At 43.1% G+C, this 72,089-nt stretch overlaps 1 protein-coding gene across 1 annotated transcript; it reads left to right on the top strand.

The window, feature by feature from the left end:
• Positions 1-12,706: 12,706 nt before the first annotated feature.
• Positions 12,707-68,965, top strand: LOC143767899 (T-box transcription factor TBX10-like). The gene is made up of 7 exons (XM_077256420.1): positions 12,707-12,728; positions 14,336-14,543; positions 14,658-14,759; positions 31,865-32,036; positions 32,690-32,845; positions 47,911-48,035; positions 67,088-68,965. The coding sequence occupies exons 1-7, from the start codon at positions 12,707-12,709 to the stop codon at positions 67,155-67,157; spliced, it is 855 nt and encodes a 284-aa protein (XP_077112535.1). The 3' UTR covers positions 67,158-68,965.
• The last annotated feature ends 3,124 nt before the right edge of the window (positions 68,966-72,089 follow it).

Here is a 72,089-nt window from a genome sequence, read left to right as displayed (position 1 = left end):
AGGAGGACGAGGAGGGGAAGGAGACGACAACACCGAGACTCATCAGATGAAGACCCTGTCACAGGTAGGATGAAGGACGTTATCTACAACATTTCTTCCTACTGAGTTTCCCCTTCCAAAATAATGGTCCTGCAGAAGGGTTTGTCCTTCTGCCCTACCCCTACCTTTAACACCTTTACCTTGGAACAAGAACTCCATAGGTTCTACCGCTCTCTGAGACTTAAGGTACCTTCACACGAAACGACATCGCTAGCGATCCGTGACGTTGCAGCGTCCTCGCTAGCGATATCGTTTAGTTTGACATGCAGCAGCGATCAGGATCCTGCTGTGATGTCGCTGGTCGCTGAATAAAGTCCAGAACTTTATTTGGTCGTCCGATCGCTGTGTATCGTTGTGTTTGAAAGCAAAAGCAACGATACCAGCGATGTTTTACACTGGTAACCAGGGTAAACATCGGGTTACCAAGCGCAGGGCCGCGCTTAGTAACCCGATGTTTACCCTGGTTACCAGCGTAAAAGTAAAAAAAACAAACAGTACATGCTCACCTGCGCGTCCCCCAGCGTCTGCTTCCTGACACTTACTGAGCGCCGGCCCTAAAGTGAAAGTGAAAGCACAGCGGTGACGTCACCGCTGTGCTGTTAGGGCCGGAGCTCAGTCAGTGTCAGGAAGCAGACGCTGGGGGACGTGCAGGTGAGCATGTACTGTTTGTTTTTTTTACTTTTACGCTGGTAACCAGGGTAAACATCGGGTTACTAAGCGCGGCCCTGCGCTTAGTAACCCGATGTTTACCCTGGTTACCCGGAGACCCCGGCATCGTTGGTCGCTGGAGAGCGGTCTGTGTGACAGCTCTCCAGCGATCAAACAGCGACGCTGCAGCGATTGGCATCGTTGTCGCTATCGCTGCAGCGTCGCTTTGTGTGAAGGTACCTTTAAAGTCCATTTCATTGAAAAGGAATTAACAACTGGGATGGATGTTACTCCTTCTACAACAGAGACATTTCGTCTGAGGGATTTGGGATTACGTGTTCCAGTAACTTTTTCCCGCCACACAATAATCACCCTGTCGAGACTTTTATTTCACTGGTCCAAAGGGACACCTCTGAGATCCCACTGTCAATTAGCCGTGGTACCCGGAATCTACCCAATAATTTATCTAGGGAAGAGTTTAGGGCACTAAAATCCCTTAGAGACAATAAGGATATAATAATAAAGCCAGCTGATAAGGGGGTTCTATTGTTGTAATGGTTTAAATGTCTGAGGCTTACTCTCAGTTAAATGATTCCACTACTTACCTACACATTCCTAACAATCCCACTATCAAAATCGCTGGGCTCATCAAAGGCCTGAATGTAAACTACCAGGGAATGGGGGTTATAGACTCCAAAGTAGCCAAATTTCTTATTATCACCACTCCCGTCATTCCAGTGTTCTACACACTCCCAAAGATTTAAAAAAATTGAAAGAACCTCCCATATGGCACATTGTGGCTTCCACAAATTCTATTCTTTCTCCATTGGCAATTACATTGACGAAAATTTTGACCCCTCTGATTCCATTGATTAAATCCTATTTAAAAGATACTACCGGGTTTTTGCATTCTCTCCATTCTCTTGGTGTTATTCTCCTGGATTGCCTTCTTGTCACACTTGATGTAAATAGCCTTTACACCAGCATTAAACATTCAACAGGTATCCAGGCTGTCTCCAATTTTTTAGATTTTCCACACCAATTCTACACAATATCAGTCTGACTTTTGTATAAAATTGCTCACTTATTTTGACCAATAATTATTTTATGCTTGAGAATCAATTTTTTTTCTACAGCAATGGGGAACTGCAATGGGCTCAACTGTGACACCTCCTTAGGCGAACATATGTCACATTTTGAGGAATTGTTCATCTATACCCACACTTTTCCCCCACATGTACTCTGCTGGAAACGTCACATTGACGATACTTTTTTGTCATTTGGCGTGGCAATAAGGACACTCTGGTCACCTTTTTTAATTACCTTAAAGGGACTCTGTCACCCCCTCCAGCTGTTATAAACTAAAAGAGCCACCTTGTGCAGCAGTAATGCTGCATTCTGACAAGGTGGCTCTTTTAGTTATTGGTGCAGTCAAAGCAGAAATAAAGCATTTTATAATTTCGCAAAAATACCTGTCTTTAGCCCTGGAGGCAGGTCTTAACCCCCCTGCTGCACACGCCACACTGCCGTCACTCAAGGCTTCTTCAGCACTGGGCGCCGCCCCCTCCACACTGTTTTCAAATCAAATCCGGCGCCTGCGGTTTTGTTCTGCCAGGGGCAGGCGCAGTGAACGCTGCCCGTCTGACCTCAGATGCAGTCTCGCAGACTGCGCCTGTGCGGCCACCCAGCTTGTGAATCCCAGCCCCGCACTGTGCATAATGCATAACACACTGCGGGGCTGGGATTCACAAGCTGGGTGGCCGCACAGGCGCAGTCTGCGAGACTGCATCTGAGGTCAGACGGGCAGTGTTCACTGCGCCTCCCCCAGGCAGAACAAAACAGCGCAGGTGCCGGATTTGATTTGAAATCAGCGCGGAGGGGGTGGCGCCCAGCGCCGAAGAAGCCTTGAGTGACGGCAGTGTGGAGTGTGCAGCAGGGGGGTTACGACCTGCCTCCAGGGCTAAAGACAGGTATTTTTGCGAAATTATAAAACGCTTTATTTCTGCTTTGACTGCACCAATAACTAAAAGAGCCAACTTGTCAGAATGCAGCATTACTGCTGCACAAGGTGGCTCTTTTAGTTTATAACAGCTGGAGGGGGTGACAGAGTCCCTTTAATACGTATATTCCCGTTTTACATTTTCCCTCCATTTCCATACTGATATTATTCACTTTTTAGACACACAAGGATCCATTCAGACCAATGGCACACTAATGACAGATCTATACACCAAACCTACTGACAGAAATTGCCTTCTGCACTATACAAATTGAGACCCTCAACACATTAAACAATCTCCCCCCAAATCACAACATTGCTGAATTGATCGTATTGTCTCAGATAAACATATCCGAGTAGAAAGACATGGATGGATAGTATGACATGGATACTAAGTTTAAACACCATATAGTCCATGACAAAATAATCGTATGCAAACCCATTCTCATTCCACCGATAGGATAGCCTTCATCAGTACCTATCATCCCTTTTATAGACAAGGTCAATCACTGTATCATCAAACAATGGAAATTCTTAGTAAAGCTTATCCCAATATTACAGAATTCCATACCAGGCCCCTTCTCTGTAACAAAAGACCAACCAATCTCAAAGACCATTTAGTTGGCCCTATAGCTGGCTCTTCACGAATACAACAAATACAACAGACCCTTACCCTTACCGGTTGTCTTCAATGTTCACATGTTTTTAAAGGTGAGTCATTTACACATCCAAGATCCAGAAAACGTTTCCTAGTTAAAGTTTTTCACATGTGAATCTTCCTTTGTAATATATCTAATTAAGTGCCCGTGCAGTCTCGGATATGTTGGGAAGACTACTCAACATATCCAAGACCGCATTTCCCAGCACAAATCCACCATCCACTGTGGTCGTACACTTTTACCTATCCCAGCACATTTAATTTCCAGTGGACATTCCATTTCACAGTTAAGGTTCCAAGTCATTGAGCAAGTGACCCTCGCCAGATGGGGCGGGGACCGTGTTAAGAAGCTGAAGGAAAGAGAGGCTTTTGGATACACACTTTACAAATATTAGCTCCTCTTGGACTTAATAGAGAATATGACCTTCTGTTCTGATTGTATTTCTCATATGACTGTGGAGCGTCCCCAGACGCAGGGCCGCGGGGTACTCGATACCGGGCCTCTCTGTCTCGGTCCTGGGGTTGTCACGGTGGCTAGACCCGGTCTGTGACCCTGCTAAGGGGCGTCCAATGAAAGGTGTGATGGTGGTGCGTGGTGCAAGTCGCGGTGAATAACGAGGACACAGGTTTGCAGTCTCTTTACCTCTTTACTGAAGGCTTCAGGGTCCGCTATCCAGAGTACTGCTAACAGGGCTGACTGAGACCGGCCGGTCCGAAGGCACATCCAGAGTTTCCTTTGCAGGTGGAAATCAGTGCCTACCTTCTAGCGCCTGTGTGTTGTAGTACCTCCCTGCTGAGCACCACGGGATAGTCCTCACAACTGTTGTGTCTGTTTCTGATGTTCTTCTCTCACAACTCGTATCTATTCTGATGTTCTTTCTCCGTCCCCCAGATGATATGGATAGGACGCACCCGTATGATGGGTAGGCCTGGAGTTCTTCCGGGACCCTAGCGTCGCCCCTCTCCCACAATTGCCCCCTATTTCTGCTTAGGTGATTTAGGTGAGGCAGCCAACCTATAATTAACTGCCCTGCCGCTGTTTGAAGTAATGCTTGGAGCCAAATACTTCCTCGGCGTTCCGGCCACCGGCTACGAGCCTCAGTAGGATGTTGCCACGATCTTAAGGTACGACTCCTACTGGCTTTATCTCCTTTTTGCTGCGATCTTGTTTCTCACTTCTCCACAGTAAATCTCGCTTCGTTTCCTTTCTTAGGATGCCACCGCAACGGGTGCAGGTGCGGCTCCGTAACGTTCTGTTCGCTAGGCCACTGTCAGGATCCCACCCCTGACAGAGACCCCCCTGAATCTTCCCCTGCAACACCCTCTGCCACAGGATGTTGCCTGGATCCAACCCAGTCAGCTTCTGACTAACTTCCTATCCGGCCCCCAGTTTTACCAGATTGTGAGGAGTGGCCTAATACATAGAACCCTTTGCTCCCCCTGGTGGCCAGAATGTGACGTGTAATGTGTGACTGTGATACATGGTCAGGTGAACTCCTTAAAGGTAAGGTACCGCGTTTGTAGATCATTAATAAATCACTGTAATGTAGCATAACATGCTGCTATAACCAAGTTTTAAATGCATGTGAAACAGATTTCGTGTGTTATATGTGTTTAAAGAAGGAACTGGGGGCTGACATCTTGGTTTTGCAGCAGTAGCAGGGCACTAACAGTGTCATTTTACAGCACCCCATGGACATAGGAGATAATAGACCGGCGCTGACCCTATCTTTAACATTGGAGAGGTGTTAGCAGTGAGCTGGGCACGCCTCTGTGGGCTGCACAACTCACTGCTGTAGGTGTGACTAGCTGCCATTTTATTATAGCCCAGTGCTCTCTGCCCAGCTCCACTTACTCTCTATCACAGGAGCTCCATTCACTCCATTAAGCTGCATTCCCAGCCTGCAGAGAGAGGTGACACCTGACACCTCTCTCAGCCATACAATGTATCTCTCTCCTCCCTCCACATTGCCTGGCCATTCACTGCAGACCTGGAGCTCCTTCTTATCTTACTGAGGGATGAGTCACAGACAGCTCTGCACAGACAATGCTGCTCCATACACACCACATAAACTAACTGTGCTTCTGATGCACTAACTGCTGGTGATAGCAGATCACAGGGCAGTCACACACAAAATGGCTCTGCCCTGTGATGCTACTCTTCATTCTGCCCTAGGGATATTAGACCACCCAAAAGGGGAGGGAAATGCTGATGTCAGCAGTTACTGCCCAGATTTTCCAGCTAACAGTAAAGCTGGTAAGTCTTACTATAGCTGCTTGAGGTCTAAAACGGAAAATGCTCCCCCTAGTGGTCAATATATATATTTGTAAGAAAATATATAATATTTTTCATATAGAAATGTTTGCAAACAGTGCAAACATTGCATTAATACATTTTATTTACTATTTTAAGCTTAATTTCACAAAAAAACAAACTACAAGAAAACTGGTGGCACCTTCCCTTTAAGTGCCATCAGACGTACCATCACTCCCCTTAGTGGCGGAGCGTTAGTACTGCAACGACCAGGACTCTGGGGCGCTGCAACTGTTTTATCTTTTCCTTTCAGATATCCTAATCAGGATCAGGTATCTATGGCTGGCTCTGTTTCTTTCTCTTATTTCCGTTTTCCCTTGCTCTTTTGCCTTTTGTCTCTTTTTTCCTCTCTTTGTACCCATTCTCCACCTCTTCCCCAACCCCCCTTTTTCATCCTTTCCATTAACTTTCATTTCCTTCTTTTCTTTTATAATTATTTTCCATTTGCTACTCCTTATTTTTTTATATATACAGTATATTTTTTACATTTTTATTATTTATTTTTTTCATTTTCTATTTTTTTCTATATATTTTTATTAATTTAGTTCCTTCCTTGTATGTTACTATAGTTTTTAATATATTCTTTAATGCATTTTCTAATATTAGAAAATGAATTAAAGAGCATATTAAAAATATATTTTTACCTGTTTTTTGTATATTATACTTCATTTAACTTTCTCAATTCATTCTTATTTATTATATTTATTATTTTTGTCCTAATTTCATATTTCTTTTCCCTTTATTGCCACTCATCCAGATAAACACACTGCTTATATTTCCCCTGTTTAGTATGTAGCTCCATTCTTTATCCTGTTCCACCCCACATACTTTGTCTCCTTTGGGTATGTGCACAAGTTGCAGATTTGTCTGCAAATTTTTTTGCACAGAATCTGCATCTTTTGTCTGAAAACGCAGGTAAAAATCTGTGCATTTTTGATGCAGATTTTCATGCCTTTTTTCATGCGGATTTGTATGCATTTTTGTAGGCTAAATAAAGATCTATTATTTAACAAAAAGAAGAGAATTTCGACGTCATTTCTTGTCCAACCACTTCATTTACATACTCCATTGAAGAATAATGTTTACACACACAGCTACATAGATAGAATGTACTGTATGTTTATATGTGTTTTTTTTTTACACTTGAACACATTAGCTGCATGTTAGGTGTCGAGTTCCCGCCTCTGCACAGGGGTAATCTCGAGCCACCTCTGCTGCGGTCTCCCATCCTTCTCCAGCTGCAGTGGAGCCTGCTCAGCGGAGACATCGGTCCCAGCGTTTGGCTCAGGCAGATACTCTGCGCCTGGTTACTGCTGTTCTTCCATAATAGCCAGTACTGGTCAGCGGCGAGCAGACGTCTCTGGGACTAAGTCCTGCTTTTCCCCTTCTAAGCATGCCCAAGGTAAGACCTCTCATTGGAGGTCAGTGGTCACATGCTCAGGTACTGCAGCAGCTCCCATTGGTCCTCTTGGAAGGTCCTGAAGTTGCTACAGCTATAAAAGGTTTGCATGGCCGCATGGCCATGTGCTAGTATCAACATGTGTATGAGCTTTGCTATAGTGGTCACGGTTGTATGTGGACAGGGTTTGGCTGAAATAAGCCCCTAGAATACCGGCACCTCCAGTGAGGAGTTTTGCATGAATGTATTCAGGGCTCATAGCCTCTAGAATTCCTGTTCCACCAGAGGAGTGTTTTGTGTGCTTCTCTGAGTGCGTGACCACCGACTTCCATCAACTCAGCAGTCACCTGTGTCCCCCTGTGACGTTAACAGGGCACAGCGTCTTCTTTCTGTGCGACTCTGTGAAGTAACAGAGTTCGCTTATACCACCATATAGTGCCGTCATTTGCTAGCAGCAGGTTCCTCCTGCACGGTGGACCCCGGGCTGCGAACGCACCAATAATAACACTATATTTACTCAGTTGGTTCCGCTAGCCCTAACAGCCAGATGATGGGACTACTACTGTCCCATCATCCGACTACCTGTCACTGTAGCAGGCATAGCCAGATGGGACTAGTAGTCCCATTGGACGATGCTTGACACACACACACCTACGCCCTGCCCCGCACACACACATACAGCCTTGTACAGCGCTGCAAACCCACAGCCCCGCACACCCACACACACCCACACATCTTATCCGCACACACAGTCTCTGCCCACACACATAGTCTCTGCCCACAAACTCTTCCCCCTCCCGATCTGCAGCGTTTCTCGAAGGCACATCTGCAGCAAAACCGCAGATCTTTTTTAAACCTGTGGTTTTGCTGCAGATTGCCCTGACACAATAAAAGTCAATGCGTGCAGAAACACTGCGGATCTGCAAAAAGAATTCACATGCTGCGGAAAAAAAAGCTGTGATTCCGCGCGTTTTTTTCCGCAGCATGTGCGCACCAAATGTTAATTTCACATAGACTAACATTGCTTGTGCACTACACTGCGGATTTGATGCAAGTCCAAAAGCTGCGGATCCGCATCAAAATCTGAAACGTGTGCACATACCCTTAATGTTCATTATCTTTCCCTTAGCACCCAACACTCCACTAGGCCTTTTTTGCAACCTTTTGGCTCTCTCCTGCTGGCGCAGGTGCAGTGCTATCCCGAACTTTGAGGCTGGATACCGGCTTCCTACACAGCACGTATGAGCGCTTTATCACGCGTCACTGTCTTTACAATCATGTGTTTTATCAAATGACTCACCCTTAGGTCACACCCGTTTATGCTAGAAATGGACGCCACTAAACAGATGCTACATCTCCTCAGCAGCATGGAGGACTAGTCTGTGATGCTCTTTTACAGCACTCACAGGTACAAACCTCTTCTGGTTCTACCTGCGCTTTACCTCGACTTACAATCTTATTGAAAACTTACTTATTCCTCTTGTCTCTATGCCACTCTATGGTACTGTTCCCTGACAGAGTCCAATATTTATTGTCCTGTAACATTTTATCGTTTTTTTTTACCTTGATTTTTTGACCTTTTGCCTGTTATTCTCTCCTCAGCCCTTTATATATTAATGCAATGTCTCTCTTCTCTTATATGTAAAGTACCTAATTTACATATCTTCTATTTGGAGCCCTCTGTATATCATCCAGCACCCTCTCTTTGAGCTACCTCATGGCCACCATGCCTGCATCAACTTTCTTATATCGTGCATGTAATGTATATACATGATTTAGATATGATGTTTAGTAGTTTCCATGTTACTCATGTAAACTGCTGTGAAAACTATTGTTAAACCACATGATGTGTTGTCTTTAATTTTCATTTTTTCTTTTGTATTTTGTATTTATACCTTATAGACTTACCTTGATATATGCCACATACGGGCTGAAACGTTGGCCTAATTTGAATGTCTGTAACTCGTCTACATATAATCGTTCATTTACGGTACTTGCAACTTGGAGTGCCGTAGTTTAAATTACATTTATTTCTAGTCATAGCATCTGTCACAGTTGAGTGACACTTATCTATTATTTGTGCTATATTATCCCTCCAGTGATGTTGCCATTTTTCAGTTCTTATTTTTAACCTTTATCTGTTTGATAGAAAACATGATATAGTATTTTTGTCATTTTCCTTTGCATTAGCCTTTCTATTGCAGATATAATATACTAGATGGTGGCCCGATTCTAACGCATCGGGTATTCTAGAATATGTATGTAGTTTACAGCCACGTAGTATATAGCACAGACATGTAGTATATTGCACAGCCACGTATATAGCACAGCCACATAGTATATAGCACAGAGACGTAGTATATAACACTGCCCATGCAGTATATAACTCCAGGCCACATAGTATAAAGTACAGCAATGTAGTATATTGCCCAGCCATGTAATATATACCACAGCCATGTAGTATATAGCACGGGCCATATAGTATATAGCACAGAGATGTAGTATATAACACAGCCCACGCAGTATCTAACAGAGCCCACTTAGTATATAGTAATGTGGGCACCATATCCCTGTTAAAAAAAAAGAATGAAAATAAAAAATAGTTATATACTCACCTTCCGTCGGCCCCTGGATTCAGCCCAGGCATTTACCGATGCTCCTCGCGACGCTCCGGTCCCAAGAGTGCATTGCGGTCTCGTGAGATGATGATGTGCGGTCTCGCGAGACAGCTACGTAATCATTTTGCGAGACCGCAATGCATGGACCGGTCACCGGAACGTTGCGAGGAGCGGGAAAGGCCTCGGCTGGATCCGGAAGGTGAGTATATAATGATTTTTTTTTTTTTATTACTTTTAACATTAGATCTTTTTACTATTGATGCCACATAGGCAGCATCAATAGTAAAAAGTTGGTCACACAGGGTTAATGAAGGGCTACTTCTCTTTATGGGACTTCCAGCATATGATTCAAGGGATTGGAGGCTTTTTATTGATAGTTCCAAAAGAAGTTTAAAATGTGTTCTGTTACACAATGGAAATAAGTATGGCTCTGTACCAATAGGTCATTCTGTAAAACTTAAAGACGAATATAAAAACATCAAGATTGTTCTAGAGAGGTTACAATATAATGTTCATGGGTGGTAAATTTGAAAATGGTTAACTTTCTGTTGGGTCTGCAAGGAGGGCACACAAAACACCCTTGTTTTCTGTGCTACTGGGACGGTAGAGCTGCAGCAGAGCATTGGGTGAAAACTGAATGGCCTCAGCAACAGAGTTTGGCATCTGGCGATAAGAATGTCATCCATGATCCTCTAGTGGATAGGAAGAACATTATCTTTCCTCCCTTACACATAAAACTTGGATTGATGAAGCAGTTCGTCAAAGCTCTCAATCACAGTGGAGAATGCTTTAACTATGTTCAACTTTTCCTGGTCTTAGTGAAGAGAAGAAAAAGGCTGGAATATTTGATGGACCTCAAATAAGAACACTTATGAGAGACCCAAATTTTATCACATCAATGAATGAGACAGAAGAAAGAGCTTGGAATGCATTTTGTAATGTGGTGCAGAATTTTCTAGGGAATAAGAAAGCAGACAACTATGAAGAGATTGTGGAAGAGCTACTAATGAGTCTGCAAAATCTTGGATGTAGAATGAGTATCAAGATTCACTATTTACACAGCCATTTGGACTTTTTTCCAGAGAACCTTGGGGATGTGAGCGAGGATCAAGGGGAGCGTTTTCATCAGGACATTAAAACAATGGAAGAACGGTATCAAGGCCTGTGGGACTCACATATGATGGCTGACTATTGCTGGAGATTGATGAGAGACAACCCAGAAGCTGTACATCACAGATCAGCCAAGAAAATAAAGTTCAAATAACTGCCATTTGCCATTCATCTGTGTGCCATATATATGTGTTTTTATATGTTTAATTCTGTAAGTATATTTGATTTGCTGTACATAGACTTTGTAATCTTTGTTATTCCTTGATTAAGAATATACAAAATGTAGTACCGAAAATCATGTTTTTATCATAAAACATTAGATAGGAGTAATTTTCATCAAAAATTGAAAATATCTAGAAATCCTGATGTGATAGCCAAAAACGGAGTTCATATTCGTAATCAACAGCCAAAATTGACTTAAAATATGTTTTAAAACCTTTTGCCAGAAAAATTGAGTTGACCAGTGTAATAGATTTGCCCATTATGGCAACCGGTAGTTGCGCAAACATTTTGTGACTTGTTTTACACCAATCCCTGTGTGCTCTGCCAACTTTTTAAATAGAAGGCAGAGCTTAGCAAAGAAGGTCGTGGCTGACAAATTCATTATAATTTACTAGCACAAAGGTGTTAGTAAATTATGGCAGAAATGTACTGTACTCCAGGCGCTGGTTGGAATACATTTCTTGTGGTAACGCATGGCAGGTGAAAGATGTGCACAATTCCTAAAGAGGCACAGGGATGAATTGGGGGCCTATATCTCTGGATTATCAGTAGTGCTTGAGTGTAATTTCAGGGAGACCGAGGAGATTCTGCCATCCAATTTCTCATATTCTCATTAGAGTGTAAAGAATTTTTTTGTTCTCTGTAATTAACACTTGCGAGAAGGAGGGCGGGAATGGACTGTATTATTCTTCAATAAAATTAGTCCCACCAAGCCAAGAACAATTCCTGACACTGTGATCACTATGTTACTTTGCATATCTGCAGGTCAGAGAACCTTGAGGTACACTGTATATGTAAGGTATGTAGCTTAATTTTGGAGCTACAATTTTATATGGTTTAGTACTGTCTACTGATGGATAACCACTTAAATGCTTAAGTCCCACAGATTAAAAAAAAGCAAACAAACAAACAAAACATACACATACCTTCTGGAATGGCATCAGTCTGGATATTGAATATATGCTTTTTTACATCATATAGATATACAATTATTCTATACTATTTTTTTTTACTACTGAAGTTCCTGTAGTTAGGGGGATGACAAGTTTAGTTATGGGAGATTCAAATTTTGACTGCTCCCATCTTCTGTAAGGTTCGCTGTAGCCATTTGACTATAACAACTGTATGATATGCCTGTCCTCCCCTGCTCTTTCTTTTCCTGATGTCGGAAGCAGTCCTCATTAATCAAGTCTTGTCAGGGGGAGATTAATGGAACTTATTACATAGTGTGACTGCAAGTGGCAGACTCAAGATGGATGAGAAACTGCTGGGGGCAGTATGAGAGCGCACCTGCCTGACGTGTGTACATTGAGTACTGCTCCTTGGACTCATGGGGACTGTCCCAGCACTGGTGTGTAAAGCTTGAACGTTCAAATATGGGCAGGTGTTGACATTGAAACAATAATCTCATTAGAAGTCATTGATTGAGTTCAGAACTTCAGCCTGAAGAACATTTTTGATATTCAGAGAAGACCTAGTGGCCCTCAAGTGTATATCTAAAGTCACAGCAGGATGCTCATAAAGTGACAGAAAGAGGGAAGGTCTAGAGGACAGACTGAGAGGACACACCAAAACCAAAGTGTCCAGACAGGGGAAAGAGATACCAAATGGCAGTGTAAATGAAAGTGAGCAGATCATACTACGGTTGGAGAGGACCACGGGTTGAGACACAGCAAAGAAGAGCTGTACTGAAATAGCAATGAACCATTCTCACTCGCTAGGTAAGATACTTTGGGGAAATCTTTATACAAATTTATATTTTTTGAAATGTGTTTGTCCTAATTTTCCTAAAACTATAAACTGTTTGCCTCCAAGGTAAATCACTGTGTAATAATTAATCTTGCTAAGTATGTGGCACGCCACCATATGTCATCCAAGGATTTCTCCAGAGATGGTCTTCATGGACCTTACATTGTGTTTTTTACATATGTAGTATACTCTGTATAATTATAAAAATGTAAATAATTAAATATTTAATATGCATTCATGGCTTATATTAGTCTCTGTTGTCTTCATGATGAAACTTCATTAAGTCTTAACATTGCTTCTTACATGTATGGTTAAAGACTATGTATGGTAAATCTAACTTGGTGCCGACGTAAAATAGTGTATGAGAAGGGATGGAAGTGTTAGATGGGCATAGAACTAAAGTAACAACTAAGTAAAGAGGGCAAAAAATATCGAGACTAAAGGTAGGACCTTGTGATGTGGATATATCTGTTTAGATTGACAGCAGTCAAATCCTCTGCAAATTATGAAATGATGAATACTCGGGTCCTCCCTAATACCATGCTTAATATTGATCATCAATAATAGTCCATTTAAAGTGTAAAACATTAGTTTCTAGGACAGCGCTACAACACATAAGCTCGTCAATCACTGCCTGAGAAGAAGTAGATCTCAAGCCCACTATCTTTTGCAGTACAGTGATTCATATGAATTTGCCTGGATTACCCGGTGTCATCTATTTTTGGCTGTCATGGTTTCCAACTTTGTCTGTACCTACAACTGTGAAGTTTATTGGACTGATTTCAGAGGCACATTTTTAGTATATATTACCTAGTAATTTTATTGCTATTTAATAAAAACGTATTACTTTCTGGACTTATGTGTAACTTCTTTCTCCTAAGATTTACTTCTGGTCTGGCAGTGGTTGTTCATGCTTAATATTGGCAGCATCAATAGAGTGTGCTCTTCCTTTGTCTTTCATTGTGAGCTCTGGCATAACAGTGGAAACCCTCCCCCAAAATAGTGGATTTTTTAAAGCCATTCCACTACAATATAAAATTCATATAAACTTAACATTAACATACCCACAAATTATTGTAAAAAAATACATAGGTCAGTAACCAAAGAAATAAAAAAAAGCTATTGGAATAAAACAAAAACTGCGGCATCGTAAAGAGGTAATTATGGGTCGTATCAGTATTTGGTGTATAGGTGATAGGTATTTACCTATCATTCACTTTGATGAAATTTACTGTATGGCTCACACAATCGCTACATGAATTGCTTTACCTGCTAAGTGATCAATGCATGCCGAAGTCCATAAATAGGACAGGTTTCATGTAAAATACAAATTTCTTGTAACAAGGTTATGACCATATATCCTAGTCGACAACAGGTAGAATGATCAGTTATAATAGCACCATAGATCCCTAAATGCTATTGGTTAAGGTTGGAATTTGTGGTCATAAAATAGGCACACAAATTTGCCTGTATTGCGCTCATGGAACAATTGCCTAATGGTTGACCAATGAAGTAAAAAGACGATTGGGTGTTTTCTCTTGAGTGACCTTCAATTCCATTCACGCTGAGCTCCTTTCAGATGGACACAACGTTCCTTCTACTTGTTTTGGATCTCCTGACATTGGACCTTGGAACTCAAGCATTCCAGATGTTCCTCGACTTCCTCAGACCGATGTCTCTGGAAAAAACCCTGCATTGCGTGGTATTATGGTCAGCCTGGAGACTGCGGCACTATGGGAAACATTTAACAGCCTTGGAACAGAGATGATTGTGACTAAAGCAGGAAGGTGAGAAGAGAATTTTATTAGGTCAAGTACAAAGCAAGAGCTAGAATATTAATCTATTTTGCTTATTTTGCTTTCCTATTCATTTTTTTCTGAAATGTTATATCTTCTACCTAGGAGGATGTTTCCACTTTTCCAAGTTCGCATTTGGGGAATGGATCCCACTGCAGAATATTCTCTTCTTCTTGATTTCTTACCGGTTGGTGACAAGCGATACAGGTAAATTAAAAGAATGAAACAAGATATTATTTCATAATAAAGTTGACTAATTATAGTACAGTAACTGGGCATGGTTATACATTGGTTCCATTGTGATACAGTTCCATACTAGGCCATTCGGATATCATAAGGGGGTGTCTACTTGGTGGCTCTCACTCTGACAAAACTAGTGTATTATTATTATTTATTGTTATAGCCCCATTTATTTCATGGCGCTTTACATGTAAGGAGGGGTATACATAATAAAAACAAGTACAATAATCTTAAACAATACAAGTCATAACTGGTACAGGAGGAGAGAGGACCTCACAATCTACAAGTGTATTCAATATTATGGCTGTCCATTCATTCAAATGGCAACATGTCATACAACATTTACCCTGCAGGTTCCAATGTAGGGAAAATGAGCAGTTAACAGCAATTTTTCCAATTTAACAACTATGACTGACCTTACACATGAGATAGCAGTAGGTTGAACATTAACTTAGAACATAGCTAGCTAGCCGATCACCCGACTATGATAAGTGTTCATATGTTTTCAACAGGAGGAGAGAAGAAAGCTGAAAACAAAAGAATAGGGTATTGAAATTCCAATTGCCCTATCGTTTTCTTCTCTGACATCATCGGATGGTGGAGAGTGGATAGGCCCAAATACACATCAGATGATTGGTTGGTCCAACCAAAATTTGTGGGTTTGATGGACTCTTTTGTAATTTGAATGGGGGTTTTATGGCCTGGCCTATTTTGAGCTATAGAACCTAGTTGTTTTCTTTAAAATTGACCTTCAGGTGGCCGTAATAGTCTACTTGCCCATAAATTGTAGGCTAAACCCAGGAGCAGACATGAGTGTCCAAAATTGTAGGTTGATAGTCCAAGAGAACGCATGTACAGTAGAGCAGGGACCCATCAGAGGGAGGTCACCTTGCCATGGTTGATGGGCATACATGAATTTATGTGATAACAACCTTCATTTTCATTCATTTCCATAAGTTTTTTTTTTTAAATTTTGAAACTTTTTTTGAGTTGTAAAATCTAGATTATGTTTTTAATGTTTTTCTGTGTTTTCACATGGCCTAAACTTAATTATTTTCTGCTTTATATTTCTTACTTACACCTTATTGTCAACCATTTTATTCCAGAAAGAAGTGCATATTTTTTATATGTTTATTTATTGTCTGAGCCAGTTACAGAATACTGATTTAGATCCAATCGTTTTGATAGACCATATATACTCTTTGGATTTCTCGGTTGGGACTGTTCAGTACCTTATTTTGGTCTAACATCGCTGGGCTTTACCATACTTTTATATTAGCTTTTTAATTGTTTTCACCTTGTTTCTGCTATGTATTAATCTGTATATACAGTGGGTACGGAAAGTATTCAGAACCCTTTACATTTTCACCCTTTATTTCATTGCAACCATTTGGTAAATTCTAAAATTTCATTTTTTTTCTCATTAATGTACACTCTGCACCTCATCTTGACATGGTCATAAGTATTCAGACCCTTTGCTCAGACACTCATATTTAAGTCACATGGTGTGCATTTTCTTGTGATCCTCCTTGAGATGGTTCTACTCCTTCATTGGAGTCCTGCTGTTTAATCAAACTGATAGGACTTGATTTGGAAAGGCACACACCTGTCTATATAAGACTTCACAGCTCACAGTGCATGTCAGACCAAATGAGAATTATGAGGTCAAAGGAACTGGCCAAGGAGCTGAGACAGAATTGTGGCAAGGCACAGATCTGGCCAATGTTACAAAAGAATTTCTGCAGTACTCAAGGTTCCTAAGAGCACAGTGGCCTCCATAATCCTTAAATGGAGGAAGTTTGGGACTGCCAGAAGTCTTCCTAGACCTGGCTGTCCAGCGAAACTGAGCAATCATGGGAGAATAGCCTTGATGAGAAAGGTAAAGAAGAATCTCAAGATCACTGTGGCTGAGCTCCAGAGATGCAGTAGGGAGATGGGAGAAAGTTACACAAAGGTCAACTATCACTGCAGCCCTCCACCAGTCGGCCCCTTATGGCAGAGTGGCCAGACGGAAGCCTCTCCTCAGTGCAAGACATATGAAAGCCCGAATAGAGTTTGCTAAAAAACACATGAAGGACTCCCAGACTATGAGAAAAAAGGTACTCTGGTCTGAGGAGATGAAGATAGACCTTTTGGTGATAATTTTAAGCGGTATACTTGGAGAAAACCAGGCACTGCTCCTCGTCTGCCCAATACAATCCCAACAGCAAAACATGGTGGTGGCAGCATCATGCTATGGGGTGTTCTTCAGCTGCAGGGACAGGATGACTGGTTGTCACTGAAGGAAACATGAATGCGGCCAAGTACAGAGATATCCTGGATGAAAACCTTTTCCAGAGTGCTCTGGACCTCAGACTTGGCCAAAGGTTCACCTTCCAACAAGGCAGTGACTCAAAGCACACAGCTAAAATAACAAAGGAGTGGCTTCAGAACGACTCTGTGACCATTCTTGACTGGTCCAGCCAGAGCCCTAACCTAAACCCAATTGAGCATCTCTGGAGAGACCTGAAAATGGCTGTCCACCAAGTTCACCATTCAACCTGACGGAACTGGAGAGGATCTGCAAGGAAGAATGGCAGAGGATCCCCAAATCCAGGTGTGAAAAACTTGTTGCATCATTCCCAAGAAGACTCATGACTGTACTAGCTCAAAAGGGTGCTTCTACTCAATACTGAGCAAAGAGTCTGAATACTTATGACCATGTGATATTTCAGTTATTCTTTTTTAATACATTTGGAACAATTACTATATTTCTGGTTTTTTTTCAGTCAAGATGGGGTGCAGAGTGTACATTAATGAGAAAAAAATGAACTTTTTTGAATTTACCAAATGGCTGCAATGAAACAAAGTGTGAAAAATTTAAAGGGGTATGAATACTTTCCGTACCCACTGTATATTTCTCATGTGGATTTTTAATAAATATGATTATAGTTTTATTTAGATGTGCCAATTTTTAACATAAAGTAGTATTTTTTCTTTTCTTTTTTCGATTTCTAAGTATGTTTTTACCATGTACTGAGCAACTCATTTTACATTGTTATGGTACCGCTTTGAAGCTATGTTTGTGCTCCTGAAGGTAGACTGCTCAGCACAATGGCATGGTAGATCTGCTGGTCTGAACTTTGCGCTCTCACAGGCTGCTAGCAGAGGAAGCATATGAAAAGATCAGGCTGACTGAGGCTGGTCTAATCCTGCGACCCATCTAGCTTCAGAGCAGCATGAGCAGACTCTAAAATATTATTTTACTTGCACTAAGGCTTGGACTGGCCCATACGAGAACAAGAGAATCCTCCGATGGGCCCCCATGCAGGAATGGGCTCTCCACTTCACCTATATGAAAAGTAGTTGGCACAATACATTTGTTTCACTATGTTCAGACAAGGACATCACCTCAATATTCATTTATCAAATTACCCCATTTATGATTACTGTATATAGAAAAATAATTACATTTGTGAATGACAGTAATGTGATATTTGCATGCAGCGGAACAGTGGGCCATTTGAGTTAATGTTACTTGGCCCTTGGCATCCCAGTCCAGCACTTCTTGCACCTCATGCTCTTTGCCTATATAGTTGGTCAGGCTGGGGCTGCAGGGTGATCAGTAAACTAGTTAACGAGCTATTCCCTGTAAAATTAAAAATGCAGAAGGAGTATTTGAAAAATTAAATTCTTGAGATTAAATGTGACCCATCACCTTCGGAAACACTATACACCTGCAGATATAGGTTTAATATGCTGGTAAATAGTGTTAAAATGCTACCTGGCTATCTTACTGAAAGTGCAGCTACTGAGAGAATATACACTGTGTGCAGAATTATTAGGCAAGTTGTATTTTGACCACGTGATACTTTTTATACATGTTATCCTTCTCCAAGCTGTTCAGGCTTGAGAGCCAACTACCAATTAAGTAAATCAGGTGTTGTGCATCTCTGTAATGAGTAGGGGTGTTGTCTAATGACATCAAAACCCTATATAAGGTGTGCTTAACTATTAGGCAACTTCCTTTCCTTTGGCAAAATGGGTCAGAAGAGAGATTTGACGGGCTCTGAAAGTCCAAAATTGTGAGATGTCTTACAGGGGGATGCAGCAGGCTTGAAATTGCCAAACTTTTAAAGCGTGATCACTGAACAATCAAGCATTTCATGGCAAATAGCCAACAGGGTCGCAAGAAGCGTGTTGGGCAAAAAAGGCACAAAATAACTGCCCATGAATTGAGGAAAATTAAGCGTGAAGCTGCCAAGATGCCATTTGCCACCAGTTTTGCCATATTTCAGAGCTGCAACGTTACTGGAATAACAAAAAGCACAAGGTGTGTGATACTCAGGGACATGGCCAAGGTAAGGAAGGCTGAAAAACGACCTCCTTTGAACAAGAATCATAAGATAAAACATCAAGACTGGGCCAAGAAATATCTTAAGACTGAGTTTTCAAAGGTTTTATGGACTGATGAAATTAGTGACTCTTGATGGGCCAGAGGCTGGATCAGTAAAGGGCAGAGAGGTGGAGGTGGGGTACTGGTATGGGCTGGCATCATCAAAAATGAACTTGTGGGACCTTTTCGGGTTGAGGATGGAGTGAAGCTCACCTTCCAGACCTACTGCCAGTTTCTAGAAAACAACTTCTTCAAGCAGTGGTACAGGAAGAAGTCGGTGGTATCGTTCAAGAAAAACATGATTTTCATGCAGGACAATGCTCCATCACATGCCTTCAACTACTCAACAGCGTGGCTGGCCAGTAAAGGTCTCAAAGAAGAAAAAATAATGACATGGCCCCCTTGTTCCCCTGATCTGAACCCCATAGAGAACCTGTGGTCCCTCATAAAATGTGAGATCTACAGGGAGGGAAATCAGTACACCTCTCGAAACAGTATCTGGGAGGCTGTGGTGGCTGCTGCACACAATGTTGATCTTAAACAGATCAAGCAACTGACAGAATCTATGGATGCAAGGCTGTTGAGTGTCATCATAAAGAAAGGTGGCTATATTGGTCACTAATTTTTGGGGAGTTTGTTTTTGCATGCCAGAAATGTTTATTTCTAAATTTTGTGCAGTTTTATTGGTTTACCTGGTGAAAATAAACAAGTCAGATGGGAATATATTTGGTTTTTATTAAGTTGCCTAATAATTCTGCACAGTAATAGTTACCTGCACAAACAGATATCCTCTAAGCTTTGATATTTATGAGTCTTTTGGGTTGATTGAGAACATAGTTGTTGATCAATAATAAAAATAATCCTCTAAAATACAACTTGCCTAATAATTCTGCACACAGTGTAAATGTATTTCCTCCAATCCAGGAGCCATTGTGTCATGGTTCCCAATGGCAAGGGAACGTCAGAGAACTTAAACAACAGACTAGCTCTTGGGTGATGGAATCTCGAGCTGACCGTGAGCTAAACCTACCACAACAACTAACAGTGGCCGGGTGGCGTACCTACGTTTTATCCCTAGACGCCTAGCACCAGCCGGAGGACTAACTAACCCTAATAGAGGAAAAGACAGACCTGGCTTACCTCTAGGGAAATTCCCCCAAAAAGGAGACAGAAGCCCCCCACATATATTGACGGTGAGTTCAGAGGAAAAGGCATACGCAGAATGAAGGTAGGTTCAGCAAAGCGAGGTCCGCTTACTAGATAGCAAAAAGATACAATAGGGAACTTCACGGTCAGCTGAAAACCCTATTAAAATACCATCCCGAAATTACTTTAAGACTCATGTGTCAACTCATGACACCGGAGTGGCAATTTCGGCCCACAAGAGCTTCCAGCTACAGAAAAATAACATAACTGTGAACTGGAACAAAAATGCAAAACAAACTTAGGACCAAGAGTCCAACTTAGCTGATAGTAGTCTAGAAGCAGGAACATGCAACAGAAAGGCTCTGGTTACATTGATGGCCGGCACTAGAATAACTGAGCAGCAAGGCTAAATAGGATACACCCATATCCTGATGGAAACAGGTGAACAGAGAAAGTGAAGCACACAAGTCCAGTACCACCAGTGACCACCGGGGGAGCCCAAAAACCAAATTCACAACAGTACCCCCCCCCTCAAGGAGGGGGCACCGAACCCTCACAAGAACCACCAGGGCGATCAGGATGAGCCCTATGAAAAGCACGGACCAAATCAGAGGCATGAACATCAGAGGCTGTCACCCAAGAATTATCCTCTTGACCGTAGCCCTTCCACTTGACCAGATACTGAAGTTTCCGTCTGGAAACACGGGAGTCCAAGATCTTCTCCACAACGTACTCCAATTCACCCTCAACCAACACCGGAGCGGGAGGCTCAACGGAAGGCACAACCGGTACCTCATACCTGCGCAATAATGACCGATGGAAGACATTATGGATAGAAAAAGATGCTGGGAGGTCCAATCGAAAGGACACGGGGTTAAGAATCTCCAAAATCTTATACGGGCCGATGAACCGAGGCTTAAACTTAGGAGAAGAAACCCTCATAGGGACAAAACGAGAAGACAACCACACCAAGTCCCCAACACGAAGACGAGGACCAACACGACGACGGCGGTTAGCAAAATGCCGAGTCTTCTCCTGGGACAACTCCAAATTGTCCACCACCTGTCCCCAAATCCGATGCAACCTATCCACCACAGTATCCACTCCAGGACAATCCGAAGACTCCACCTGACCAGAAGAAAAACGAGGATGAAACCCCGAATTGCAAAAGAAAGGAGAAACCAAAGTGGCAGAACTAGCCCGATTATTGAGGGCAAACTCCGCCAACGGCAAAAAGGCAACCCAGTCATCCTGATCCGCAGACACAAAACACCTCAAATAAGTCTCCAAGGTCTGATTAGTTCGCTCAGTCTGGCCATTAGTCTGAGGATGGAACGCAGACGAAAAAGACAAATCAATGCCCATCCTAGCACAGAACGCCCGCCAAAATCTAGACACGAACTGGGTCCCCCTGTCAGAAACGATATTCTCCGGAATACCATGCAAGCGAACCACATTTTGAAAAAACAGAGGAACCAACTCGGATGAGGAAGGCAACTTAGGCAAGGGCACCAAATGGACCATCTTTGAAAAACGGTCACACACCACCCAGATGACAGACATTTTCTGAGAAACAGGGAGATCAGAAATAAAATCCATAGAGATGTGAGTCCAAGGCCTCTTCGGAATAGGCAAAGATAACAACAATCCGCTGGCCCGAGAACAACAAGGTTTGGCCCGAGCACAAACATCACAAGACTGCACAAAAACTCGTACATCTCGAGACAGGGAAGGCCACCAGAAGGACCTAGCCACCAAATCCCTGGTACCAAAGATCCCGGGATGACCTGCCAACACAGAAGAATGAACCTCCGAGATGACTCTACTGGTCCAATCATCAGGAACAAACAGTCTACCAGGCGGGCAACGATCAGGTCTATCCGCCTGAAACTCCTGCAAAGCCCATCGCAGGTCTGGGGAAACAGCAGATAATATCACCCCATCCTTAAGGATACCTGTAGGTTCAGAATCACCAGGGGAATCAGGCTCAAAACTCCTAGAAAGGGCATCCGCCTTCACATTTTTAGAACCTGGTAAGTACGAGACCACAAAATTAAACCGAGAGAAAAACAACGACCAGCGCGCCTGTCTAGGATTCAGGCGCCTGGCAGACTCAAGATAAATCAAATTCTTGTGATCGGTCAATACCACCACCTGATGTCTAGCCCCCTCAAGCCAAAGACGCCACTCCTCAAAAGCCCACTTCATAGCCAAAAGCTCCCGATTACCAATATCATAATTTCGCTCGGCGGGCGAAAATTTTCGTGAAAAGAACGCACAAGGTCTCATCACGGAGCAGTCGGAACTTTTCTGCGACAAGACCGCCCCAGCTCCGATCTCGGAAGCATCAACCTCAAGCTGAAAAGGAAGAGTAACATCAGGCTGACGCAACACAGGGGCGGAAGAAAAGCGGCGCTTAAGCTCCCGAAAGGCCTCCACAGCAGCAGGGGACCAATCAGCAACATCAGCACCCTTTTTGGTCAAATCAGTCAAAGGTTTAGCAACATCAGAAAAACCAGTTATAAATCGACGATAAAAATTAGCAAAGCCCAAAAATTTCTGAAGGCTCTTAAGAGAAGAAGGTTGCGTCCAATCACAAATAGCCCGAACCTTGACAGGATCCATCTCAATGGAAGAGGGGGAAAAAATGTACCCCAAAAAAGAAATCTTTTGAACCCCAAAAATACACTTAGAACCCTTCACACACAAGGAATTAGCCCGCAAAACCTGAAAAACCCTCCTGACCTGTTGGACATGAGAATCCCAGTCATCCGAAAAAATCAAAATATCATCCAGATACACGATCATAAATTTATCCAAATATTCACGGAAAATGTCATGCATAAAGGACTGAAAGACTGAAGGGGCATTTGAAAGACCAAAAGGCATCACCAAATACTCAAAGTGGCCCTCGGGCGTATTAAATGCGGTTTTCCACTCATCCCCCTGCTTAATTCGCACCAAATTATACGCCCCACGGAGATCAATCTTAGAGAACCACTTAGCCCCCTTTATTCGAGCAAACAAATCAGTCAGCAGTGGCAGAGGATACTGATATTTGACTGTAATTTTATTCAAGAGTCGATAATCAATACACGGCCTCAAAGAGCCATCTTTTTTAGATACAAAGAAAAAACCGGCTCCCAAGGGAGATGAAGAAGGACGAATATGTCCCTTTTCCAGGGACTCCTTAATATATTCTCGCATAGCAGCATGTTCAGGTACAGATAGATTAAATAAACGACCCTTTGGAAATTTACTGCCCGGAATCAGATCTATGGTACAATCGCAATCTCTGTGAGGAGGTAGTGAACCAAGCTTAGGCTCCTCAAAAACATCACGATAATCAGACAAAAATTCCGGAATCTCAGAGGGAATAGATGACGAAATGGAAACCAAAGGTACGTCCCCATGAGCCCCCTGACATCCCCAGCTTAACACAGACATAGCTTTCCAGTCAAGGACTGGGTTATGAGATTGTAACCATGGTAATCCGAGCACCAAAACGTCATGTAGATTGTACAACACAAGGAGCGAATCATCTCCTGATGGTCTGGATTCATACGCATAGTCACTTGTGTCCAGTATTGTGGTTTATTACTAGCCAATGGTGTAGAGTCAATACCCTTCAGAGGTATAGGAACTTCCAGAGGCTCTAGATCAAACCCACAGCGCCTGGCAAAGGACCAATCCATAAGACTCAAAGCGGCGCCAGAGTCGACATAGGCATCCGCGGTAATTGACGATAATGAACAAATCAAGGTCACAGACAGAATAAACTTAGACTGTAAAGTGCCAATTGAAATAGACTTATCAACCTTTTTTGTACGTTTAGAGCATGCTGATATAACATGAGTTGAATCACCACAATAGAAGCACAACCCATTTTTTCGCCTAAAATTCTGCCGTTCGCTTCTGGACAGAATTCTATCACATTGCATATTTTCTGGAGCCTTCTCAGAAGACACCGCCAAATGGTGCACAGGTTTGCGCTCCCGCAAACGCCGATCAATCTGAATAGCCATTGTCATGGACTCATTCAGACCTGTAGGTGCAGGGAACCCCACCATAACATCTTTAATGGCATCAGAGAGACCCTCTCTGAAATTCGCCGCCAGGGCGCACTCATTCCACTGAGTAAGCACAGACCATTTACGAAATTTTTGGCAGTATACCTCAGCTTCATCTTGCCCTTGAGATAGGGCCATCAAGGCTTTTTCAGCCTGAATCTCTAAGTTAGGTTCCTCATAAAGCAACCCCAAAGCCAGAAAAAACGCATCCACATTGAGCAACGCAGGATCCCCGGGTGCCAATGCAAATGCCCAGTTTTGAGGGTCACCCCGCAGCAAGGAAATTACTATCTTAACCTGCTGTGCGGGATCTCCAGCGGAGCGAGATCTCAGGGAAAGAAATAATTTACAATTATTTTTGAAATTCAGGAAACGAGATCTATCCCCGGAGAAAAATTCTGGTATAGGAATTCTAGGTTCAGATATAGGAGCATGAATAACAAAATCCTGTAAATTTTGAACCTTCGTAGCAAGATTATTCAAACCTGTAACCAAACTCTGAGGATCCATTTTAATCAGGTGAGATCAGAGCCATTCAAGGATTAGAAGGAGAGAGAGAGACAAAGGCTGCAATTTAGAGCAGAAATGCAACTGAGTCAACTAAAAAGCAAACTCAGAAGGAAAAAAAAAAATCTGCAGACTTCTTTTTCTCTCCTTTCTTCTGCCAACGGTTTTAACCCTTGGCCGGCCATACTGTCATGGTTCCCAATGGCAAGGGAACGTCAGAGAACTTAAACAACAGACTAGCTCTTGGGTGATGGAATCTCGAGCTGACCGTGAGCTAAACCTACCACAACAACTAACAGTGGCCGGGTGGCGTACCTACGTTTTATCCCTAGACGCCTAGCGCCAGCCGGAGGACTAACTAACCCTAATAGAGGAAAAGACAGACCTGGCTTACCTCTAGGGAAATTCCCCCAAAAAGGAGACAGAAGCCCCCCACATATATTGACGGTGAGTTCAGAGGAAAAGACATACGCAGTATGAAGGTAGGTTCAGCAAAGCGAGGTCCGCTTACTAGATAGCAAAAAGATACAATAGGGAACTTCACGGTCAGCTGAAAACCCTATTAAAATACCATCCCGAAATTACTTTAAGACTCATGTGTCAACTCATGACACCGGAGTGGCAATTTCGGCCCACAAGAGCTTCCAGCTACAGAAAAATAACATAACTGTGAACTGGAACAAAAATGCAAAACAAACTTAGGACCAAGAGTCCAACTTAGCTGATAGTAGTCTAGAAGCAGGAACATGCAACAGAAAGGCTCTGGTTACATTGATGGCCGGCACTAGAATAACTGAGCAGCAAGGCTAAATAGGATACACCCATATCCTGATGGAAACAGGTGAACAGAGAAAGTGAAGCACACAAGTCCAGTACCACCAGTGACCACCGGGGGAGCCCAAAAACCAAATTCACAACACCATTGGCTTTCAGTCATGGGGACGGTGCAGGTAGCATTTGCTCAGCGCTCAGAGCATCATTCACTATACTGGGAGTGACGGCTGTAAGCATGCCATGGCACTTTGATTAAAGGGAATCTGTCACCTCATTTTGCCGCTATAAACTGCGGCCACCGCCATTAGGGGCTTATCTACAGCATTCTGTAATGCTGTAGATAAGCCTCCAATGTAGCCTGAAAGATAAGAAAAAGAAGTTATATTATACTCACCCAGGGGCGGTTCCGATTCGGTCCGGTCCGATGGGCATCACAGGTCCGGGTCCGGCGCCTCCCATCTTTATGCGATGATGTCCTCTTCCTTGTGTCTGTTGCGGCTCTTGCGCAGGCGTACTGATTTGCCCTGTTGAGGGCAGCGTAAAGTACTGCAGAGCGCAGGCGTTGGGCCTCTCTGACCTTTCCCAGCGCCTGTGCACTGCAGTACTTTACGCTGCCCTCAACAGGGCAGAGAATTACACCTGTGCAGGAGCCGTGAAAGAAGCAAGGAAGATCATATGAAGATGGGAGGCGCCGGACCCGTACCTGCAACGCCCATCGGACCCGAACCGAACCGCCCCAGTGTGAGCATAATCTAACTTGTTTTTCTTACCTTTCAGGTTACATCAGGGTCTTATCTACAGCATTACAGAATGCTGTAGATAAGCCCTTAATGGCAGTGGCCGCAGTTTATAGCGGCAAAATGAGGTGTCGAATTCCCTTTAACAGTTTGCGCTGCACTTCAAGCAGTGAGAGTGCCAGGGTATGCTTCCATGACGGAAAGCCAGCTGCTCCTGGGAGGAAATAAGTTAATTTTTTCCCGGTAGCTGCACTGTTAAGGTGGCAAGGCAGCATTATAATGCTGTTTAGCTGCAGATTAACCCTATATCTGCAAGAAAATAGCATTTTCCAAAAAGACAGATTTCCTTTAAGAGGGTAAATAGCAGTCAGTTATGACCCTCATTAAAGGGGTTTCATGTGTCCTAACTCTTTTTAACAATTAGTTTGCTAATGTTCTTTTATTACCTGCTTTGCTTTTATGAGCACATCTATGTGTAGGTCATATAACCCTTTATTGCCATTAAGTCACTGCTTCTGCTTTTTCAACACGGGCTCTAGAATTGGACGGAATGAAAATAGTACGTCATTGATGGGGGTGGGGCTACCTTTCAATGGTTGACAACATCCAAAATTGGACGGAATGTGATGATAACAACACTGATGGGGGCAGGGCTATCTTTCAATTACTGACAGCGTCCAGAATCGAACAGAATGAGAAGAGGATGTCACTTGTAATTGGAATGCATATCACAGCACTTGTCAGCTGAAGGGGCTAATGCCTCAAAGCATTTTTAATATCCTTGCAGAAGACAGTGAAGCCTGATCTGAGCTTGGTGATGCAGGGTGCAGACTGACTCTGCTGATGATGCTTAGCACCAGTCCATTCAGCTAACAAGCACTGCGATGTGCTGCTTGTCAGTAGAAAGCATACCGCAGTGCTTGTTAGCTGAAGGGGCCGGAGCTCCAAAGCATCTGCAGAGTCAGTCTGCACCATGCTTTGTTTTTTCCTGATATAGAGCTCCACATATCCTGGATACTCCTTAGGAAAAATTTATAAAATGTTCCTCACCGCTTTTATTTGCCTGAAAATATTGTGACTTGATTCAAAAATGGAGAGAAAGAGTAAGAAAAATGTATAATTTCTTATGGCAAACTAATGTAAATTATAGATAATAATAGATTATGGCTGCACACATCTGTGCTAAAATAAGGAAGTTTGAAATATAAGGAATAGGAATAGCATAACGGCTTATGAACTTTATGAACAAACATGAGATTTTAGCACAAGATTTGGCCAAATATTGTGAGCCCATTCACCAACGACAAGGTAATCTCAGATTGAATGGGTAACTACACTGCCTGCCTGGTGTGAACACTTACCTATGGTCTCTGAGCTACTGCCCAATGTGAACACATGCTTGTGGCTAATGACATGATAAAGCCTTCTTATATAGGGAGGCTCAGAACCAATAGTGTTAAGATGTAATTAAAAATCACAGGTATGGTGAAGGGCGGGACGTTCAAGTCAGAAAATAGTATATAGTAAAAATAAGTAAACTGACTGAACAATATATATAATAATTATAAATGCTGGTGCATAGCCAAAAAAATACATACATAATAATAGATTATGGCTGCACACATCTGTGCTAAAATAAGGAAGTTTGAAATATAAGGAATAGGAATAGCATAACGGCTTATGAACTTTATGAACAAACATGAGATTTTAGCACAAGATTTGGCCAAATATTGTGAGCCCATTCACCAACGACAAGGTAATCTCAGATTGAATGGGTAACTACACTGCCTGCCTGGTGTGAACACTTACCTATGGTCTCTGAGCTACTGCCCAATGTGAACACATGCTTGTGGCTAATGACATGATAAAGCCTTCTTATATAGGGAGGCTCAGAACCAATAGTGTTAAGATGTAATTAAAAATCACAGGTATGGTGAAGGGCGGGACGTTCAAGTCAGAAAATAGTATATAGTAAAAATAAGTAAACTGACTGAACAATATATATAATAATTATAAATGCTGGTGCATAGCCAAAAAAATACATACATAATAATAGATTATGGCTGCACACATCTGTGCTAAAATAAGGAAGTTTGAAATATAAGGAATAGGAATAGCATAACGGCTTATGAACTTTATGAACAAACATGAGATTTTAGCACAAGATTTGGCCAAATATTGTGAGCCCATTCACCAACGACAAGGTAATCTCAGATTGAATGGGTAACTACACTGCCTGCCTGGTGTGAACACTTACCTATGGTCTCTGAGCTACTGCCCAATGTGAACACATGCTTGTGGCTAATGACATGATAAAGCCTTCTTATATAGGGAGGCTCAGAACCAATAGTGTTAAGATGTAATTAAAAATCACAGGTATGGTGAAGGGCGGGACGTTCAAGTCAGAAAATAGTATATAGTAAAAATAAGTAAACTGACTGAACAATATATATAATAATTATAAATGCTGGTGCATAGCCAAAAAAATACATACATAATAATAGATTATGGCTGCACACATCTGTGCTAAAATAAGGAAGTTTGAAATATAAGGAATAGGAATAGCATAACGGCTTATGAACTTTATGAACAAACATGAGATTTTAGCACAAGATTTGGCCAAATATTGTGAGCCCATTCACCAACGACAAGGTAATCTCGTTGGTGATTACTCTTCAATATTGTTCAGTCAGTTTACTTATTTTTACTATATACTATTTTCTGACTTGAACGTCCCGCCCTTCACCATACCTGTGATTTTTAATTACATCTTAACACTATTGGTTCTGAGCCTCCCTATATAAGAAGGCTTTATCATGTCATTAGCCACAAGCATGTGTTCACATTGGGCAGTAGCTCAGAGACCATAGGTAAGTGTTCACACCAGGCAGGCAGTGTAGTTACCCATTCAATCTGAGATTACCTTGTCGTTGGTGAATGGGCTCACAATATTTGGCCAAATCTTGTGCTAAAATCTCATGTTTGTTCATAAAGTTCATAAGCCGTTATGCTATTCCTATTCCTTATATTTCAAACTTCCTTATTTTAGCACAGATGTGTGCAGCCATAATCTATTATTATGTATGTATTTTTTTGGCTATGCACCAGCATTTATAATTATTATATATATTGTTCAGTCAGTTTACTTATTTTTACTATATACTATTTTCTGACTTGAACGTCCCGCCCTTCACCATACCTGTGATTTTTAATTACATCTTAACACTATTGGTTCTGAGCCTCCCTATATAAGAAGGCTTTATCATGTCATTAGCCACAAGCATGTGTTCACATTGGGCAGTAGCTCAGAGACCATAGGTAAGTGTTCACACCAGGCAGGCAGTGTAGTTACCCATTCAATCTGAGATTACCTTGTCGTTGGTGAATGGGCTCACAATATTTGGCCAAATCTTGTGCTAAAATCTCATGTTTGTTCATAAAGTTCATAAGCCGTTATGCTATTCCTATTCCTTATATTTCAAACTTCCTTATTTTAGCACAGATGTGTGCAGCCATAATCTATTATTATGTATGTATTTTTTTGGCTATGCACCAGCATTTATAATTATTATATATATTGTTCAGTCAGTTTACTTATTTTTACTATATACTATTTTCTGACTTGAACGTCCCGCCCTTCACCATACCTGTGATTTTTAATTACATCTTAACACTATTGGTTCTGAGCCTCCCTATATAAGAAGGCTTTATCATGTCATTAGCCACAAGCATGTGTTCACATTGGGCAGTAGCTCAGAGACCATAGGTAAGTGTTCACACCAGGCAGGCAGTGTAGTTACCCATTCAATCTGAGATTACCTTGTCGTTGGTGAATGGGCTCACAATATTTGGCCAAATCTTGTGCTAAAATCTCATGTTTGTTCATAAAGTTCATAAGCCGTTATGCTATTCCTATTCCTTATATTTCAAACTTCCTTATTTTAGCACAGATGTGTGCAGCCATAATCTATTATTATGTATGTATTTTTTTGGCTATGCACCAGCATTTATAATTATTATATATATTGTTCAGTCAGTTTACTTATTTTTACTATATACTATTTTCTGACTTGAACGTCCCGCCCTTCACCATACCTGTGATTTTTAATTACATCTTAACACTATTGGTTCTGAGCCTCCCTATATAAGAAGGCTTTATCATGTCATTAGCCACAAGCATGTGTTCACATTGGGCAGTAGCTCAGAGACCATAGGTAAGTGTTCACACCAGGCAGGCAGTGTAGTTACCCATTCAATCTGAGATTACCTTGTCGTTGGTGAATGGGCTCACAATATTTGGCCAAATCTTGTGCTAAAATCTCATGTTTGTTCATAAAGTTCATAAGCCGTTATGCTATTCCTATTCCTTATATTTCAAACTTCCTTATTTTAGCACAGATGTGTGCAGCCATAATCTATTATTATGTATGTATTTTTTTGGCTATGCACCAGCATTTATAATTATTATATATATTGTTCAGTCAGTTTACTTATTTTTAATGTAAATTATAGCACAGAATTATGCTGGCTCATAGCAGGAGTTGTTACCAATTTAGGACAACCAAAAATAGATTGTCTCATGGGTTTTTGCAATCTAGTCATGGTGGATCCGTCTTCAGAAACCTTTGATGACAAAATGTTATCCTTTGGGGAAGCTATGGGCAGTAATAAATATCATGCCAGCCATTTAAATGAATGACCAATCATGTAGCATATGTATGAACTGATGAACTGAGTGTGATAGTGAAGCTATTCCCTTCTTTGATGTCATGAGATAATCCTCATGTTAAAAAGGTTGTCCAATACTGAACGCCCCAGCTCATCAGTTCAGGATAGTAATTAAAACCTCTTGCAGCTGCACCATTCCAGTGTTGGCGCTGATGGTCCCAGAGGCTGGCTTGATTTTTTGTGTCACACTCAGCCAGCATATGACACAGCAAATGAAGTCACCATTTCGGAACAGAGGTGCTGAGATCACGGGAATGGTGCAGCTGCAGGAGGTGATTATACACTGTTTTTGTTTTAACTGGGGTCCTGAATGAATCGAGTTGGGGTTGTCCATTAATGGACAAACCCGTTAAGCCATCTTTTGAATCAATTTGTGATTCATGTGCCCAGACAGCTAAAAGTCTACAGTATTCCTGATGTTCTTTCAATAGCAGACTCACATCTGGAGTGCTTCTAAGCTTTGGATAGCACATAGAGAAGAACTCAAATTATTTAGTGTTGTTCATGGAGCTCAATAGTAAACTAAGGTCCACCAGTCATGATGGTTCATAAGTTCAGGCACAGGTAAATCTCCGATATTTTAGTAATTTGGTTTTGATTTTTTTTCTAAGTTGAACTATAGGTTTGCCAAGTGTAGTACGTTATAAAAAGTCTACTTGGATCCTGTACTATGCTGTGACTGACACTTTGCATCAAAATGGGCATGTCTCATGTTGGTATGACTTTCTTTCTTAGGTATGCGTTTCACTCCTCCTCGTGGCTGGTTTCAGGCACTGCAGATCCAGCACCTCCAGGGCGTCTCCATTTCCACCCAGATTCTCCTGCGCGAGGATCTCATTGGATGCGACAAACTGTGTCTTTTGACCGACTTAAGCTCACTAACAATGCACAGGATATGAGAGGACATGTAAGAAAAATTCATCAATGGTATATGATATCTTTCCAACTGCTCGTACACCTACAATGTATTCTTGCATTTAGCCCTTATTCTACATCCAATCCATAACCATATATTTACTTTTAGGCTTAAATGGAACCTGTCAGGTACCCCATTGCCCATCAATCCAGCAGAATTCACATCTATGTTACTAATTTCCCTGTCTAACCAGCCCTTTATAATGTTATTCATTTAAATCCATGTTTTTAAAAAAGTATTTATAATCTGTTTTTCTTATGCTAATTATGCTTTTGACTAGTTGATGAGGTGTTAGCTTCCCCAGACTAGTCGTCCCCCGAAACGTTATGACACCCCCGAGCGTGATATATTGAGCGGTAACTAAAGCCCCGCCTCTATGACTGAAAGCTGGAGGTTGCAGGTAGGAATGAAGTACACTTCCGCCTGGTAGCTGAGCTTTCGGTGCGGTAGCCACACAGCTTTAGAACACAATTAACCTGTAAATTAACCCCGTATCTGAAGGTTAATAGTGTTTGGAAACGTGACAGGTCCTCTTTAATTTTTATCAAACAGTTTACACTGTAGAGCAGAAATAGTCAATTGTGAAAATATAGAAAACATAATGTAACATTTCTCCATAATGTGTTAATTATGTAAATCTGCAGATTATTCTAAACTCGATGCATCGTTACCAGCCAAGGCTCCACATTCTGCTCTCTGATCAACATCAAGGTGGAGAAGCCCGAGCTGCACAAAACTTTGTATCATTTATCTTCCCAGAGACTCAGTTCACGGCTGTGACGGCATATCAAAATCATAGAGTAAGTGACAGTCTTATAATGACCTAGAATGTGAACTTCCCTGAAGACATTCTTATATACAGTATAAAAGCTGCTTCTTTTGTTTTTAATATTGCTTCAGTGCATCTAGAATGAGAACTCAATTTGCTGCAGTCATATGTTACGTTGCTGCAGCAATGACTTCACTTTGTCAGATCACAGCATTGCTTCAGTCAATCATTGAGCTCAGTGACTCTGGCATCTATATTGGCATAGTGATTGGCTGCAGCGGTGATGTGCACTGTCGAAGTGATGAATCTCCTGAAGCAAAAATCCATAGAGCAGAAAAACGGGATGGAGACCCAGGGCCCCAAAATGTCTTTGCTCAAAGCAGAAGGTACAGCTTGTGATGTGCTGAACCTAAAACAATGGGAGGCCTGCAACAGACATATCAATGATATAAAAGGCACCAGTGACATACTGCTGCAAAGTAACAAATGCTGTGATTTGGAAGTTTTGGGCTCATTACCACTCGCGATGAAATCGGATGAATATATATATATATATATATATATATATATATATATATATACATATATACATACATACATACATACATACATACATACATACATACATACACACACACACACACACACACACACACACACACACACACACACACACACACACACACACACTGTGTTCCAAAATATTATGCAAATTGTATTTAAGTCGCATCAAGATTTAATTGTTTTGTTTTTCAAATAAACTCGCGGATGGTATTGTGTGTCAGGGCTCAGTGGATCACTGAAATAAATTTTAAACACGTGTGATAATTAGTTTTCCAGGTGATTCAAATTAAAGGAAAACTAACTACTTAAAAATGATGTTCCACATGATTAAGCAGGCCACAGCTTTCAAGCAATATGGGAAATAAAAAGGATCTCTCGGCTGCTGAAAAGTGTTATATAGTGCAAGGCCTTGGACAAGGTATGAAAACATTAGATATTTCACAAAAAATTAAGAATAATTATCATACTGTGAAGAGATTTGTGACTGAAACAGAGCACAGACAGAGTTAATGCAGATAAAGGCATAATGAGAAAGGTTTCTGCCAGACAAATTAATTGGATTAAGAGAGCAGCTGCCAAAATACCATTACAAAGCAGCAAACAGTTATTTGAAGCTGCTAGTGCCTCTGGAGTCCCTCAAACCTCAAGGTGTAGGATCCTTCAAAGGCTTGCTGTGGGGCATAAACCTACTATTCGGCCATCCCGAAACAGTGTTCACAAGCAGGAATGGATGCAGTGGGCCCAGACATACATGAAGACTAATTTTCAAACAGTCTTGTTTACTGATGAGTGTCGAGCAACCCTGGATGGTCCAGATGGATGGACTAGTGGATGGTTGGTGGATGGCCACCATGTCCCAACAAGGCTGCGGTCAGCAAGGAGGTGGAGTCATGTTTTCGGCCGGAATCATGGGGAAACAGCTGGTAGGGCCCTTTAAGGACCCTGAAGGTGTGAAAATGACCTCTGCAAAGTATATAGAGTTTCTGACTGACAACTTTCTTCCATGGTCTAAAAAGCAGAAATGTGCCTTCAGGAGAAAAATCATCTTCATGCATGACAATGCACCACCTCATGCTGCAAAGAATACCTCTGAGTCATTGACTGCTATGGGCATAAAATGAGAAACTCATGGTGTGGCCACCATCTTCCCCTGACCTCAACCCTATAGAGAACCTTTGGAGTATCATCAAGCAAAATATCTATGAGGGTGGGAGGCAGTTCACATCAAAACAGCAGCTCTGGAAGGCTATTCTGACTTCATGCAAAGAAATACAAACAGAAACTCTCCAAAAACTCACAAGTTCAATGGATGCAAGAATTGTGAAGGTGATATCAAAGAAGGCTTCCTATGTTAACAAGTAACTTGGCCTGTTAGGATGTTTTGGAGTTAGTTTTTTGTTCAGTGAATGTGACCTCTTAATGCTGCAAATTCCACAAATGAGCATTTTCAGTTCTTTAAAACGTATCAAATGTTTAGAAATTCTACTGTGCCTAATAATTTGGAACAGTGCATTTTAAGTTTTTATTCATTTTGGAGATTATACTGTTATCATTGGGAGGTTTCTTCAATAAAATTCGATGTATACTCTAACGGGTGATGACTTTTATTAGACTGACTGTCATTTGCACCGACCATTTAGGAAAATCTGAGAAAAATGTAATGTGCATAATAATTTGGAACATGGTGCATATATATATATATATATATATTGCACAGAAAGTTAGAAGAAAAGCCGGTAATTCATTTGCCGGCTCCCGTAAAATCACTGCAGGCGCCAACAGGATAGAAGACATGGTTTACATATACTAAATAGATGCAGAATAGGTAGATATATAGATGTCAGTGACCAATACAATTAGTAGTGTGTGTGTGTGTGTGTGTGTGTGTGTAAGTTAGGGGACATGTATCTAATTAATAAATGATTATTTTTGAGGGAAAAAAATGGCATGGGCTCACGCGCAATTTTCGGAACCAGCAGAGGGAAAGTCAGCAACAGGGGGCAGATGTTTATAGCCTCGGAAGGGGGTATTTTCCCACGCTCCAGAGTTCAGCGCAGGTCAGGCTGTGAGGGAGCGCAGCTTCTGTGATGGCACCGCTAGTCACTGAAGCTCCGCTCACAGTATCTCCTCATTCACCAGTGGTTTACAGCTGGGATAGTCGCATCTTGGCACCATCCTGGTTCTAAACTGTATGTCCCACAGATATGGATTACTGCGTGGGACACAGCAACGGACAGGTATGGGTTTATTGTTGGTTTGCTATTTTGTTATTACAGGAGATCGAGGGGGTCACATGGATTAGCTGTATAATAAAGATGGCAAACTGTGTTTACTTTTTTTTCATTAAAATACTTTATTCTGGCTGTGTTTTTATTTAACCCATAACAACTATAGGATTAGTAATGGATAGGTGTCTTATTGACACCTCTCCATTACTAAGCCAGGCTTGATGTCACCTTACAATACAAAGGTGACATTAACCCCCAAACTCTTACCCCACTTGCCACCACTACAGGGCAAGTGGGAAGAGAGTCTAAGTGCTGGAATTTTAAATTCCTATTTTGCATCTGTTTTCTCTCAGAAAAACATCATCTGATTTTCACTGTCCTATTAAGGGAATAGAATAATCCAGGATATCTATAAACAGAAAGATAGTGAAAGAAACACTTAGGTAACATGAATGAATTCAAGTCTCCGGGTCTAGATGAATTACACCCCAGAGTACTGAAGGAGATAGCAGAAGAAATTTTTGAATCACTCTTTATAATCTTTGAAAATTCTTGGAGAACAGGAGAAGTCCCAGAAGACTGGATAAGAGCAAATGTTGTTCCTATCTTCAAAAAGGGGAAGGTGGACCCAGGGAACTATAAGCCGGTGAGTCTGACATCTATACCAGGAAAGATCTTTGAACAAATTACACTGGTCTACAAAAAAAAAAAAAAAAATTCTGGCATGGACTTTAAGAACAGTTTTAGACTAATTCGAGGCTGCTGAATTCAAATCTAATCTTACAATTTCTCTATCACATCACGTTTTTGCGCTACAGGTATATAGCCCATTTTCAAGAATTCCATGATAAATATAAGTAGTGTATGAAAAGTGCCGGTTTATACGGTTCACTAAGGTCAATTTAGTTTTCATTTAGTTTCCCAATAAATGTGAGAATATCTTTGTTTTCTTTGAACATGCATAATTCCTATTTGTTATGATAACACCCTTGTTTTCTGTGCTACTGGGACAGTAGAGCTACAGCAGAGCATTGGGTGAAAACTGAATGGCCTCAGCGGCAGAGTTGGCATCTGGCGATAAGAATGTCATCCATGATCCTCTAGTGCAGGTGTCCCCAACCTGTAGCTCGGGAGCCACATGTGGCTCGCGGTCCCATGAATTGTGGCTCGCGGCTGCCTGTCAGCTTGGTGCATTAGCTGCAGTTTTCGCAAACAGGTATGAAGAGCACATCTCAAAATGGTGAATTTTATGAGCAGCCCTGTACAGTAGAGCAGATCTGGATGCACATATACTTGTCTTAGGGGTTTTGAGTTTATTGAAGTATGGTATGCTGGAGACAAGATGACAACACCTGTCAGAGGAGGTGTTTGAAGCTGGATCTGACAGTGTCTTGGGAGTTCTTTATAGGAGAATACTGAAAAGGGGGTATTGTAGGAACCCCTAGGTCTTTGTATACTGCTTTGGGGTGATTGATTTTTGTGGAAAAGCTTTGGTTACCATTATACCTATAATGGGGCTTTGGTTGCACCTATTGTGAGGGGGGAAGGAGCTGAATGTGGCTCACGACCCTCTCTCAAGGCTGGATGTGGCTCGCAACCCTCTCTGAGCTGAATGTGGCTCTCAAGGTCAGAAACGTTGGGGACCTCTGCTCTAGTGGATATGAAGGACATTCTTTCCTCCCTTACACATAAAACTTGTATTGATGAAGCAGTTCGTCAAAGCTCTCAATCACAGTGGAGAATGCTTTAAATATATATGTTCAACCTTTCCTGGTCTTAGTGAAAAGAAGAAAGGCTGGAATATTTGATGGATCTCAAAGAAGAAAAAGGCTGGAATATTTGATGGACCTCAAATAAGAACACTTATGAGAGACCCAAATTTTATCACATCAATGAACGAGACAGAAGAAAGAGCTTGGAATGCATTTTGTAATGTGGTGCAGAATTTTCTAGGGAATAAGAAAGCAGACAACTATGAAGAGATTGTGGAAGAGCTACTAATGAGTCTGCAAAATCTTGGATGTAGAATGAGTATCAAGATTCACTATTTACACAGCCATTTGGACTTTTTTCCAGAGAACCTTGGGGATGTGAGCGAGGAACAAGGGGAGCGTTTTCATCAGGACATTAAAACAATGGAAGAATGGTATCAAGGCCGGTGGGACTCACATATGATGGCTGACTATTGCTGGAGCTTGATGAGAGACAACCCAGAAGCTGTACATCACAGATCAGCCAAGAAAAGAAAGTTCAAATAACTTCCATTTGTCATTCATCTGTGTGCCATATATATGTGTTTTTATATTTTGTAGTTTAATTCTGTAAGTATATTTGATTTGCTGTACATAGACTTTGTAATCTTTGTTATTCCTGGATTAAAAATATACAATGTAGTATCAAAAATCGTGCTTTTATCATAAAACTTTAGATAAGAGTAATTTTCATCAAAAATTGAAAATATCTCGAAATCCTGATGTGATAGCCAAAAACGGAGTTCATATTCGTAATCAGCAGCCAAAATTGACTTAAAATGTTTCAAAACCTTTTGCCAGAAAAATTGCGTTTACCAGTGTTATTAACCCCTTCATGACCCAGCCTATTTTGGCCTTAATGACCTTGCCGTTTTTTGCAATTCTGACCAGTGTCCCTTTATGAGGTAATAACTCAGGAACGCTTCAACGGATCCTAGCGATTCTGAGATTGTTTTTTCGTGACATATTGGGCTTCATGTTAGTGGTAAATTTAGGTCGATAATTTCTGAGTTTATTTGTGAAAAAAAAAACGAAAATTTGGCGAAAATTTTTAAAACTTCGCAATTTTCACATTTTGAATTGTTATTCTGTTAAACCAGAGAGTTATGTGACACAAAATATTTAATAAATAACATTTCCCACATGTCTACTTTACATCAGCACAATTTTGGAAACAAATTTTTTTTTTGCTAGGAAGTTATAAGGGTTAAAATTTGACCAGTGATTTCTCATTTTTACAACAAAATTTACAAAACCATTTTTTTTAGGGACCACCTCACATTTGAAGTCAGTTTGAGGGTTCTATATGGCTGAAAATACCCAAAAGTGACACCATTCTAAAAACTGCACCCCTCAAGGTGCTCAAAACCACATTCAAGAAGTTTATTAACCCTTCAGGTGTTTCACAGCAGCAGAAGCAACATGGAAGTAAAAAATGAACATTTAACTTTTTAGTCAAAAAAATGATCTTTTAGCAACAATTTTTTTATTTTCCCAAGGGTAAAAGGAGAAATTGGACCACGAACATTGTTGTCCAATTTGTCCTGAGTACGCTGATACCTCATATGTGGGGGTAAACCACTGTTTGGGCGCACGACAGGGCTCGGAAGGGAAGGAGCGCCATTTGACTTTTTGAATGAAAAATTGGCTCCAATCTTTAGCGGACACCATGTCGCGTTTGGAGAGCCCCCGTGTGCCTAAACATTGGAGCTCCCCCACAAGTGACCCCATTTTGGAAACTAGACCCCCCAAGGAACTTATCTAGAAGATAGTGAGCACTTTAAACCCCCAGGTGCTTCACAAATTGATCCGTAAAAATGAAACAGTACTTTATTTTCACAAAAAAATTATTTTAGCCTTAATTTTTTCATTTTCACATGGGCAACAGGATAAAATGGATCCTAAAATTTGTTGGACAATTTCTCCTGAGTACACCGATACCTCACATGTGGGGGTAAACCACTGTTTGGGCACATGGTAAGGCTCGGAAGGGAAGGAGCGCCATTTGACTTTTTGAATGAAAAATTATCTCCATCGCTAGCGGACACCATGTCACGTTTGGAGAGCCCCTGTGTGCCTAAACATTGGAAACCCCACAAGTGACCCCATTTTGGAAACTAGACCCCCCAAGGAACTTATCTAGAAGCATAGTGAGCACTTTAAACCCTCAGGTGCTTCACAAATTGATCCGTAAAAATGAAAAAGTACTTTTTTTTCACACAAAATTTCTTTTAGCCTCAATTTTTTCATTTTCACATGGGCAACAGGATAAAATGGATCCTAAAATTTGTTGGGCAATTTCTCCTGAGTACGCCGATACCTCATATGTGGGGGTAAACCACTGGGTGCACGGCAAGGCTCGGAAGGGGAGGCGTGCCATTTGACTTTTTGAATGGAAAATTAGCTCCAATCGTTAGCGGACACCATGTCGCGTTTGGAGAGCCCCTGTGTGCCTAACCATTGGAGCTCCCCTACAAGTGACCCCATTTTGGAAACTAGACCCCCCAAGGAACTTATCTAGATGCATAGTGAGCACTTATAACCCCCAGGTGCTTCACAGAAGTTTATAACGCAGAGCCGTGAAAATAAAAAATAATTTTTCTTTCCTCAAAAATGATTTTTAGCCCAGAATTTTTTATTTTCCCAAGGGTAATAGGAGAAATTGGACCCCAAATGTTGTTGTCCAGTTTGTCCTGAGTACGATGATACCCCATATGTGTGGGTAAACCACTGTTTGGGCGCACGGCAGGGCTCGGAAGGGAAGGCACGCCATTTGGCTTTTTGAATGGAAAATTAGCTCCAATCATTAGCGGACACCATGTCGCGTTTGGAGAGCCCCTTTGTGCCTAAACATTGGAGCTCCCGCACAAGTGACCCCATTTTGGAAACTAGACCTCCCAAGGAACTAATCTAGATGTGTGGTGAGCACTTTGAACCCCCAAGTGCTTCACAGAAGTTTATAACGCAGAGCCATGAAAATAAAAAATAATTTTTCTTTTCTCAAAAATGATATTTTAGCCCACAATTTTTTATTTTCCCAAGGGTAACAGGAGAAATTGGACCCCAAAAGTTGTTGTTCAGTTTCTCCTGAGTACGCTGATACCCCATATGTGGGGGTAAACCAGTTTGGGCACATGCCGGGGCTCGGAAGGGAAGTAGTGACGTTTTGGAATGCAGACTTTGATGGAATGGTCTGCGGGCCTCATGTTACGTTTGCAGAGCCCCTGATATGCCTAAACAGTAGAAACCCCCCACAAGTGACCCCATTTTGGAAACTAGACCCCCCAAGGAACTTATCTAGATGTGTGGTGAGCACGTTCAACCCCCAAGTGCTTCACAGAAGTTTACAACGCAGAGCCGTGAAAATAAAAAAATCATTTTTCTTTCCTCAAAAAAGATGTTTTAGCTAGCAATTTTTTATTTTCACAAGGGTAACAGGAGAAATTGGACCCCAATATTTATTGCCCAGTTTGTTGTGAGTACGCTGATACCCCATATGTGGGGGTAAACCACTGTTTGGGCACATGTCAGGGCTCGGAAGGGAAGTAGTGACATTTGAAATGCAGACTTTGATGGAATGGTCTGCGGGCGTCACATTGCATTTGCAGAGCCCCTGATGTGCCTAAACAGTAGAAACCCCCCACAAGTGACCCCATTTTGGAAACTAGACCCCCTAAGGAACTTATCTAGATGTGTGGTGAGCACTTTCAACCCCCAAGTGCTTCACAGAAGTTTATAACACAGAGCCGTGAAAATAAAAAATAATTGTTCTTTCCTCAAAAATTATGTTTTAGCAAGTAATTTTTTATTTTTGCAAGGGTAACAGGAGAAATTGGACCCCAACAGTTGTTGCGCAGTTTGTCCTGAGTACGCTGGTACCCCATATGTGGGGGTAAACCACTGTTTGGGCGCACGTCGGGGCTTGGAAGGGAGGGAGCACCATTTGACTTTTTGAACGCAAGATTGGCTGGAATCAATGGTGGCGCCATGTTGCGTTTGGAGACCCCTGATGTGCCTAAACAGTGGAAACCCCTCAATTCTAACTTCAACACTAACCCCAACACACCCCTAATCCTAATCCCAACTGTAGCCATAACCCTAATCACAACCCTAACCCCAACACACCCCTAACCACAACCCTAACCGCAACACACCCGTAACCCTAATTCCAACCCTAACCCTAATCCTAACCCTAATCCCAACCCTAACCACAACTGTAACCCCAACACACCCCTAATCCTATCCGTAACCCTAACCACAAGCCTAATCTTAACCCTATTTCCAACCCTAGCCCTAATTCCAACCCTAACTCTAATTCCAACCCTAACCCTAAGGCTATGTGCCCACATTGCGGATTAGTGTGAGATTTTTCCGCACGATTTTTGAAAAATCTGCAGGTAAAAGGCGCTGCGTTTTACCTGTGGATTTACAGCGGATTTACAGTGTTTTTTTGTGCGGATTTCACCTGCGGATTCCTATTGAGGAACAGGTGTAAAACGCTGCGGAATCCGCACAAAGAATTGACATGCTGCGGAAAATACAATGCAGCGTTTCTGCACGGAATTTTCCGCACCATGGACACAGCGGATTTGGTTTTCCATAGGTGTACATGGTACTGTAAATCTGATGGAAAACTGCTACGAATTCGCAGCGGCCAATCCGCTGCGGATCCGTGGCCAATCCGCTGCGGATCCGTGGCCAATCCGCTGCGGATCCACGGCCAATCCGCTGCGGATCCGTGTCCAAATCCGCACTGTGTGCACATGCCCTAACCCTAACCCTACCCCTACCCCTAACCCTACCCCTAACCCTACCCCTAGTTCTAACCCTAGTTCTAACCCTAACCCTAGTGGAAAAAGAAAAAAAAATATTTTCTTTATTTTATTATTGTCCCTACCTATGGGGGTGCTAAAGGGGGGGGGTTATTTATTATTTTTTTATTTTGATCGCTGTGATAGAACCTATCACAGCGACCAAAATGTACTTGTAACGAATCTGCCGGCCGGCAGATTCGGCGGGCGCACTACGCATGCGCCCGCCATTTTGGAAGATGGCGGCACCCATGGAGAAGACGCACGGACACCGGGAGCCTCGGTAAGTATAAGGGGGTGGAGATCGGGGCACGGGGTGGCGTCGGAGCATGGGGGGGTGGCATAGGAGCACGGGGGGAGCGGACAGGAGGACGGGGGAGCGGAGCACAAGACGGAGGGGAGCGGAGCACAGATCGGTGGCTTGGGGGGGCGATCGGTGGGGTGGGGGGGGTCACATAAGTGTTTCCAGCCATGGCCGATGATATTGCAGCATCGGCCATGGCTGGATTGTAATATTTCACCAGTTTTTTAGGTGAAATATTACAAATCGCTCTGATTGGCAGTTTCACTTTCAACAGCCAATCAGAGCGATCGTAGCCATGGGGGGGGTGAAGCCACCCACCCTGGGCTGAAGTACCACTCCCTCTGTCCCTGCAGATCGGGTGAAATTGGAGTTAACCCTTTCACCCGATCTGCAGGGACACGATCATTCCATGATGCCACATAGGCGTCATGGGTCGGATTGCCACCGACTTTCATGACGCCTACGTGGCGTCAAAGGTCGGGAAGGGGTTAAAAAACATGTATGTAAGTACCTGGATAAGAATGATGTGATTAAACAGAGTCAGCATGGGTTTGTAACTAATAAATCATGTCAGACTAACTTAATTTTCTTCTATGACAATCACTGACTGGGTGGATCAGGGAAATGCTGTAGATATAGTATTTCTTGACTTCAGCAAAGCATTTGACAAAGTATCTCACACAATCCTTATTGAAAAAATGACTAAGTATAGAATGGACAAGGCAACTTCGGACCCAAAGAGTGGTCGTAAATGGCTGCACATCCAATTGGAAGAATGTCTCAATTGGGGTATGACAGGGCTTTGTCTTGGGCCCTGTATTGTTCAACATCTTTATCAATGATATAGATGAAGGAACTGAGGGTAATCTGATTAAATTTGCTGATGACACAAAGCTAGGAGGGATAGCTAATACTAGAGAGACAGAATTCAAAAAGATATAAATAAACTGGAGCAGTGGGCAGCAACTAACAGAATGATTTTTAACAGGGAAAAATGCAAAGTACTACATCTGGGCAATAAAAATGAAAAAAGCCAATACAGAATGTGAGGAATAGGGCTAAGCAACAGCACATGTGAAAAAGACTTGGGTATACTAATAGATCTTAGACTGAACATGAGTCAACAGTGTGATGCAGCAGCAAAAAGGGCAAATACAATTCTGGGATGTATTAACAGAAGCATACAGTCTAGATCACGTGAAGTCATTATTGCCCTCTACTCCTCTTTGGTCAGACCTCATCTGGAATACTGTGTCCAGTTTTGGGCACCACATTTTAAAAAAGACATCAACAAACTGTAGCAAGTTCAGAGAAGAGCGACCAGAATGGTGACTGGTCTGCAATCCATGTCCTATGAGGAAGGTTTACAGGATTTGGGAATGTTTAGCTTGCAAAAAAGAAGACTGAGAGGAGACTTACCGTATATACTCGAGTATAAGTCAACCCGAGTATAAGCCGAGACCCCTAACTTTGCCATAAAAAAACTGGGAAAACGTAATGAATCGAGTATAAGCCTAGGGTGGAAAATGCAGCAGCTACTGGTAAATTTGAAAAATAAAAATAGGTACCAATAAAAGTAAAATTAATTGAAATATCAGTAGGTTAAGTGTTTTTGAATATCCATATTGAATCAGGAGCCCCATATAATGCTCCACACAGTTCATGATGGGCCCCATAAGATGCTCCATATAAAATACGCCCCATATAATGCTGCACAAAATTTAATCATGGCCCCATAAGATGCTCCATAGACACATTTGCCCAATACAGTGCTGCATAAGGCTGTGTGCACACGTAGCATATTTTTCGCGTTTTTTTCGCGGTTTTTCGCTATAAAAACGCTATAAAACCGCGGAAAAAACGCTTACATTAAGCATCCTATGTAATAGAATGCATTCCGCATTTTTTGTGCACATGCTGCATTTTTTTCCTGAGCGGAATCGCATTCCAGAAAAAAACGCAGCATGTTCATTAAAATTGCGGAATCGCGGCGATTCTGCACCCATAGGAGTGCATTGATCTGCTTACTTCCCGCACGGGGCTGTGCACACCATGCGGGAAGCAAGCAGATCATGTGCGGTTGGTACCCAGGGTGGAGGAGAGGAGACTCTCCTCCACGGACTGGGCACCATATAATTGGTAAAAAATAAAGAATTAAAATAAAAAATAGTCCTATACTCACCCTCTGATGGCCCCCGAAGTGTTCCCGCCTCTCCGGTGCATGATCTCTCTTCCGTTCCTATAGATGATGTGGTTCAGGACCTGTGATGACGTCACTGTCTTGTGATTGGTCGCGTGACCGCTCATGTGACTCACGCGACCAATCACAAGACAGTGACGTCATCGCAGGCCCTTCACTGCACTCCAGCTATAGGAACGGACGCCGCTGAGGTCTGCAGGTGAGTATAACCATGTTTTTTATTTTTTTAATTATTTTTAAACATTCGATCTTTTACTATAGATGCTGCATAGGCTGCATCTATAGTAAAAAGTTGGTCACACTTGTCAAACACTATGTTTGACAAGTGTGACCAACCTGTCAGTCAGTTTTCCAAGCGATGCTACAGATCGCTTGGAAAACTCTAGCATTCTGCAAGCTAATTATGCTTGCAAAACGCTAGTTTTCTGCGGGTATATGCATGCTAATTCTGCATGCGATATACCCGCGGCAGGAGGCGCAGAATTGCCGCGGAAATTTCCGCGGCAATTCTGCAACGTGTGAACTTAGCCTAAAGGTTAATAAGGGCACCATAAGATACTCCATAGAGACATTTGCCCCATATAATGCTGCACAAATGTTGATTATCTCCCAATAAGATGCTCCATTGAGATATTTGCCCAATATAATGCTGCACAAATGCTGATTTTGGCCCCATAAGATGCTCCATAGAGATATTTGCCCCATATAATGCTGCACAAATGCTGATTATGGCCCCATAAGATGTTCCAGAGATATTTACCCCATATAATGCTGCACAAATGTTGATTATGACCCCATAAGATGCTCCATAGAGATATTTGCCACCTATAATGCTGCACAAATGCTGATTATGGCCCCATAAGATGCTCCATATAGATATTTGCCCCATATAATGCTGCACAAATGTTGATTATGGCCCCATAAGATGCTCCATAGAGATATTTGCCCAATATAATGCTGCACAAATGCTGATTATGGCCCCATAAGATACTCCATAGAGATATTTGCCCCATATAATGCTGCACAAATGTTGATTATGGCCCCATAAGATGCTCCATAGAGATATTTGCCCCATATGCTGTTGCTGTGATTGAAAAAAAAAAAATGACATACTCATCTCTCGTCGCTCAGGCCCCGGCACTTGCAATATTCACCTGTCCTCATTCCACCGCCGGGCTTCATCTTCAGTGTCCTCTGCACGGACGTTCAGGCAGAGGGAGCGCACTAACCACGTCATCGTGCCCTCTGACCTGAGCGTCACATGAGGACGTAGAAGACGGAGCCCGGTGGTGGAACGAGGAGAGGTGAATATCGTGCAATGCTGCTCACCCTCCCCGTTATACTCACCTGCTCCCGTCAGCTTCCCTAATGGTCTTCCCCGGCGCCGGAAGCTCCTTCCAGCGTTGAGTGGTCACCGGTACCGCTCATTACAGTAATGAATATGCGGCTCCACCCCTATGGGAGTGGAGTCGCGTCCATATTCATTACTGCAATGCTGGAAGAAGCTGTCTGCGCCCGGAGACCATCGGAGATGCAGGGACCGCGCCAGGAGCAGGTGAGTATGTCACAACCGCCGCTCTCCCTCCCCCGCCGATCCCCCTGGTACAATGGCTCGAGTATAAGCCAAGAAGGGCACTTTCAGCCTAAAAAAATGGGCTGAAAATCTCGGCTTATACGCGAGTATATACGGTAATAGCTGTCTACAAATATCTCAAGTGCTGTCACATTGTAGAAGGATCATCTTTATTCTCATTTGCACAACGAAAGACTAGAAGCAATGGGATGAAACTGAATGGGAGGAGACACAGATTAGATATTAAAAAAACTTTTTGACAGTAAGGGTGATCAATGAGTGGAACTGGCTGCCACAAGAGGTGGTGAGTTCACCTGCAATGGAAGTCTTCAAACAGAGGCTGGACAGACACCTGTCTGGGATGATTTAGTGAATCCTGCTTTGAGCAGGGGGTTGGAACAGATGACCCAGGAGGTCCCTTCCGACTCTAATATTCTATGATTCTATGAATTGGCGCATCTTAGAGATGCACTTTTTCTGGGGTGGCTGAGTGCTGATGTTTTTAGCCAGGGGGGGCAATATCTATGGCCCCTTCCTAGGCTATGAATATCAGGCCACAGCTGTCTGCATAGCCTTTGCTGGTTATTAATAATGGGGGAACCCCACGTCATTTTTTTTGGGGTCCCCCATTTTAATAGCTAGTAAAGGCTAAGTATACAGCTGTGAGCTGACATTAATAGCCTGGGAAGCTCCATGGGTATTACCCCCTTCCCAGGCTATAAACATCTGCCCCCAGTTGCTGGCTTTCCCTCTGCTGTCTGCTGCTTCCGAAAATTTTTCCCCCAAAAAAGAATAATTTATTAATTAGATACATGTCCCCTAATTTGCACACACACACTACTAATTGTATTGGTCACTGACATCTATATATCTACCTATTCTGCATCTATTTAGTGTATGTAAACCATGTATTCTCTCCTGTCGGCTCCTACAGTGATTTTACAGAAGGCGACAAAAGAATTACCAGCTTTTCTTCTATCTATCTTTCTGTGCAATATAAATACATATATATATACACACATATATATATACTGTATATATGTGTGTCACTGACATATACAGTATATAAATCTATTCTATGTGTATATATCTATTCTATTCTAACCTGTCAGTGTGAATATACTGTACGCCGCAGATCATTTGCTGGCTTTTAATCTATCTATCGTGTGTGTGTGTGTGTGTGTGTGTGTGTGTGTTTGTGTTTTGAAGAATATTTCATTCGAAAATGATGTGTAAATGACATAGAGAATTTCTCTATGTAAATGTGAATGTTAAAATCGCATTGCAGTCCGATAGCAATCGCACTGCATTCGGATGTAAATCGGATGCTAAGTGTGAAAAATCGGATTGTACACGCATAAAAAACGCATTACACTCACATGACACTTGCATTACACTCGTCCGACTCTCCTGCATCAAAATCGGACCTATTTTAAAATCACTAGTGTCTCCAGCCAGTTGATTGCAGAATCTTGGGGTGACTTGTTAGCTCTTTATGTATGGCTAATTTGTATTCAACCTCAAGAGTTTAGGAGGCTCTGGGCAAGTCTAAGTCTAGGCTCAAACAGGTGGATTTGACAGCTGATGTACACAAAAGATGGTCCATCATATATGATCATAAATAACTATCATGTATAACTATCATCTATATTAACTTTCTTTTAGATTACACAACTGAAGATTGCCAGCAACCCATTTGCCAAGGGTTTTCGGGATGTTGATGGTGATGAATGGTTACTTTCACGTATTCCTCCACCAGTCAAAATACATGTTAAGGATTCTCCAGAAAGGTAAAAATTCTATTTTATATATGTACATTGCTAAAAAATTATGAAGGGAACATTTATTCACATTGTGACACCAATTGAATTAAAGAAGTACTCCCACAACATTTTTTATTCCCTAAACATGTGTAAATGTATCTGTAATGCCTAAGCAATGTAGTGTAGGTGTATTCATATACTCATGGATGGCCATCTTCCCTGGTTTCCAGAGTCATTCCAGCCCTCCAGCTCACACAGAGCCCAAGGGATCCAGTAGGTCAGAATTTCAGTGAGAAACTGGTAAAGCTGCTGATCAGTCAGGATATTAGCACACTTTAAGGCCGGCGTCACACTCAGCGTAAGACAATACGGTCCGTTTTTTTACGGCCGTAATACAGAGAAATGTTCCCAAAATAGTGATCCATATGTCATCCGTAGGGCTCATTTCCACATGCGAGGCACACGTCCGTATCTCGCATGTGGAAACCAAGCTCTGGCGCCGGCACTTTGGAGCGGAGCTGTGCAGCTCCATGTGTTGTTATGCGGCCGCACGCTCCGCTCTGGAGTGCCGGCTCAACAGCTTGGTTTCCACATGCGAGATACGGACGTGTGCCTCGCATGTGGAAATGAGCCCGTAGGCAGGGTGTGTCAGCGTATTTTGCGCATGGCATCCCCCGTATGTAATCCGTATGGCATCCGTACTGCGATATTTTCTCGCAGGCTTGCAAAACCGACATCTAATGGATTTATGTGCTCAAATGTTCGTTAAAACATATATACAGTATATATATATATATATATGTCATTGAGACACATATATATATATTCTGTATTTATATTTAATTCAGCGCGATATATGTGAAAAGCCGGTAATTCAATTGCCGGCTTTTCATTTCTCCTTCCCAAACCCGACATGATATGAGACATGGTTTACATACAGTAAACCATCTCATATCCCCTTTTTTTTGCATATTCCACACTACTAATGTTAGCAAAATTTGGGCGCTGTAGCTTGTAAAATAAAGGGTTAAATCGCAGAAAAAATTGGCGTGGGCTTCCGCGCAATTTTCTCCGCCAGAGTGGTAAAGCCAGTGACTGAGGGCAGATATTAATAGCCTAGAGAGGGTCCATGGTTATTGGCCCCACCCCCCGGCTAAAAACATCTTCCCCCAGCCACCCCAGAAAAGGCACATCTGGAAGATGCGCCTATTCTGGCACTTGGCCTCTCTCTTCCCACTCCCATGTAGGGGTGGGATATGGGGTAATGAAGGGTTAATGTCACCTTGCTATTGTAAGGTGACATTAAGCCAGATTAATAATGGAGAGGTGTCAATTATGACACCTATACATTATTAATCCAATAGTACTAAATGGTTAATAAAACACACACACACATTATTTACAAGTATTTTAATGAAATAAAGACACATGTTGTTGTAATATTTTATTAGACTCTTAATCCATCTGAAGACCATCGTCCTGAAACAAAGTTAAAAAAACAAACAACAATATTCCATACCTTCCGTTGTTATGTCCCACTAAGTAAATCCATCTGAAGGGGTTAAATCATTTTACAGCCAGGAGCTGTGCTAATGCACTCGCTCGTGCCTGTAAACCCCCGGGTACTGAATGGAAAGCTGGGTGATCTGTAGTTACCTTGAGTTGCGGTGATGCGCCCCCTGCTGGATGTCCTCATATGATCTCGAGCGTGGGAACTTTTCCAAGGCTCCAGTTCATGAGGACATCCAGCAGAGGGCGCCTCACCGCAACTCAAGGTAACTACAGATCACCCAGCTTTCCTTTCAGTACCCGGGGGTTTACAGGCACGAGCGAGTGCATTAGCACAGCTCCTGGCTGTAAAATGATTTAACCCCTTCAGATGGATTTACTTCGTGGGACGTGACAGATCATCGGAAGGTATGTATATTGTTGGTTTATTATTTTTCAGAGCGAGGGTCTTCAGGTGGATTGAGAGAGCAATAAAATATTAAAACAACCTGTGTGTTTATTTCATTAAAATACTTTTTAATAATGTGTGTGTTTTTTTAACCCTTTCATACAATTGGATTAATAATGGATAGGTTTCATAATTGACACCTCTCCATTATTAATTTGGCTTAATGTCACCTTACAATAGCAAGGTGACATTAACCCTTCATTACCCCATATCCCACCGCTACATGGGAATGGGAAGAGAGTGGCCAAGTGCCAGAATAGGCGCATCTTCCAGATGTGCCTTTTCTGGGGTGGCTGGGGGCAGATGTTTTTAGCCAGGGAGGGCCAATAACCATGGACCCTCTCCTGGCTATTAATATCTGCCATCAGTCACTGGCTTTACCACTCTGGCAGAGAAAATTGCGCGGGAGCCCACGCCAATTTTTTCCGCCATTTAACCCTTTATTTTACAAGCTACAGCGCCCAAATTTTGCACATACACACAAACTAGAAGCAGAAATATCTACAGGTAACTTTGACATAGTGGGAATAACCGAGACATGGTTAGATGAAAGCTATGACTGGGCAGTTAACTTACAGGGTTACAGTCTGGTTAGAAAGGATCGTAAAAATCGGAGAGGAGGAGGGGTTTGTCTCTATGTAAAGTCTTGTCTAAAGTCCACTTTAAGGGAGGATATTAGCGAAGGGAATGAGAATGTCGAGTCCATATGGGTCGAAATTCATGGAGGGAAAAATGGTAACAAAATTCTCATTGGGGTCTGTTACAAACCCCCAAATATAACAGAAATCATGGAAAGTCTACTTCTAAAGCAGATAGATGAAGCTGCAACCCATAATGAGGTCCTGGTTATGGGGGACTTTAACTATCCGGATATTAACTGGGAAACAGAAACCTGTGAAACCCATAAAGCAACAGGTTTCTGCTAATAACCAAGAAAAATTATCTTTCACAATTGGTGCAGAATCCAACCAGAGGAGCAGCACTTTTAGACCTAATACTATCTAATAGACCTGACAGAATAACAAATCTGCAGGTGGTCGGGCATCTAGGAAATAGCGACCACAATTTGTACAGTTTCACCTGTCTTTCACTAGGGGGACTTGTCAGGGAGTCACAAAAACACTGAACTTTAGGAAGGCAAAGTTTGACCAGCTTAGAGATGCCCTTAATCTGGTAGACTAGGACAATATCCTCAGAAATAAGAATACAGATAATAAATGGAAAATGTTTAAGAACATCCTAAATAGGCACTGTAAGCGGTTTATACCTTGTGGGAATAAAAGGACTAGAAATAGGAAAAACCCAATGTGGCTAAACAAAGAAGTAAGACAGGCAATTAACAGTAAAAAGAAAGCATTTGCACTACTAAAGCAGGATGGCACCATTGAAGCTCTAAAAAACTATAGGGAGAAAAATACTTTATCTAAAAAACTAATTAAAGCTGCCAAAAAGGAAACAGAGAAGCACATTGCTAAGGAGAGTAAAACTAATCCCAAACTGTTCTTCAACTATATCAATAGTAAAAGAATAAAAACTGAAAATGTAGGCCCCTTAAAAAATAGTGAGGAAAGAATGGTTGTAGATGACGAGGAAAAGGCTAACATATTAAACACCTTCTTCTCCACGGTATTCATGGTGGAAAATGAAATGCTAGGTGAAATCCCAAGAAACAATGAAAACCCTATATTAAGGGTCACCAATCTAACCCAAGAAGAGGTGCGAAACCGGCTAAATAAGATTAAAATAGATAAATCTCTGGGTCCGGATGGCATACACCCACGAGTACTAAGAGAACTAAGTAATGTAATAGATAAACCATTATTTCTTATTTTTACGGACTCTATAGCGACGGGGTCTGTTCTGCAGGACTGGCGCATAGCAAATGTGGTGCCAATATTCAAAAAGGGCTCTAAAAGTGAACCTGGAAATTATAGGCCAGTAAGTCTAACCTCTACTGTTGGTAAAATATTTAAAGGGTTTCTGAAGGATGTTATTCTGGATTATCTCAATGAGAATAACTGTTTAACTCCATATCAGCATGGGTTTATGAGAAATCGCTCCTGTCAAACCAATCTAATCAGTTTTTATGAAGAGGTAAGCTATAGGCTGGACCACGGTGAGTCATTGGACGTGGTATATCTCGATTTTTCCAAAGCGTTTGATACCGTGCCGCACAAGAGGTTGGTACACAAAATGAGAATGCTTGGTCTGGGGGAAAATGTGTGTAAATGGGTTAGTAACTGGCTTAGTGATAGAAAGGAGTGGGTGGTTATAAATCATATAGTCTCTAACTGGGTCGCTGTGACCAGTGGGGTACTGCAGGGGTCGGTATTGGGACCTGTTCTCTTCAACATATTCATTAATGATCTGGTAGAAGGTTTACACAGTAAAATATTGATATTTGCAGATGATACAAAACTATGTAAAGCAGTTAATACAAGAGAAGATAGTATTCTGCTACAGATGGATCTGGTTAAGTTGGAAACTTGGGCTGAAAGGTCGCAGATGAGGTTTAACAATGATAAATGTAAGGTTATACACATGGGAAGAAGGAATCAATATCACCTTTACACACTGAATGGGAAACCACTGGGTAAATCTGACAGGGAGAAGGACTTGGGGATCCTAGTTAATGATAAACTTACCTGGAGCAGCCAGTGCCAGGCAGCAGCTGCCAAGGCAAACAGGATCATGGGGTGCATTAAAAGAGGTCTGGATACACATGATGAGAGCATTATACTGCCTCTGTACAAATCCCTAGTTAGACCGCACATGGAGTACTGTGTCCAGTTTTGGGCACCGGTGCTCAGGAAGGATATAATGGAACTAGGGAGAGTACAAAGGAGGGCAACAAAATTAATAAAGGGGATGGGAGAACTACAATACCCAGATAGATTAGCGAAATTAGGATTATTTAGTCTAGAAAAAAGACAACTGAGGGGCGATCTAATAACCATGTATAAGTATATAAGGGGACAATACAAATATCTCGCTGAGGATCTGTTTATACCAAGGAAGGTGACGGGCACAAGGAGGCATTCTTTGCGTCTGGAGGAGAGAAGGTTTTTCCACCAACATAGAAGAGAATTCTTTACTGTTAGGGCAGTGAGAATCTGGAATTGCTTGCCTGAGGAGGTGGTGATGGCGAACTCAGTCGAGGGGTTCAAGAGAGGCCTGGATTTCTTCCTGGAGCAGAACAATATTGTATCATACAATTATTAGGTTCTGTAGAAGGATGTAGATCTGGGGATTTATTATGATGGAATATAGGCTGAACTGGATGGACAAATGTCTTTTTTCGGCCTTACTAACTATGCTACTAACATTAGTAGTGTGGAATATGCAAAAAAAAAGGGATATGAGATGGTTTACTGTATGTAAACCATGTCTCATATCCTGTCGGGTTTGTGAAGGAGAAATGAAAAGCCGGCAATTGAATTACCGGCTTTTCACTAACACCGCTGCGTATTTCTCGCAAGTCACACTGCTGGTCCTTGTGGAATCCGTATTTTTCTCGCCCCCATAGACTTTCATTGGCGATTTTTTTGCGCAATACGGTGACAAACGCAGCATGCTGCGATTTTCTATGGCCGTACAAGACCGTATATTACGGATGCGTAATATACAGCAGATAGGAGCTGGGCCATAGAGAATCATTGGGTCGTGTGTAATGCATATTTTACGGACGTAGTTTATGCGCTTATACGTCCGTAAAACTCGTTAGTGTGACGCCGGCCTCAGGGTAAGTTCAAACAGGGCGCTTTTGCTTCTTTTTTTCTGCAGCAAAACCTGATCTTCTTGGCAGGAAAGAAGCTGCGTCAAAAATGCAGGTTTAGGTGCATTTTTTGTTGCGTATTTGGTGAGTTTTGGTGCGTTTGTTTCCTTTTTGTCCATGCTAACGTCCTTGAATTTTCAGCAGCAAAAACGCAGCAAATAATGATACCTGTGTTTTTGCTGCAGTTTTGCTGTGTTTTTTTCAACACTCATTCAAGTCAATGGGTGAAAAACGCTGAAAAAATGCAGCAAAAACGCTGAAAGAAGTGACATCTCCATGTCCAAAAACCGCAGCAAAGCACAAAATACTGATCACACAAAAAAACAATGTGTGTGCATGAGATTTCTGAAATCTCGTAGGTTTTGCAAAAAGCAGCTGAAAATTAGCATAAAAACAAATGCTGCAAAAACACCCTGTGTGAACTTACCCTCAGGCTGTGTTCACATGTCCAGTAATGATCCATTAGAATGGATCCAGCAGCAATCCATTGGCAAAAAAGTTGTGCAGCCAACTTTAAGGCTATGTGCACACTTTGCGGATTTGGCTGCAGATCTGCAGCGGATTGGCCGCTGTGGATTTGCAGCAGTTTTCCATATGTTGTACAGTACCATGTAAACCTATGGAAAACCAACTCTGCAGTGCCCATGGTGTGGGAAATATTGCGCCGAAACGCTGCGTGTATTTTCCGCAGCATGTCAATTCTTTGTGCGGATTCCGCAGCGGTTTACACCTGCTCCTCAATAGGAATCCGCAGGTGTCAAACTGCAGGTGGAATCCGCACAAAAACCACTGGAAATCCGTGGTAAATCCGCAAGTAATCCGCAGTGCGTTTTATCTGCGGATTTAGCAAAAACGGTACGGAAAAATCCGCACACGAATCCGCACCGTGTGCACATAGCCTAAGATAACCCACCCGAAAAGAGAGTATTTTTGCAGGTGGTGGCCACAAACAATTTTCTCATTATTTTTCCTGAAGGTCTCTTCTCTAGTTTGGCATTTTGTCAGTGTCTTTATCACTACTGGTAGATTGAGTTGGTACCTGCAGCCAATTCTGCCTGAACAAATAGTACAGCTTCTCCAGGACAGTACATGCAGAGGTGCCATTGCAAAAAGTGTTTTGGTGTCTCCTATACAGTCTCAGAATAAAGCAGATACCAGTTTCTGTTATAGGAGGGGAGCTGGACACGGCAGGAGAAAACCTTCAGCCCACCAGGAGGACTGAACATTACCAGAGACCTACAGAATGACCATCAGTGCTACTGGTGTGGATGCTTCTGATCTGTCTGAAACAAAATCCATGAGCGTGGTATGAAGGCCCGACGACATGTAGTGGGACCGGTGCTTACGATTCAGTATTGTGAAGCTGTATTGGCACTCAGGGAACACTTTAATAAGAAGGTCCACCACTGATGTCCTATTCTCTTCACAGATGAGAGCATGTTTACACTGAGAACATGACACACTTGAAAGAGTCTTGAGATGTTATGCTGCCAGCAACATCATCGAACATAGTTTGATGGCTTGAAGGGTCACACAAACCTCCATGTGATAGCCAACAGTACACTGATGCCACTGACTGATACTCTTTTTTCCCTGACCTAAATCCAATTGAAAATATCTGGGACATTATCTGATGCCACAAAATAACATCGCAAACTGTCCAGGAGCTCACTGATGTCCTGATCCAGTTCTGGGTAGGAGATCCCCAAAATGTCCTCTGCCAACTCATTAGCAGCATGCCCACATGTTGGAAGTGCATACAGGTGGAGCGCCCCCAGACGCAGGGCCACGGGGTACTCGGTACCGGGCCTCTCTGTCTCAGTTCTGGGGTTGTCACAGTGGCTAGACCCGGTCCGTGACCCTGCTAAGGGGCGTCCAATGAAAGATGTGATGGTGGGGTGTGGTGCAAGTCGCGATGAATAACGAGGACACAGGGTTGCAGTCTCTTTACCTCTTTACTGAAGGCTTCAGGATCCACAATCCAGAGCACTGCTAACAGGGCTGGCTGAGACTGGCCGGTCCGAAGGCACATCCAGAGTTCCCTTTGCAGGTGGAAATCAGTGCCTACCTTCTAGCACCTGTGTGTTGTAGTTTCTCCCTGCTGAGCACCACGGAATAGTCCTCACAACTGTTGTGTCTGTTTCTGATGTTCTCTCTCTCTCCGTCCCCCAGATGATATGGCTAGGACGCACCTGTATGACGGGGTAGGCCTGGAGTTATTCTGGGACCCTAGAGATGCCCCTCTCCCACAATTGCCTCCTTTGTTTTCGTTAGGTGTTTTAGGTGAGACAGCCAACCTATAGTTAACTGTCCTGCCGCTGTTTGAAGTAATACGTAGAGTCTCTTACTTCCTCGGTGCTCCGGCCACCGGCTACGCGCCTCAGAAGGATGTTGCCACGGTCTTAAGGGCACGACTCCCTCTGATCCTATCTCCTCTGCGCTGTGATCTCGCTTCTCACTTCTCTGCAATATACTCCGCTTTCGTGTCCTTTCTTAGGAGTCTGCCGCTGTAACACTCAAGCACGGCTCCGTAACGTTCTGTCTGTCCTAGGCCGCTGTCAGGATCCCACCCCTGACAGGTCCTCTCTCTAGCTCTCCCTAGCTACTTTTTCTCTAACTTCCTGTCCAACCCCCAGTTTTACCAGAGTGTGAGGAGTGGCCTAATAGATAGAACCACCCCCCCTAGTGGCCGGAGTGTGGAGTGTAGTGTGTGTCTGTGATACCTGGTCAGGTGAACTCCTGTAGTGCAATCAGACGTAACATCACTCCCCTTAGCAGCAGAGCAACATTACTGCAACGACCAGGACTATGGGGCGCTGCACTCCCCCCCGGTTAAATCCAGTACTCCCGGACTGGGAAAAAAAAAACAACATTACATGTTATTAGAAAACACACAAAATTTTGAAACACTATAAACAAGTAAATGCTATGAACAAGTGAATATATAACAGTGCTTCCCTTTACGGCAGGTGAGGACGCTTGAACGTTGCAAAAGTTTGGTCATGCACAGTTCATGACTCCCAGTTCAGTAGGTGCAACCTTGAACAGCAGGGACCCCGGGTAAACAAAGGGGTCCCCATGAAAGTTTTGGAGCAATTCACCGTCCATCACTCCATGGTCCATTTTTAAACCTGTAACAAGAAACTTACATAAACATTTTCAACCAAATAGTAGCTATTGTTAGTATCTCCAAGTTTTGTAGCGAAGTGGAGTTTGATTCTTGGTGCTACGTGTAGACCTCCGCAGTGCAGGAGTGGCTATTGACCTAACAGGGCCCGCTGGGCTGGCTACCGCTGGTGTAGTGCACTGTCTCCTAGCTACACTTCTAGTGAGTATGGGTAGCACTGGCAGGCTGGGGCTCTCAGGTCTGCTGCTAGGACCGATGGGCATGGCAGATTCACCGACAGCAGAGGGAGGACTGACCGGTTCAGCGGTTGGTCTGGCATCCTCCAGTGGGGTCCACTGCGGTTGCGGGTCCAGATGACCTGGCTCCACATTTAGTTCTGGCGGTGTCAGTTGACGAAACGTTAGGACAGGTACCACAATGGCCTTGTTTATTTGAAACCAAGACTGGGGAAAATCGCCAAGAACAGTGTGTATCATCTTCTCCTCTTCCATGGGCGGAGACGTCCCGGGGTCTGTTTCCCCATCTCTCAGCTTATCAGGGCATATCTTAAGGTGGTCTCTGGATATTGCCGTTGAGGTTTCCCCTCCATCCTTGCTGATGAGACAGACCTTGGTATTGTCGAAATCAGATGGCAGGATGGTATATGGTTCCGCTTCCCATTGATCATCAAGCTTGTGTAGCCTCCGCTTTCGCTTGAGTACCTGCTCCCCGGGTGGCAAGAGAGTCGCAGGAGCATGCTGATTGTAATCCCTCTCTTGTTTTTGTCGGGCTTGGGCGAGGCTTCTTTCCACACATTCTTGTACTTTGCGGTACCTTTGCTGCCTCTCGGTATCCCAGTCCGCATCTGGCGAGATATCCTCTGGGGTCAGGACTCCCATGTCCAGATCGATAGGTAACTTGCAAGACCTCCCTCGCATCAGGTACACTGGGGTGCAGTTGGTGGAATTCACAGGGATGTGGTTGTACATATCCACCAAGTCGGGTAACTTGGTGGGCCACAAGTTCCGTTCCTCCACAGGTAAGGTCTTTAGTAAGTCGATCACCACCTGGTTCATCTTCTCACACATCCCGTTGGTTTGTGGATGGTATGGCTTGGTTCTGATCTTCTTACATCCATACAGATTGCAGAACTCTTGGAACACTTCTGCTTCAAATGCTGGCCCCTGATCGGTCAGTACCTTCTCCGGGTACCCATGAGGCCGACAGAAGTACTGCTGGAAGGTTTTAGCGGCCATTCTACCCATTAGATCTTTGACTGGCACGACTACCAGGAATCTGGAGTAGTGGTCCATGATGGTGAGAGCATAGGTATAGCCTGACCGGCTAGGTGTTAGCTTCATGTCATCCAGCGCGACCAGCTCAAACGGCCGTTTGGTGACGATGGGCTGCAAGGGAGCCCGCTGGCTGTCACGATCCTTCCGGCGTAGGCTGCATGGGCCACACTCTCGGCACCACTTCTCGATGGCTTTCTTCATACCAACCCAGTAGAACCTCCCTCGGAGCAGCCTCTCCATCTTCCTCCATCCGAAGTGTCCTGTCCCATCGTGGTACGCTCCCAGGACCATTGGCACATCTTGTCTTGGGACCACAATCTGCCATACCAATTCGTGGGTGCGTGGGTCAACGCTCCTCCGGCACAGCTTGCCATCGTGAATAAACAGTCTGCCCCTCTCCTTCCACAACTGCAATGCCTCCGGTGGATCTTCCGGGCCAGGATGCGAACCTGCCTGCATCAGGAGCTCTTTCACCCGACGGACCGCAGGGTCGCCATCCTGGTTCTCTGCCCACCCGTGGTGGGACAGGGGATTCAACGGGGCGCCTTGTTTATTCCTGTGCCTGGCCTCCACCTGATGGGAACACTGGGTGGCCTTGGGGCGATGGAAAGCGGGCAGCTCTACCTCTTCAAATGCTTCTGCATCTTCCTCCGTCTCGGGCAAATGAGGCATTCGGGACAATGCGTCGGCATTCGCATTCTTGTGCCCCGCCCGATACTTGATGGTGAAGTCGTAATTGGATAACCGGGCCATTCACCGCTGCTCCAAGGCGCCGAGTTTTGCTGTGTCCAAGTGCGTTAGTGGATTATTATCCGTGAAGACGGTGAACTTTGCTGAGGCCAGGTAATGCTTGAACCTCTCCGTCACGGCCCAAACGATGGCAAGTAACTCCAGCTTAAAGGAACTATAGTTGTCAGGGTTCCTTTCAGTGGGGCGAAGTTTCCTGCTGGCGTTAGCGATTACCCTTTCCTTGCCTTTCTGGACCTGGGACAGCACAGCTCCCAGCCCCACGTTGCTGGCATCCGTATACAATATGAACGGTTGGTCATATTCAGGGTAAGCCAGTACCTCTTCTCCCGTCAGCACCGATTTTAAGCATGTGAACGATCCTTTCAGTCCGTCGTTCCAATCAAATGGGGTATTCTTACCCTTGGATTTCTTGGATTGGCCCACCAACAGGTCTTGCAACGGCGCGGCCTTCTTGGTGAAGTCCTTGATGAACCTCCGGTAGTAGGTTGCCAGACTTCATGGAGGTTACCGGGCTTCGGCCAGTCCTTGATCACCGTGACCTTGTTGGGGTCTGGGGCCACTCCTTCGGCACTCACCACATGGCCCAGGTACTGCACTTTGGGCTTTAGTAGGTGGCATTTGGACGGTTTCACCTTTAAGCCAAAGTTGGACAGAGCTTCAAACACCTCGGCCAGGTGCTTCAAATGGTCTTCATAGGTCTTAGAGAAGACAATAACATGGTCCAGATAGAGCAGCACAGTTTCAAAGTTCTTGTGTCCCAGATAGCACTCCATCATCCTCTGAAACGTCCCCGGGGCATTACACAATCCGAAAGGCATGTAGTTGAACTCGCAGAGACCCATCGGCGTCGTGAAGGCCGTCTTCTCCTTGTCCGCCTCCGCCACGTGAACCTGCCAGTACCCACTGGTGAGATCCAAGGTGGAGAAGTAGTTAGCAGACTTTAAAGCAGCCAAGGACTCCTCTATCCTGGGCAGGGGGTATGCATCCTTATGTCTAATGCGATTTAGTTGCCTATAATCCACACACATCCTCATGGTGCCATCATTCTTCCTAACGAGGACTAATGGAGCTGCCCAGGGGCTACAACTGTCTCTCATTACCCCAGCCTCCTTCATCTCTCATAACATGTCCTTGGCTCACTGATAATGAGCTGGGGGTACAGGACGGTATCTCTCTTTGATGGGTGGGTGATCTCCCGTGGGGATATGATGCTGAATCCCTTTTACCTGCCCGAAATCTAGGGGGTGTTTGCTGAATACCCGCTCATATTCATGAACCACCCTGTAAGCCCCCTGTGTTTGGTGAGATGGGGTAGAATCAGTGCCCACATGTAATTCCCGACACCAATCTTTCATTTGCCCTGCAGAGCCATTGTCCTCCGCCGGGCTGGACGGAACCAAGGGCCCAGGTGCCTGTATCATGCTATTATTAACAGTAAACAGCTTAGCAAGCGTGACATATTTGGTTAGGTGGACTTCCTCCTCCCCACAGTTAAGTACACGCACTGGCACCCTCCCCTTACGGACATCAACCACCCCTCTGGCTGTCAGGAGGGTAGGCCTATTATCTGAATACACAGGTTCTTGTCATGATTCCCCAATGGCATGGGAACATCAGAAACACAAAAATAACAGACTAGCTCTCGGGTGATGGAAACTCAAGCTGACCGTGACCTAAATCTACCACACAACTGACAGTAGCCAGGGAGCATTCCTACGGCTGCCTAGATGCCACGCGCCAGCCGGAGAACTAACTACGCCTGGAAGAGGAAGGAACAGACCTGGCTTACCTCTAGAGAAATTCCCCAAAGATGATAGTAGCCCCCACGTATATTAACGGTGAGTTCAGAAGAAAAGACATACACAGTATGAAGGTAGATTTAGCAAAGCGAGGTCCACTTACTAGATAGAGGAAGGATACAAAAGAGGACTTCACGGTCAGCTGAAAAACCCTTTCAAAAACCCATCCTGAAATTACTTTAAGACTCCTGTGTCAACTCATGACACAGGAGTGGCAATTTCAGTCCACAAGAGCTTCCAGTAACAGGAAATGACAAAACTGTAAACTGGACAAGAAATACAAAACAATAAGGACAAGAGTCCACTTAGCTGATCAGCAGACTAGTAGCAGGAACATGCAACTGAATGACTCAGGTTACAATGATGACCGGCAAGGAAGTGACTAGAGAGCAAGGCTAAATAGGGAACTCCCAAAACTGGTGGAAGCAGGTGAGCTGAGGCAGAAAAGCACACACAAGTCTCCAGTACCACCAGCCACCACCAGGGGAGCCAAAAAGCGGATCACAACAGGTTCTACCAGGGCCTGATAGTCTTTACCCCTAAGGCCTATGGCTGCCCGACACCATATCAACATTTCGCTCCTGGGGGGTATCGCAATGGGGTTTGAATCACTCACTGTGACCCGGCCAATCTCACCACCAGTCTACTCCACTTGCTGTCTCTGCATTAGAGCTCTGATTTCTTTCTGCAAGGCATGTTGTTCACTGTAACCCGCTGTTTCGGCGACCTGCTGCAACAAGACAATAACTTCTGCAAGACCATTTTCTATGACATTAGTACCGATGGTCATCATGGGGTTACATTCACGTCGGTCAATATCAACAATAACAATTCCCTGGGCCTTCAATTCTACCCGCCCCACCTTAATGGTGACCTCTTTATACCCCACTTGTGGCAGTGGCTGACCATTACTAGCTATTATGGAGAAATCATCATCAGGAACACGGGTAATGTCGGTGTCCTCCCAATAACGTCAATAAAGGATGCAAGGCATAGTCGTCACCTGGGAACCCGTGTCCAGCAAAGCGTTCATGGGGATACCGTCGATCACGATGGGGAGAACCGGTTGCCCTCCGATGTACTTGGCTCTACAATTCTGCGGGCCTGATCGTCCTACTCCTGGGGGTTGGCCCTTTGCCCCAGGGGTTGCTCGTTTAAAGGACAGTACCTTGCAAGATGGCCCACCTGGTGGCAGCGGCGGCAGATAGGTCGTCCATCCCGATGAAAGCGATCGTCGTCTCTGCCTCTGGTCGACGGAATCCTCCGCTGTCGCGGCCAGGGGACATCTTCCGGTCCGGAGGTCAGCTGGATCTTCTCCTTGGGGGCTTCCTGGAGGGACTGGATGGTCCGGGCAAGGGCAGCAACGCTCTTGGTCAGCTCTTGCATCTGGAGGCGTAGTCCTGCAGGGGAGTCGTCTTCAAGGATCTGGGCATCGGCCTTGGCGGAGACGGGTGCTTCCGGCGCCACCTCCTGGTGGTACGTGAGGGCTTGACGCCTGGGAAGTACAGCACGGCTGGGCTGTCGCTCTGGTAGTGCTTGGATGGCTTTATCTTTAAATTGCGCAAAAGTCAGGTAGGGATTCTGCATGGCTAGGAAGTGTAGCTGGGCCCTTTGGTGACTGCACAGGAGCCCCTCGATAAACCTCTCCTTTAGGAGTTTATCTTCATCTTGCATACCGCTTGGATCACTCTGCTTAATGGCCCTCAGTGCCTCCTGCAGATTAAGGGCATAGTCCCGTAAGCTATCCTGCGGCCTTTGCTTGCATCCATAAAATGTCAATTTAATTTCTGTAGCAGTGCGGGTGTCAAAGGTGGTTTTAAGCTTCGCAAAGATCTGTTGCGCAGTCTTCTTATCTGCGGCGGGCCAGGACTTCACTTCTCTCAAGGCCGCTCCAAAGAGTTGATTCGTTATCATATGAACTTTCTGAGGCTCTGTCAAGGGATAAAACTCGAGCAGGCTGCAAATCCCCTCTTTAAAGTCAGCTAAAGTATGGGACTCTCCAGAGTATCGCGGGAGCCAAGCGGCTCCGGGTAGGTACGGCATGGAAAGGGCATTATGGCTGTCTTAGCTGCGGCAGTGTCCGGCTGTCCGGTGGGAGCAGCAAGCCCCGTGGCATCTGGCGGTGGTGCAAGGCCCGCGGCTGCATCTACTACGGGGTCTAGAGGTGCCCCCGCGTCTGCGGCTGCGACCGCCGCCTCCGCCCCTCCGGATTCCGACATGGTCGTTCCTTCCCCCTGCTAACCTGCCGGGGCCGGGGTTCCTCTTCCGGAGTCAGCACCCTCCCGCGGTTTCTCGTTCCGCGCTCTTTTCGGCCGACTCCGCCCACGAAACTATGGCTCCTCCCTCCGTGCTCCGCTCAGCGCAGCAATGGCGGATTTTGGGCGGCAAACGGCAATACACAGTCTTTGCAATAAGTCACAGTTCAAGCACAATTCAGTCATTGTTCCAAGGCACACATGACCTGATTCTTCAGGCTTAAGTAGATCCTGTTCGTGACGCCAAGTTGGAGCGCCCCCAGACACAGGGCCGCGGTGTACTCGGTACCGGGCCTCTCTGTCTCAGTTCTGGGGTTGTCACGGTGGTTAGACCCGGTCCGTGACCCTGCTAAGGGGCGTCCAATGAAAGATGTGATGGTGGGGCGTGGTGCAAGTCGCGATGAATAACGAGGACACAGGGTTGCAGTCTCTTTACCTCTTTACTGAAGGCTTCAGGATCCACAATCCAGAGCACTGCTAACAGGGCTGGCTGAGACCGGCTGGTCCGAAGGCACATCCAGAGTTCCCTTTGCAGGTGGAAATCAGTGCCTACCTTCTAGCGCCTGTGTGTTGTAGTTCTTCCCTGCTGAGCACCACGGGATAGTCCTCACAACTGTTGTGTCTGTTTCTGATGTTCTCTCTCTCTCCGTCCCCCAGATGATATGGCTAGGATGCACCCGTATGACGGGGTAGGCCTGGAGTTATTCTGGGACCCTAGAGATGCCCCTCTCCCACAATTGCCTCCTTTGTCTTCGTTAGGTGTTTTAGGTGAGACAGCCAACCTATAGTTAACTGTCCTGCCGCTGTTTGAAGTAATACGTAGAGTCTCTTACTTCCTCGGTGCTCCGGCCACCGGCTACGCGCCTCAGAAGGATGTTGCCACTGTCTTACGACTCCCTCTGATCCTATCTCCTCTGCGCTGTGATCTCGCTTCTCACTTCTCCGCAATATACTCCGCTTTCGTGTCCTTTCTTAGGAGTCTGCCGCTGTAACACTCAAGCACGGCTCCGTAACGTTCTGTCTGTCCTAGGCCGCTGTCAGGATCCCACCCCTGACAGGTCCTCTCTCTAGCTCTCCCTAGCTACTTTTTCTCTAACTTCCTCTCCAACCCCCAGTTTTACCAGAGTGTGAGGAGTGGCCTAATAGATAGAACCACCCCCCCTGGTGGCCGTTGTGTGGAGTGTAGTGTGTGTCTGTGATACCTGGTCAGGTGAACTCCTGTAGTAAAATCAGACGTAACATCACTCCCCTTAGCAGCAGAGCGACATTACTGCAACGACCAGGACTCTGGGGCGCTGCACAGGCACATGGTGGCCCTACATACTATCAAGGCACATTATGAGTTGGCATGATGAAATTCATTGCAAAAAATTGGAACTCCCTGTGATGTAAACTTTATTCCAGCCCTCAATTGAATGAGGATTTCAGTTTCCACTGTGCATTGATATGTCATTTTTCTCATAGTATTACACAATTTACACCAGTAAAAGTTTTTGATTTGAATCTTTTATTCATTGAGATTCAATGTATGATTTACATTTTCCTTCATTTATTTGAGGAGTGTTTCTACTTTTGTTCTATAGTATATATGCAATCTGCACATCTACCAATCATTTTCATTGATGCAGGATTAAGATGAAAAATTCTTACACCAAAAAACATGACATAACTCAAAATCATATACCCTCCAGGCAGATTAAATCCAAAAGTACAACTTAACATATAGTGTCGACCCCGGAATCCACTGTAATTGCCTTAAAGCAGTATTCTTGTGGTAACTATTAATCACCATTATAATCGTCAGTTAATGACCAAAGCCTCATGACACTCCTCTGTATACCTACTTTTAGACCAGTCCTGCTCCTTTACCACATTGAATCAATTTTATGTTAAACCCTCTTATTCCCTGGCATCACAGTCTTGGTCCTGAACTCGATTTTCTGATACCAAGTTTACACTGATGGCACCAAAATTTACATCTATGGCCCTAATGTAATTTCTTTGCTAGCCAGAGGGTCTTTCTAAACCCCTCTAGTTAATGATTCTCAACTTTTAACAAGCTCATTTACCATGATGCTGTCTGAGGATAACCTTTGCATTTGCTGGTCACTCCGAATGCCCTCACAAGAGAAACACTTCTTAAAGGAGTTGTCAATAAAAATGTATGTAGATCCCACTTAGACTTCTGCAATGTTCTCCTTTGTGCCCGACCCTCAACAATCATGTGCATCTTTCCAATCCATTAAATTGTTTTCCTTTAAAAGTATATGGATTGTACACTACTTTGGTATGCACAAACATATTAATTTGCTATAGGCTAAAATCTTGGTTTGAAAAAAGTGGAGAAACCTTGAAAGGCAGCGATTTCCAGTTGAGAGCAAATATGTGTGCAATGGTCACTGTCAAACAGCTACTTCCTGCCATAAGTATGAGGGCTGGAGATGTTGGAGCAAATAACTGCGTTTGCGAGAGAATGACTGTACATAAGAATTTAGGAGCATGGTCTAGAAAAGGCTAAAGGGCTTGTTCACACGATCCTTTTTTCGCTGCGGATTTTTCAGGTCCTGATTTGTGAAAACCGCAGTGCAAAACCTGCGGTGGTTTTCACTGCGGTTTTCAGTACTTTTTCTACTGCGGATTCCACTGCGGGTTTCCAGCTGCATTTTCCTATTGGTGCAGGTGGAAACCCGCTGCGGAATCCGCAGAAAGAAGTGACATGCTACTTCTTTTTTTCCGCAGAAAATCCGCGCGGATTTTCAAGCCGAAAAAAAGATAGTGGGCACAGCGGATTTCGTTTTCCATAGGGTAACATTGTACTGTACCCTGCATGGAAAACGTCTGCGGATCCGCAGCTGCAAATCTGCTGCGGATCCGCAGCGAAAACCGCATCATGTGAACATAGCCTTAGAATGTTTTCTGGACTTCTACTAAAAGTTTGCAGGCACCAGTATTACCGTTTAGACAGGCAGTAACATTAACCTATGCCTCCTACATAGGTCGTTATTACTACTCCCCAAGTAAAGAGTGTGTCCAGGTTTAAAGTTTTGAGCAAGTATGCAATAAAAATTAGCCACATGCACCTTGCACGTTGATAAAGTGAGTTTGTTTTTTCTTTCTGTTTTTTTGGGTTATGCGTTTGTTGTTTTGATTATAGCTTTTTAAGAATTACATTAAAAGTTACATTTTATCCAAAACGCTATCACAAGTGTGCAATTAGCATACAGTCAGATGCCCACTAGACGTGCCTAGCTTCTCTCATTGAGAGGCCGATCATGTCCTGTCGGAATGTGACTGGAAGTATGCAAACTGCATACTTGTGAACACGTGACCACCTGCTCTCACCAGTAAATCCTGAGGGCATGTGTACTGCACAACCTCAGGATTCAGAAGTCTGACATCACATAGAGTGACTGCAGACTTGGAACTCAAACACAGTCTAATTATTTGGGAAGTGGGCATATTGACCTGAGTGAGAGGCATTTCAAAATTGTTATGCGCTCACAAGATAGATCCCAATGTTAACCTAAGAGTTTGGTAAATTAAGTAACCTCTGAGAGATAGAGGAATAGAGGAAGAGTAAGAGAGGAGACACTGTCTAATGCTATACATTTGCCCCATTTTGAGTTTTCCTCATACTCCTCGATCTGAGTAGCATCACGATGTAGAAGTAGAGTCAAAAGCCTCAGGGTAGGTACCTGTGGGAAGCCTGTTTGTCACTGCACCAGATAGACCAGGTAGGTGGTGCTATTTGGGTCAGCTCCTGTTTTCATGTACACCAGGGGTGGGGAACCTCAGGCCCCAGGGCCATTTACGGCCCTCGATGACCTTTTATCAGGCCCCTGAGCAGATTCTCAGGTACCACATTCTTGTGCAGGGAGGTGTATTTTGATTACAACCAGCTCATTAATTTCTTCTTGCTCTGTTAGCACACACATACAGTGTTCACTACTGAACTTTGAAGGGCATGCAATGAAAGATTACGTCCTGAAACCAGTGCCAGAGTCAGGATGTACTTTGCGTGCGGAGTTTGTACGGCCCCCGAAGGATGGTATAAATATCCAAATGGCCCTTGGCAGAAAAAAGATTCCTCAGTACCCCTGATGTACACTAAGATACTTTTCATTTCTGTCCATTTATTGCAGATGGCACAATGTGGAATCCCACCCCAGTCGATGTACTGACACCTACTTTATGCATCATACTGAACAATGAATCCATTATATATGACTGGAGCCTCCAAGTGTTTGCATGCATGAGATTTCTGCAGCCATGTCAGGAAAAACCCTGGTACGTGCTTCAAGAGAATATCCATGAGTAGATGTGGTGACTACTGTGCTGGACATGTGTGTCTGCTCTCATCTGGTAGATCTCTTTGAAGTTTGAATACATATTAGAAGATCGTTTTAACCACTATATCATCATGAAGATTTTCCTGAACGTCTATAAAAGATGAAGAGCTTGAAAGTGCCATAGGGCTAATTGTTTGCTCTTTTCATGGAGGTGGTATATTTTATTCGTTCGCATAATCAAACATTATCCCCTATTCATAAGATAGATTACTTACTGATCAATGGAGGTAAGACTGTCGATCCTCCAGAAATCCTGAGAACAACCTGTCTTTATTGGAGCATAAGTGTGAATTTCCAATCTCCACGCTATTCATTGAGTATGGAACTGCAGAAGAAAACCTCATTCTCAGGATCACTAGGGGTCCCAGCAGTCGGACCCCCACTAATCAGTATGTTATTCCCGCCTAACCTATGCATAGAGCATAACTTTTGAATCTGGGAATAACCCTTTAATTATACTTTTATGAAAAGGTCATAGCTACAAATAAAATATTCCACAGAGTTAAATGATAACCTCCTGTCTGCCTGCACTAGGGGGAGCTCTCTGCATACAGAATTACTGAGTATAATCTATGCACATTATGCAGTAATTTCCAAAGTTTCCTCTAATTGTGTCTGAAGGCAGCCAGGAGTTTTTAAACTCTTTTCTATCTATCTAATGTTCTAGCTTTAGACAAAAGTTACTTTATTTGTACTGTATATTCTGGAAATTTCAGATTTGTATTTCCTAGATGTTTAATTATATCACAATAATGATGTAATTCACTGAAACTGTATAAGTGCTGTTATTAAGGCTAAATGTATTGTCATATATTTGTTATTATTTCACAGTAGTTCTTAAGCATGACCCACAGTGATGTCATTCCTTATACCACAGTCTGATGGTTCGCTCAGTCTTAACCAATCAGTGACACTTTTCTTCAGCATGACCATTAGGTTTGTTAACAAGAACAGTTCACATGTTGCGGTCAGCTCACAGATTTATCATAGCTCCCACCCTTCCCGGATTCAGCGGGACAGTCCCGATTTAAGGGGATAGTCCCGCTGGCCCAGCAGACTTCCAACTCACTCTCTCTGTGCGAAGTCTTCATTGCTCCATAGCTCCTCCTACTTGGTGGGTAGGCATATTTGCTCTGCACACAATTATATAAATTAAATAATCAAACTCACAGCCTCTATCATTGCAGGCAGCAGCTAAAACTATGATCCACAGCCAAAACAAATGAGAATGGGAAGATTTTCTAATTGAAGCTACGTTGCAGGTTCAGGAAACCACTGGTAGATTATAATGACACATAGAGATTCATCTGTACAGAGTAGTGTTCCTCTATACAGCTGTATTCTAGAAAGATGATAAAAGTCAGATTTTTTTCTTCTTATAAATTTACTAAAAAATAATGATAAACAATTACATAAATGTCATTTTTAATGCACTTTTTTAAAAAATATATCACATCACAAACATATTTGGTGTCCCTATAATTGTAACAACCTGCACAACAGAGTGATCAAATTATTTATGGTGATCAGTAAATAGTTAAAAAACCCTGTGATTGATTTGTATTCTCCATTGAACCCATAAAAAATGTAATAAAAATGTAACACTACGGCAGTGTTCACAATAAAAAGTAAATGCTGAGTTTTTTGTACTGCTTTTTTGCACATTTTCTGAAGGTGTACACGACACAATAACAATCTTTCCTGATTAACGCGTGTTTACTGCTTTTCTTTTCCCTTTACTTTGTGCATTATTGGTGCAGATTTGAAGAAGTGTTTTTTATGCTTTTTTTAATGCAATAGCTATTTTTTACATGCATTTTTTTCAGGCTGCAAATAGAAGCTTATATTGAAAAAATACATCAAAATCACATAGTACAACAGCGTCTTTAAATGCAACAAGTGCAGGAGTTTTAATTAAATCTGCAGTAGCGTAGTAGAAAAGAAGAGGCAGCACTCACCCTTGTATGCTTCTGTTGTGATAGTTTCTTTAATCCATAAAGGTCAGACTTTACAAACAAATGCGGGGTTGGCTAAGGCATAGAAGTGGAGAGGGAGCGGTGATGACAAGACGGACGACGGCCGTTTCGCTCTTACGAGCTTCTACGGGTCCATGTGTGCTTGTGCAGTAACGTCATTTCCTTTATCAGGTGAGAGACGTAACACGTGCTGAATAAATACATATATCATTAAAAACAACATTACATTCTTTTATCTATTTCTTTCGGATTTAAATGAAAATGGCCATATCTAATTTGTCGTTTAAACCCCAGGGACCCTGGGCATTAGTTTTTAGGATCCATTTAGCTTCGCTCTGGAGGAGTAATTTATTGTGATCTCCTCCATGGGGTGGAACCTTAACTATTTCTAACCCTGCAAATTTTAGCTGATTAGGATCTCCTCCATGAACTTCTTGGATGTGTTTAATTAAACGAACACGTCCCTTCCCTGTGAGCACTGAGTTGTAGTGCTCTCGGAAGCGGACCATAAGGGGCCTAATTGTTTTCCCTATATAGAATTTATTACAGGGGCAAAGGATCACATACACGACAAATTTAGTTTTACATGTGATGAAGTCTCTTACGGAATGGGTTAACGTGCCTATTTTAAGAGGATTATTAGTACAATGCAAGTGGCACATACTACAATTTCCACATTTGAAATTTCCCTGTGGACGTGACTTATTAATCCAATCTGGATTATCTATTGTGATTTTATTCTTTACCACTAAGTCACCTATATTTCTCGAGCGTTTGTACGCAAAACGTGGGCGACAATCGGGCAAGTTCCTAAAATCTGCATCATTTTTTATAATGTGCCAATTTTTTCGTATCACTGAATAAATTTCCTTGTCCAGTGGACTATGTTTAAAGATAAAGGTAAAAATCCCTTCTCTCTTTTCCCTATCATTTCCGTTAGTTTTTTTTCTTTTTTTCTTTTTCCCTTTTTTCAGGAGTTCTAGTTGGGAAAGATTTGCTGCCCGTGATTCGGCCTGCTGCAAAATATCTTTAGGGTATCCTCTCTTACTAAAGCGCGATTTCAGATCCTGTACCTGACTTTTATAGCCTTCATCGTTACTATTTAGTTTTCTCAAACGTACCATCTGGCTATATGGGATACTGCTCTTTGTGTGGTGAGGATGCGCACTTTGAAAGTGTAATATGGTGGCTGTTTCTTTTCTATGGGCCTTAGTGACGATTGTATTGTCCTGAATCTCAATTTTCACATCCAGGAATTCTAGGGAGTTTCCTCCGAAGACTGCTGTGAACAACATATTATCCATATTATTATTGTTTAGGAATGTTACAAATTCATTAAAACTTGATTCATCACCGTCCCATACCATGAATACATCGTCTGCAAATCGCAGATACATTCGTATATGATTCAGAAAGGGATTTTGGGGGCCGGTGACGTGCCTCTCCTCGAACGCTGCAAGGAATAGGTTCGCAAAGACGCACGCCACCGGCGTGCCCATCGCGGTACCGACCCGCTGAGAATACCACTTATTAAGAAATTTAAAGGTGTTATTGGTGAGTACGAAGTCCAATCCTTCTACAACGAAGGAAATGAAATTCTCGTCCTTTTCCGTATTTACTAATATCCGCCTTATGGCGTCCAGGCCTTTTTCGTGTGGTATGCGGGTGTATTTGTTCCATGTAAAGATTTGACCCGAGTCAAACTGGTATAGCATCCCAAAAATCCACAAAAATGCAAAACACCCTCCAGGTCGCCCAATAGTATCAGGAAAGAATTCTATTACTGAACCCCTATCCCAATTTCTTGACTGGCTTTTGAAGCCGTTATTATTGGAGATACCATCTTTTGTTAAAGACTCGGGGGATTTTCTGTTGACACTAAAAGATCTAACTTGGCAACCCACGTTCTCACTGGTCTCAATTGACGTAGTTAACCTATACACCCGCATACCACACGAAAAAGGCCTGGACGCCATAAGGCGGATATTAGTAAATACGGAAAAGGACGAGAATTTCATTTCCTTCGTTGTAGAAGGATTGGACTTCGTACTCACCAATAACACCTTTAAATTTCTTAATAAGTGGTATTCTCAGCGGGTCGGTACCGCGATGGGCACGCCGGTGGCGTGCGTCTTTGCGAACCTATTCCTTGCAGCGTTCGAGGAGAGGCACGTCACCGGCCCCCAAAATCCCTTTCTGAATCATATACGAATGTATCTGCGATTTGCAGACGATGTATTCATGGTATGGGACGGTGATGAATCAAGTTTTAATGAATTTGTAACATTCCTAAACAATAATAATATGGATAATATGTTGTTCACAGCAGTCTTCGGAGGAAACTCCCTAGAATTCCTGGATGTGAAAATTGAGATTCAGGACAATACAATCGTCACTAAGGCCCATAGAAAAGAAACAGCCACCAATAATATATTACACTTTCAAAGTGCGCATCCTCACCACACAAAGAGCAGTATCCCATATAGCCAGATGGTACGTTTGAGAAAACTAAATAGTAACGATGAAGGCTATAAAAGTCAGGTACAGGATCTGAAATCGCGCTTTAGTAAGAGAGGATACCCTAAAGATATTTTGCAGCAGGCCGAATCACGGGCAGCAAATCTTTCCCAACTAGAACTCCTGAAAAAAGGGAAAAATAAAAAAAGAAAAAAAACTAACGGAAATGATAGGGAAAAGAGAGAAGGGATTTTTACCTTTATCTTTAAACATAGTCCACTGGACAAGGAAATTTATTCAGTGATACGAAAAAATTGGCACATTATAAAAAATGATGCAGATTTTAGGAACTTGCCCGATTG

Source organism: Ranitomeya variabilis, chromosome 4, assembly GCF_051348905.1.
Source record: "Ranitomeya variabilis isolate aRanVar5 chromosome 4, aRanVar5.hap1, whole genome shotgun sequence".
NCBI lineage: Eukaryota > Metazoa > Chordata > Amphibia > Anura > Dendrobatidae > Ranitomeya > Ranitomeya variabilis.
This window is presented reverse-complemented; position numbering and strand designations above follow the sequence as displayed.

What these genes read in the sequence shown, in the direction of transcription:
- LOC143767899 (XM_077256420.1), top strand. Translation starts at nt 12,707, where the DNA reads ATGAACCATTCTCACTCGCTAG. An exon ending in ATTGTGACTAAAGCAGGAAG is followed by an intron (nt 14,544 to 14,657) that starts GTGAGAAGAGAA and finishes TCTTCTACCTAG; the next exon opens with GAGGATGTTTCCACTTTTCC. An exon ending in GTTAAGGATTCTCCAGAAAG is followed by an intron (nt 48,036 to 67,087) that starts GTAAAAATTCTA and finishes CATTTATTGCAG; the next exon opens with ATGGCACAATGTGGAATCCC.